This window comes from Erinaceus europaeus, chromosome X (genome assembly GCF_950295315.1).
Source record: "Erinaceus europaeus chromosome X, mEriEur2.1, whole genome shotgun sequence".
Taxonomy (NCBI): Eukaryota; Metazoa; Chordata; class Mammalia; order Eulipotyphla; family Erinaceidae; genus Erinaceus; species Erinaceus europaeus.
In genome coordinates this window covers 3825598-3897686 of record NC_080185.1, presented here as the reverse complement: position 1 = coordinate 3897686, position 72089 = coordinate 3825598, and the positions used below count along the sequence as shown (strand labels likewise).

Here is a 72089-nt window from a genome sequence, read left to right as displayed (position 1 = left end):
GGGGCTGGGGGCTGTAATCCAGGGCCTTGAACACTGTAACATGTGTACTTAACCAGATGTGCCACTACCCAGTCCCTAGGATGACTTCAAAACAAGTAATATACACAATATTGGCTTACCAGAGGAAGAAAGAGAGGGAAGGGAAGAAATCATTCTACAGGACATGAGAACTTCCCTACTCTAGAGAACATAAAAGACATAAAGGTTCAAGAAGCCCTGAGGGTCCCAAATAGAATTAATCCATAAGTGAAGACACCAAGACACATCATATTTAGAATAAAAAAGAGTAAGGATAAAGAAAGGATCCTGAAGGCTGCAAGAGAAAAACAAAGAGTAACCTACAGAGGAAAATCCACAAGATTAGCAGCAAAAAAAAAAGTGCTCAATGAGAAAGGTTTTCAACTATGACTACTGTATCCTACTAGACTGTCATTCAGACTAGATAGAGGCATAAAAACCTCAGACAAGCAATAGTTGAAGCAATTGACTATCAATAAGCCTGCCCTGTAAGAAGTTCTGAAAGGTCTCCCACAAACATTTACATCACCATAAACCTTCCATATATCAGAACACACCAAAATTCTACAATAATGGCATTAAAATGTCTTCAATCTATAATATCAATAAATGTTAATGACCTGAATTCACCTATTAAAAGGCACAGAGTCTGAAAATAGAACAGAAAACACAACATAACCATATGTTGTCTGCAGGAATCCCACTTAGCTCAACAAGACAAACACAGACTCAATGTGAAAGGGTGAAAAACTATCATACAAGCCAATGGACCACAAAAAGTTCAGGAACAGCTATTCTCATATTTGATGCAATAGACGTTAAAATAAATAAAATTTTAAAATGTAAGGATAGACATTACTTAGTGCTCAGAGAATCAGTCAATCAAGAGGACTCATCAATTATGAACATCTATGCAGCCAATGAGAGACCATCTAAATATATCAAACATGTACTGAAAATAGGTATAGTAACATATTAATGACAACACAGTAATAGTAGGGTATTTCAACACCCCACTCTCTCAAATTGACAGATCATCCAGACAGAAAATCAATAAAGAAAGAAAGGAGCTAAAGGAAGAGATAGATACACTAGAACTATTGGACATTTTCAGAATCATTCACCCATAGAAACTGGAATATACATTCTGTTCAAGTCCAAATGGGTCATTCTGAAGGATAGACCATATTCTAGGACACAAAGACAGTTTAAAAAAATTCAAAAGCATTGAAATTATCCCAAGCACTTTCTCAGACAACAATGGAATTAAATTAACACTTAACAATAAACAAAAAAAATAGTAAAAGTCCCAAAATACGGAAACTCAAAGTAAACTACTTAAAAACTACTAAGTCAAAGAGGAAATTAAGGAAGAAATAAAATGTTTTGAGATTTCAATGAAAATGAAGACAGCAGCTATCAAAATATTTGGGACATAGCTAAGGCAATACTGAGATGGAAGTTCATAGCCATACAAGCATGCCTTAGGAAATGATTAAAAGCTCAAATAAGGGAGTCGGGTGGTAGCACAGTGGGTTAAGTGCACATGGTGCCAAGTGCAAAGACTGGTAGAAGGGTCCCACAAGCCCTGGCTCCCCACCTACAGGGGAGTTGCTTCACAAGCTGTGAAGCAGGTCTGTAGATGTCTATCTTTCTCTGTCTTCCCCTCCTCTCTCCATTTCTCTCTGGCCTATCCAACAATGATGACAACAATAATAACTACAACAATAAAACAATTAGGGCAACAAAAGGGAATAATTAATATTTTTTTTAAAAAAAGGTCAAATAAACAACCTGATTGCAAAACTGAAAGATTTAGAAGAAGAAAAAAGGAACCCTAGAGCAACCAGAAAGACTGAAATAACTAATGTTAGGGCAGAAATAGATAACATTGAAAATAAGAAAACCATACAAAAGATCTACAAAAATCAATTTTGGTTCTTCAAGAGTAAACAATATCGACAAACTTTTATCCTGACTCACAAAACAAAAAAAGGAGAAGACCCAAATAAATTGAATTGTAAATTAAACGAGAGATATCACAACAGATACCACAGAAATTCAGCGTATCATGTGAGGCTCTATGAACAACTATATGCCACCAGGCTAGAGAACCTGGAAGAAATGGAAGGGTTTCTAGATACCTACAAACTTCCAAAAGTAAATAAAGAGAAGTTAACAAATATGAACAGGTCAACCACAGCCAACGTAATTGAAACAGTTATCAAAACCTTCCCAAGAAGAAGAGTCCTGGACCAGAAGGTTTTACAGATGAATTCTACAAAACCTGTAAGGAAGAGTTAATTTTTCTACTTTCAAAACTATTCCTTGAAACCCACAATTACCTTGGGTCCATACTCCCAGAGGGATAAAGAATATGAAAGCTATCAGGGAAGGGGATGGGATATAGATATCTGGTGGTGGGAATTGTGTGGAGTTGTACCCCTCCTATCTTATGGTTTTATTAATGTCTCCTTTTTAAAATAAATAAACAAACAAACTCTTCCAAAAGATTGAAGATAAAGGAATACTCCCTTCCAGCTTCTATGAATCCAACATCACTCTGATACCAGAAGCAGACAGGGGTAACAACAACAGAAAAAAAGAAAACTACAGACTGATATCTCTGATGAGCATTGATGCTAAAACATTGATCAAAATTGTGACCAGCTGGATACAGCAATATATTTAAAAGATTGTTCATCATTACCAAGTGAGGTATATCCCAGGAATGCAAGGTTGGTTCAATATATGTAAATCAATCAAAGTGATCCACCACATCAATAAAAGCAAGACCAAAAACCACATGGTTATATCAATAGATGCAGAGAAAGCCTTTGACAAAATACAACATCCCTTTATGATAAAAATGCTACAAAAAGTGGGAATAGATGGAAAATTCCTCAAGACAGTGGAGTCCATACATAACAAACTTACACAAAACATCATACTCAATGGTGGAAAATTGGAATCATTCCCCCTTAGGTCAGGTACTAGACAAGGCTGCCCACCATCACCATTACTATTGAACATAATGTTGAAAGTTCTTGATAGAACAATCAGGTAGGAACAAGGAATTAAAGGGATACAGATTGGAAGAGAAGAATTCAGACTCTCCCTGTTTGCAGATGATAAGACAGTATGCATATAAAAACCTAAAGAATCCATCAGGAAGCTTTTGGAAATTATAAGGCAATATAGTAAGGTGTCAAGCTACAAAATTAACATACAAAAGGAACTGGTGTTGGAAAATTAGGTTGAAACATGCAGAAGAATGAAACTGAACCACTGTATTTCACCAAACACAAAAGTAAATTCCAAGTGGATCAAGGACTTGGATGTTAGACCAGAAGATATCAAATACTTAGAGGAAAATATTGGCAGAACTCTTTTCTACCTAAATTTTAAAGACATCTTCAGGGAAATGAATCCAATTACAAAGAAGACTAAATCAAAAATAAACCAATGGGACTACATCAAATTAAAAAGCTTTTGCACAGCAAAAGAAACCACTACCAAGGAGACCCCACACAAAATGGGAGAAGATCTTTACATGCCATACATCAGACAAGAGGCAAACAACCAAAATATAGAAAGATCTCACCAAACTCAACAAAAAGAAAGCAAATGACCTCATCCAACAATGGGGAGTGGACATGAACAAAATATTCCCCATAGAAGAGATCTAAAGGCTGACAAACATATGAAAAAAATGCTTCAGGGAGTCAGGCAGTAGCTTAGTGGGTTAAGCGCATGTGGTGCAAAGTGCAAGAATTGGGGTAACCATACCGGTTCGAGCCCCCGGCTCCCCACCTGCAGGGGAGTCGCCTCACAGATGGTGAAACAGTTATACAGGTGTCTATCTTTCTCTCTCCCTAACTGTCTTACCCTCCTCTCTCCATTTCTCTCTGTCCTATCCAGCAATGAAGACATCAATAATAGCTACAACAATAAAAAAAAGAAAAAAGAAAAAAATACTTCAAGTCACTGATTGTCAGAGAAATGCAAATAAAGACAACAATGAGATAGCATTCGCTCCTGTGAGAATGTCATACATCAGAAAAGGTAGCAGCAACAAATGCTGGAGAGGTTGTGGGGACAAAGGAACCCTCTTGTACTGTTGGTGGGAATGTCAGTTGTCCAACCCATGCTCTGTCTGAAGAACTCTCAGAAGGCTAGAAATGGACCTACCCCATGATCCGGCAATTCCTCTCCTGGGGATATATCCTGAAGAACCAAATATACACATCCAAAAAGATATGTGTATACTTACGTTCATAGCAGCACAATTTGCAATAGAGAAAACCTGGAAGCAACCAAGGTCTCCAACAACAGATGAATGGCTGAGCAAATTGTGGTATATATACACAATGAAATACTACTCAGCTCTTAAAAATGGTGATTTCACCATTTTCAGCCCATCTTGGATGGGAATCATGTTAAGTGAGATAAGTCAGAAAAAGAAATATGAATAATGGGATGATCTCACTCAGAGCTAGAAGTTGAAAACCAAGATCAGAAGAGAAAACACTAAGCATAACGTGGACTGGAGTCGGTGTACTGCACCAAAGTAAAAGACTCTGGGGTGGGGTGGGGGATGGTTCATGTCCTGGAACATGACTGCAAAGGACCTAATGGGGGTTGTATTGTTATTTGGAAAATAGAAAATTTCATGCATGTACAAACTATTGTATTTACTGTCAACTGTAGAACATTAATCCCCTAATAAAGAAATTGAAAAAATAAAAAGGCTGTTATCAGGAAAAGCTGGAGCCAGGCTGGCAATTTGGCAGCTGAGGCACAGCACTTCCAGGCAGGTTCAAGTTAAAGAAACAACTGCTAAAAAGAAGAAGGAGGAGGAGGAGGAGGAGGAGGAGGAGGAGGAGGAGGAAGAGGAAGAGGAAGAGGAAGAGGAAGAGGAAGAAGAAGAAGAAGAAGAAGAAGAAGAAGAAGAAGAAGAAGAAGAAGAAGAAGAAGAAGAAGAAGAAAAAGAAGAAGAAGAAGAAGAAGAATGAGAAAAGAAAGGGAAAAAGAAAATCACCTACACCACAGGTGAGTACAGATACTTGTGGGTTATGGTTGAAAAGGGGTAAAGGAATGATTCCTAGGACTAAAAAGCAGTGCTCAGGGACTGCTTACACCAAATTGAGAGAATTATGGTGAGGCACACCACTTTTGCATTTGAGTTTAATCAACAACTGTAGGAAGGAAGGAAGGAAGGAAGGAAGGAAGGAAGGAAGGAAGGAAGGAAGGAAGGAAGGAAGGAACCCAAAAAGATAAATACCTTGAGGTGAATCTAATGTAGGAAATGAAAGGCCTATACAGCAAAAACTACAGGACATTGCTAAAAGAAATAGAGGACACACAGAAGTGGGAGAACATTCCTTGTTTCTGGATTGGGAGAAAAAATATATATTAAACTGGGCATTCTACCAAAAGCAATCTACAATTGCACTAACTTTATTACTAGTCAACATAGCCTTGGGAGTTCTGACCTCGGCAATTAAGAAATAAATAAAATGAGACGGAAGGAATCCAGATTGGGAGAGAAGAAATAATACTGTTACTATTTGTAGATGACATGCTAGTAGACATAGAAAATACAAAAAGTCCAGTGGAAAACTCTTAGAAAGTATCAGTCAATATAGTAAAGTGGCATACTACAAAATTAATATACAAATTTGGTGTCATTTCTATGCAAACAGTAAATTAGAAGAAGATATCCAGAAATCAATCCAACTTGCAAACTTGCCAAAAAGAATTAAGTGTCTATGAATAAATTTAACAAAGGAGGTAAAATACTTTTGCACTGACACTATGCTTCACTACTAAAGGAATAGAAGAAGACACAACTAAATGGAAAAGTATTTTATGCTCATATATTGGAAGAATAAACATCATTAAAATGACCACACTACCCAGAACAATATACAGATTCAATGCAATCCCTCTTAAAGTTCTGTTGAACTTCTTTAAGGTAGTAGAATAAATGCTTCAGAAATTTATGTGGAACCAGAAAACACCCAGAATTTCCAAAAACACTCTAGAGGAAAAAAAAGAACAAAACTGGAGCATTATGTTTCCTGACTTTAAACTGTACAACATAGTTATAAAACGGCATTCTACTAGAACAAAAAAAAAAAAAGACACGTATTTCAATGAAATACAGTAAATAAGTTCTCACTATGAAAAGTAAATTTTTGACAAAAGGTTCCAGAACATTAAATGGAGTAAGATATCAAGAAACAGTGTTGGGAAAGTTGAGTTGAGATATGCAAAAGGTCGAAACAAGACCACCATATGTCACGGGAAGTTGGGTAGTAGTGCAGCGGGTTAAGCGCACATGGCACAAAGCCCACAGACTGGCATAAGGATCCCGGTGCAATCCCCAGGCTCCCCACCTGTAAGGTAGTCCCTTCACAGGCGGTGAGGCAGGTCTGCAGGTGCCTATCTTTCTCTCCCCCTCTGTCTTCCTCTCCTTTCTACATTTCTCTCTGTCCTGTACAATAGCAACAACAATAATAACTGTAACAACAATGAAAAACAAGGGCAACAAAAGGGAAAATAAATAAATATAAAAAAATGAGAAGAGGACATGATAAGAATCGTCACCAAAGAAGGGATCCAGATGACAAGCAGACATGAAAAAATGCTCAAAATCACTGATTTTTAGAGAAATCAAAATCAAGACATAAAAAGATATCACTACATACCTGTGAGGATACCATACATTAGAAAGGACAAAATCAGTAAGTGTTAGAAAGGATGTGGGGAGACCCTTCAACACTATTGGTGGGACTATAAATTTGTCTAGCTCCTTCAAAACAGTCTGGAGGTTTCTTAAAATATTTGAAAACGGACTTACAATGTGATCTAGCAATAATTCCTTCCCTAGGCATCCATCTAAAGGACACAAAAGCAAATATCTGAAGAGATCTTTGTACACCAAATGTTCCACAACAGTGTTGTTTATAATAGCCAGAATTTAGAAACAACCCAAACATCTATTGACAGGTGAATCGTTAAGGAAGTTGTGGCCTATGTAGACAAGGGAATACTACTCAACTGCAAGAAATGAGCTCTTGTCTTTTGCTGCAACTTACATGGAATTTGAAGAGTCACACTGAGATAAGTCTAAAGGAGAAGGATGAATACCAAATGACCTCATTCATAGATAGGACTTAAGAAACAAAGAAAAGGAGAAACAAGATGGAATTTTAATTAGCAATGGTCTATTGCAGCAGATCCACGAACTCAACAGATGGGAAGTGGGAGATGGTGACAGGAACTTGAGGATCCAGTGTCCTGTGATGGAGGAAGCGGGTCAGCTGGTGGATCGTGTGGTGTGCTGTCATCTATCACCGGCAGATAAGAAGCTGTACCCTTGTAACAGCAATGGTTCTGTAAATCATGCTTTCCCCCAATAAATTGATGTTTGCATGTCTTGAGTAAGTATCCCCATGCTAATGGACTATTGCTTATCCGTTCTTATTCCCCAGCCCATGTCAGAAAGCATCCTCAAAGATGAGTCTCAGTGCTCCTCTGGATTGCCCTGGAGTACGCTGAATAAAGTTCATCTATGGTCATATTTTCCCTTTTCTATCAGACTTGGCACCTCCCCAGTGAGTTCTGCTGGATTTTAATTCCAGTTATTGACTTGGCAGTCAGGAAGGGGAGCTGGGCAGTTCCTGAAGGGAGTGCCTGCTTCCTTGAGGTAGAAAGATATTTAAGGATTCTTTTAGGACTGTGGAGGGAGAGATGGGTCACCTCTGAAGGTCTTGAGAATACAAGGAAGTCTTCAAAACCTCAGCCCTCGATGCTACCCATCCACCTGTCACCATTCTATGTTTCAGAGTATAAGCTTTTCTCAGTGAAGGTCCTCACTCTAGCTTAACAAAAACACCTCATGCTGGCAGTGAATCACTTTTGGATATTTACAAGTCTAACTCTTCAGTTCTGTATTTCTCTCTCATCTCTGTCTCCTTTCCATGGCAGAAGATCAAATTCCCTCTATAAGCTTTGGAGAGGCCTTATAACCCTCACCCTTGCTCTTGGAGGTATCAGAATGACTTACTGATATTCTTATTTCCTTTGGATCTCTTGGAAGTGCCTCACTATAGTCTACTAATGATTGGTCAACTACAATCTCTGTACAAAATACTTACTGTATAGCCTTCAAGTGCTTGGGTCAACCACGGGCCTCCCTCCACAGAGATGTTTTCCCAAGCAACTTATCACCAGTGCAGTATTCACACCACACACTGTCTATGCCCCCAGATCAAATTCAGGATGTGTGCAGGTGGTTTGTGATCCTGTGTTGGACCCCAACTTGCTGTGTGCTTTGCCACGCGATTAGTGGCATTCTTTACATCAGACCCAGTTGTCTGGGCAGCAGATGTGAAGATGGGATTAGAAAAGTAAGCTGTGGGGGTCAGGTGGTGGCGCATCTGGTTAAGTGCCCACATTACGGTGTGCAAGGACCCAGGTTCAAGCTCCTGGTCCCCTCCTACATGGGGAACGCTTCATGAGTGGTGAAGCAGGGCTGCAGGTGTCTCGCTGTCTCTCTCCTGCTTCCCTCTAAATTTCTCTCTGTCTCTGTAGAATAAATATATAAAAATATTTTTAAAATATTAAAAAAGAAAAGAAAAATAAGCAGTGTACTGGGAAAGTCCTTGTGGAAAAGGGGAGAAGGGAGAGGACAGGCTGGAATGATGTGAATGAGTGTAGAGCCTGAAAAAAGGAGGTAATGTCAGGAAGAGCCTTAGGATGCAGGGCAGGTCTGACAAAGTCTCATACATGCTTCAGAGAGGTCCGTAGCAGAGACTGCTTGGTGGAAGAGTCCCTTTGAATTTGGCAAAAGTGTCTACACTCAACGATACCTGTTGGGCCCAGTCCTGGGCCACTATGACCTCAAACCAAGTATACTTACATTAAAATATCCTTGTTGGTTCTCTAGACTGTAGATTCAGCTAAGGTCTGTATTTTCAATTACTAAATCTGACTGCACTGTTCCATTTCCAGTGGAAATGCTGACATTATTTGTGGCACCATAGCATGGTCCCCTCATAAGGTTGATTCAGGGACTGTTTGTGAAGGCTGTCCCAACTCTAGAGATCCGTTTCTCAAAGGAGTGCTGTGTTGAACATAGGGCATAGGATTCTTTTTTATATCAAGATTTATTTACTTATTTATTTTAATTTTTATTTATAAAAAAAGAAACATTGATTAAACCATAGGATAAGAGGGGTACAACTTCACACAATATTTACATGGGAGAGAGAAAGGCTAGAGCACTGCTTATCTCTGGCTTAAGTGGTGCTGAGGAGGGTGGATTAGCACTCATGTTATACAGGAGGAAGTACGCATTGGAGAACTCCAGGTAAACAGGAGCTGTTGTCAAAACTTACATGACCCAAACAAGGGGTTGTCATACACCTTCTGGATTCTGCAGTTTGGGTTCATGGTTCCTGGGTGGTAAATGCTTTTACTTGGGGGGGGGCACACATTCCATTCATTTTTCCACATGACTACTTTTGACTGTGGAGACAAGAGAGCAGGATACCATCCTCACAGTGGGAAATGACCCTAGGCAGATCAAGAGGACACAAGCAAGTATAGGTTTCATCTATGTGACTCACTCAGGCATTCCTTGAAGATAGTATAAACAGTCCTCCAGGCATGGCCAGAGAAGATCATGGTCTCAGAGCTTTCAAAAATGAAGCTTTTGGTCACTCCACCAGGTAAGCTGCCTGGGCCAGCAGAGGCAGCAGATGAGAGCAGAGAGAATCTACACTGAACAGCAGCTTATGACCGGTGTCAAGGACAGGTGCTCTACTGTTTTTCAATTCTTATAAGTTTCCCCCAGGAAAGGAAGTTCAACAGAATCATGGAGAAATGCACCAGAATCTACCACTCTTTCTTATCCATATACCTACCTACTTCCGTATCTACTATTTATATCTAAATGTATGTGTTTTGTCTATCACCTATGTACCTATCCATCTCATTCCATCATCTATCCTACACTTACATCTGTCTTTCTATCATCTCTGTCATCCATTAATCACATATCATATTATTTGTCTATCATATCTACCATATACATACCTCTGCTTATCTATCAATCATATCATTTCTATCATCTAACATTTATTTACCTCTATCATCTATTTATATCTACTTCTGCCTTCTCTCTATTCATATCTATGTGTCTACCGTCTATCTATCTATCTATCTATCTATCTATCTATCTATCTATCTACCTATCTTCTATGTCCTATTTGTTTCCTTACTGTTCATCAGTTTTTTCCTCTTTTCTGTTTTTATTACCAGCAGTGTTAGCACTTGGGCTCAGTCCTTGCACAATAGTGAATTGACTGCTTTAGTGACCATCCCCCCACTTGATAAGACAGAGATAAATTGAGAGAAAAAGAGGAGATAGACAGGGGGAGGGAAAGACACATGCAGCATTGCTTCACTACTCATGAAGCTTCTCCCCTGCTGGTGGAGACTGGTGGCTTGAGCCCATTTATTTTTATGGGAGTGATAGGGGAAAGATCCAAGCACCACTAAGCTCTTGCATACTTGGTGTCAGAGGACGGAACCCATGACCTCATGTATGCAAGCCCAGTGCTCTACCCACTGAGCCACCTCTCTGGCCTTTCCAGGATTTATTTATATGAAGCAATGTAATCCTGATGCAGATGAGGGACTCACTCTTTCTTGTGCATGCTGCAATGAGCTGTAGATAGCTCCTTCCATGCCTGCCCCTTCAGCACAGAAGCTGGCATTGTTTCTCTGGATGCTCTTCCTTTCTGCGATTATTAGAAGCCAAAAGCTTTCAGCTGAGCCCTTCTCCATAAGTACCCAAGTTCTGTCCTTCCCAAGTTCAGGGCCTTGTCTGATGCCTGGTGGGTGTGAGAGTGTAGAGGCCCAACACCTCTGACACCCATTTATGACAATTCAGTATGCCCATCCCAACTCCAGGACTCCCCAAGTTCAATCCTAGCCTTCCTAGTGCGATCACTCGGCCCTGTGGTCCTCCCCACCCCACTCCCGTGACTCCCTCCAAGAGCACCCCCACCAGCCACCATATGAGAATCTTCATCTGCCCAGAAAAACTAAGCAGTTGTAGCTTGTTTTGTTCTACTTTTTTTTTGCTTTTGTTCTAGTTATTATTTCTTAGAATGCTTAAATATTTCAGTGTTTTCTTTAAGAGTTTCTGGTGTTTTCTGTCTCATCCCAGGAGTATAAACATATTCACTCCTACCTTTTGGTCTCCTTAAAAAGTCTGGTAAGCTTTGACTCACCTGTAATTTCTATGAAAGAGATAGATAACTAGTTTCTTTAATTGTTTTTTCAGATGATTAAGTAGCTCTCCCTACATTACTTATTTTTAAAGTTTCCCTTCCTCCCCAAAGTTTTCTAAAGTATAATGTGTTTATATTTTTTCCAATTTCCAGGTCTCAGCACTTACCTCATTTTTCTTCCATTGTACTCAGTAATTGAAATGCTTGAATTATGAATTTTTCTCTTACTGCTGACTGCATCCCACACACTTGAATATGTAGTTTTTCCCTCATTAATTTTATTTTTTAGGTATTACGCACCCAATTATGGTCTCAATTCCCCCCATTTTTAAAGAACTGTTACCATGAGCTTTATAAAGTGGAAAAAGGGCAGGAACTTTGATCCTCGCTCTGCTGCAATGTGATTAAGACATGTTGTTTGCCCGTTTCTTGCTTTGGAATGCCTGGAAGTGCAAGTGCTGACCAATTTACGTATCGCCATTGCTCAGGAGCTTGGCTACCTCTGATTTCTCCTGCTTTTCCAGTGGAGGCAAAAGTGGGCAACTACTACTTCTGTTCTAAACTATTACTTGCAATTTGCTGTGGTTTGAAAATCAGAATACAGAGTAAAGGCACATGGAATTCTTACAGTTGTGGTTGACCATCATTTCAAAGAGTCTGTGGTCAAAGTGCTGGCTGTTCAGATGTTACTTTTGTCTCATACGGGCTTCTTGTTATTGTTATTATTATTTTTATCATTGTGGTTGTTTTTACTGTTATGAGTATGAGACAACTGCACTGTTCTGCCATTTATAATGCTCTATTTGCTTCCATTTCTTTTTCTTTTTTTTTTTTTTTGGTATGGGTCAGAGATGGGCCCCAGGTCTTCATGCATGAGACACCTTCCCCACCCTCCACTTTAAGTCTTGTTCCACTTTCTGAGTTCCCTTGGGGGTAGATTGTCACAGGACATCACCCCCCCCTCCAATCTACCTTTAGAGACTTTCCTATGAAAGGCCACCTAAGCCCTCCAAGATTGCACAGAGTCTCGGGGTTCCTGTGGTCTGGTCCCTGCCCATTTGTGACTGCTGTGTGAGAGTAAACCCCACTATTCCTCAACACCCATCTCTATGTGGGGATGTCAGTGAGGGAACCTGGAGTCTGATCATCTCCAGAATCCTAGTTCTGCCGAGGCTGGGGCAAGGATGATAAGGCAGCACAAGGGGTATGGGAACAATAGGGTCATGGGGAAAGATGGCCACCATAGATGGCTCTACTCTTTAACTATCTGAGAGGGAGAGAGGGGTGCTTAGTGCATGCCGAGGGTCACGGGAAGGAGCAGAAAACACAAGTCTCTTGGAGTCATTAAGATTGGGAGCCTGAGCTGTGATGAATTGAACGACGAAGAAAAGAGCCACACCGTTCATGCTTTGCTAATAGCTTTATTGATTAAGTTCCCCTTTACAATGATGGTGAAAAGCAGATGAACCCCACCACACCCACCCACCCACCCACCCCCAGTAAAATACAGACACAAATTTCATACAGCATATATAAGCGTTGGGGCATGTCCAAATTCACCTCCCTGGGTAACCAGAGTCAGAGGAGGTTTGATTATCTGCATGGGAGGAGCAGGCTGAAGGCCAGGGGCTGGGAATTGAGCAGGCCAAGGGCAAGGCTAAAGAGACGCTGCCACTTGGGGCCCTACAATTGGGTTGCCAGCAGAGGGCATGGAATTGAATCATGGTGAATAGAGCCCTTTCTTGTGATCTAGAAGGTGACAGTGGATTCTTGGGTCGTTTCCACTGAGAGGCACAGTCCCATAGAAACCTGTGCCTCTGGGTTGTCATCTGCAACATGGGGATAAGAATCTGGCCCTGGTCGGAGTGCAGGGCGACAATGAGGCTCCAAATAGAAAGAATTTTTCAAAAGCGCTTTGTAAAAGGTAAAGTGCGTGTACAAATTTTAAGGGAGTTCAATTGATTGATTGTGATTGTGAGTGCCCCGGGTGTTAAGAGTGGACTGGCTCATGGGTCCAGGGCCGAGCAAGCAGCCAATGTCATCCATCCCGTGTCATGCCCTCACTGGGCACTGATCCTTGCCAGTTGGTGTCGTTCCTCGCCCCAGGAGATTGCCATGGCCTAGCACCTGGGTCAGGGCTGGGAAAGTCACAGGGGAAGTTACAGAAAAAGTCACAGGGGTCAGTCAAGGAGGAGGGCAGAGGTGGCATACAAAGCAGGGGTTGTTACTATATCACACACAAAAATAGATACCCACTGAATGCATGGCATTGATTTGGCAGTGCAGATGAAAGATGGAGGGATGCGGGGTGGAGAGGAAGGTGTCACAGCAGCAGAGGTTGGCACACTATACCAAAGCCCTTCGGTTTCTGGCTCCCCTGCTCTGAGAGGGTCAAGGCCAGTGTCTGGCTATCTTGGGTGGGGGAGGGCATGGAGCTAGAACCAAGTATAGAAGGATCTGATATAAGGGTGGGGGAGGGGGAACCCCCTCCCCTCAGCATCTTTAAAAGGTGTCCGGAATGGGAGAGCACTTAGTAGGGGCCCCAGAGCTGGGCCCACCCCGAAAGGCAGTACTGGATGTTTGGAAAAGGCAGTGGTGTCAGCACTTTGATTCGAAACCACTCACCCCTGTGTGGGCAAGGTCTAAGGTTACTAGTCACCTTGAAGAATAGAGAGGCCATTTGACTTGCCGTGGGGATTAGTGAATGGGCTGGGGAGGGGACAGGGCCAGCAGTTGTCTGCAGGCACCTGCCTGGGGCTGGGCAAGGAAAGACACTCCCTAATCATTCCTGCTGCTGCTGCTTTTCCCCAACTCCCTTAGCAAGGGGTGTGGGACCTCCTGGGGAATGGAGGAGGCTGCCCTACAGGGGTGCCAGCCGGCACCTTACAGGTTAAGGCAGAGCAGCCAGTAGATCACGTTGAAGAAGAAGAAGGAGACAGGGAAGATGACCCGGGAATAGTTATCCATTCGGTACACGTGGAAATACAGGCGGCCCCGCTGCCAGTTGCGGCCCTGGCAGTCGGGGTTGGCGCACAGGAACCGCTGGTACCACTTGTTGCAGCGGCGAGAGCGCAGGCCCCGTGCCCGGTTCTCCTCCTGCTGGGTCGGGCAGGAGGGGAGGTCAGGCACGAAATCCTCCTCATCATCACTGTCAGAACCTTCCAGCTCACACACGAACACACCCTGACCCTGGAATCCAAGGTCATACACCGGGCTGGGGCGCCTGCCTCGGCGAGAGCGGCGAGGAGGCTGCAAGACAGGCAGGGGACAAGGAGTGAGGGGAGAGTTTAGGCGCTGGCACCCTGTAATCCCCATCATCACAGCACTTTGGTGAAGACCCCACCACCACCTCAAGAGAGACAGAGCTAACTCCTGACTTGGTCCCTTGCCCCGGGCCTGCCCCACCCCAGAACTTACATGGCGCAGCCTCGGAGTAGCATCAGGGCGGCTGTAGGTCAGAAAGTTGAGGATGGCGAATTCCAGCAGCGCACAGAAGCAGAAGAAAAAGCAGACGGCGATGTAGAAGTCCAGGGACGTGAGGTAAGAGGCACGAGGAAGGTTCTTCCGAGAGAAGGTGCCCAGCGTGGTCATGGTGAGGACAGTGGTAATACCTACGGAATGCAGGCCAAGGAGGTGACTCAGCCACATCCACCCATACCTCACTGCCCCAAAAACCCCCAGGAAGGTCAATCTGTGCCACCACATGGGCTGAACTGTCCCTACTCACCCAGAGAGGCCCTGGCCGGAGCTGCATCCCGCCTGATCCAAAAGGAAACCCAGGAGAGCATGGTGGTCATAGAGCAGGGGACGTAGTTTTGGATGGACACAAAGCCAAATTTCCTGGTCATGTTGAAGATAAGCGTCATGACGAACTGATCCCCTGGAAGACATCAAAGAGCACTATGTCACTTCAGTGCTGATTTAGGGGCCCCCCCACACCCTCTCTCCCAGAAGGACATGCCATCAGGACTCCCACTGGTCAACTCCTGGGACTCTACCTCCATGCCCTGTGGGATAGGGGCACAGAGAGATATGGCCACCTTGCTCTCCACCCCTAGCCTAGTGTGACGCCCATGAGATCATGCCTGGGATTGCCTGTTCTTAACACTACCAACCATAATCTTCTGGAAAACATAAGAATCAGCTGGAAGTGAAGACTTTAGTCGGCCTTCCAGATGTCTGGTCTACACAGTGGACACCCACAAGGAAACTGTGGTCTTCTGCATTTGGACATCATGCTTTGATCTTAACGCCCTCCCCTCATTTCAACATCTTCTATGCTACCATTTCCCATTGTTGCCTTACACCCTAACCACCTAACTCTCTTCTCAAACACCTGACTTGCTCCTTAGGACTTCAGGTGGACCCAGGGCCTTTTTAGAGCCCAGAACACCACTTTTCCCTTTCCAACTCACATTGCATTTGCTGGCTCCTTGGTGAAACTGGCTCTTCAACCCTTCAGGGCAAGGCTCATGCTCACCTTTTGGCTTAGCACCTGCCCATCCAAGCCAAGTGCATTCTGGAAGTTACAGCTCTGCTGCTCAGGGAATCTTGCTGCTGCCTGCCAGTAGCTTTGTAAAGCAGACCAGAACCTTAACCCTGCCATGTGCCCCATCTTTTGGAAAGTAGATCACCTGGCAGCAGGTTCACAGATATTGGGGACAAATGGCAAAAGAAGTCTTTCCTACTCACCTTGGAGTCATTCACACTCAAGGGGTAAGACTTTTCAGAATCTTCTGGAAAAGAGGCAAGGAAGTTGCCTGGGGTCAATGGAATACCTGGGTCTAAAGTGGTAGCTTTGGAGACAGAATTAATCTTCCAGGACTGTAGCAAGAACCAATGACACAGGCCAACTGGCCAGATCGCACTACTTAATTACCTGGTCCACCTACCCTAGGATCCTCAGTCCAATATAAGACACCCCAACTTATTACCATTCCAGAAAACATCCCCAAGTTTGTTCTTGTTGCAAGAAGATGTATTACTCTGTCCATCTTTTCTATTTCTGTTTGATTTATTCAAGCCCTCAAAGAACCTTCTTCATTTGTCAAAAGATGGAAATTTGTCTCTGAAGACCAAGAGAAAGATACTAACTTTCTTCTTCCTGAGGAGAAGAAGTAAGAAGGGTATAAAATATATGTGGGGCTGAGGAGTCAACAGGAACAGCAGTTAACAATGTTTCCTGCTCTTATCTGCTGCATCCAGGTGACTGGTTCCAGAAAGAGAAAGGGAGCTAAAGCTTTAAAGAACAAGGGGAAAAATAAGGATAGGTAGTTATGAAAGGGCATGACCCAGGACTGGGTTCCTTGCACTAGCCCCATTCATCCTGACACTCCCTATGGAAGAGTGAATGAACTTAACTATGAGCTCAATCGTACTAGGGAAAACCCAGTGGATTGAAGGAGTCAAAGTTCCAGAGCTTCCAGTTTCCAATGAACAGGGGGTGTTTTCTGATAGAACAAAATCTTCTAGGGAAGCAAGAAATGCCCTTGCAAGGATGTGAAGTCCTGATCCTGGAGAAGATTCCATCAAAGGCTCACCAATCACCAAGGAAGAACAGATGCTGATACTACCAAGGGTCATGGAAGAGTTTGGGGTCAATCCCAAAGGGATGCATGACTCAAGATCAGCTAGCCTCCAGCAGAAAAGCAAGAACCTTCCTCCCCAAGAACTGTTCTTTTTCCCAAGGGAGGCTGGGGCTTACCTATGGTCAGTGCTCAGTGATGCTGCTGCCTCTGGGGCTTTGTAGTCACTAGGGTACCATTTTGAATCAATGCATAATCATCTACTAAATGGAACCACTAGTGACTTGAAAGCCCCTGGGCCTTGTCGCCTCTGCCACCTGGAATGATGGGTCCCCCACCTGCTGGGGAAGTTGAAGTGCAGAGAGGCAAGAGGCAAGCCCAGGGTTAGCCAGCAGAAGAGAAGAGACATTAGTTACAGATAGGTAAAGAGCCCACCCAGAGCTCCCAAGAAAAACGAAAGCACTTGTGAAGCCCCCTCCTCCAACACATACCCTGCCAGGAACAAGCAAAGCTCTAGGCAGATGAGCACAAGCTCGCCTTCAACCAGAGACCAAGGCAACAAACAAAGGCAAGCAGAATTTCAAGACAAGATGGCTCCTATGGCAAAGGCCTGGCCAGGGGCCCAGTTCTACCCGCATCCCGGACACCTGGCCAGTGTGTGAGAACTGGGTCCCCAGCATGGCTCATTCAGATAACCTCGGAGCACAAGCGAAGAAGTTCACACATCAAATAAGGAGATGAAGTTTAAGAAACTCAGCAGCCCTCCCTGCTGGTCCATCTTTGGAACAAGGTCCAAGATCCCCAAAGCAAGAGTAACCTTGTCTGTGTTGAGTCCACCATGGAGTCTTTGGCGAGGACTAACATGAACTCCATTCCCCAAAGTCATCCAGTGGTAAACTAACAAAGACCTTGAAATGGAAAGGTCTGCATGACAAAGCTAGCAGCAAAATCTGACAGCAAGAGCAAGAGGAATTGAGGATGGACTTACCTACCCTCTTAGGGGAGAGGAGTGAGCAAAGCACTTACTCCTTTGCAAAGAAAACTGAGCCACGGGTACAGAGTCTCAGTTTCCTCTGCAAACAGTTGTAAGTGCCTAGCATGGGCAAGACAGGAGCCATGTCTTACAACAATACCCAGGATGGTGGCATAGCATTTGTCTGCCTAGCCACCTATAGCTGCCACTTCCCACCCACCCCGGGCCTCTATGCACATAGCTCTGGCTCCAGAGACCCACTCACCGGACATTGAGGAGACAATCTCACTCTTGTTGGTCACACCTTGAAACTCGAACTGGAACAGCTTCCAGGCACTGTCCTTATTGACCTCAACTGTTAAGTTCTTCCAGTCATAGATCATCTCATTTTCCGTGTAGGAAACTGTCAAGCAATGGGAAGTGGGAGGGGGCCCTGTGAGTTGAGGGAGCCCTGCTGAGGTTGCCACCAGAGTGGAGTCTGAGCAGTGCCTCGGAGGCCTGGTCACTGACTCACCAGCCATGGGACCATGCCCTCTCACCTCCCTGTGGACATCCATTCACTAGGAGCATTTACTGAGTATCACTTAGTCCCTGGCCCTGTGTGGAGACAGTGAGGACACACCTATGTGCTGTGTATGAGAACTGTTTACTGTGTACAATTACAACACAGGCCATAGGCATGGATTTGAGAAACCATTTCCCATGGGGCAGTAAAGGCCACACTCAGCAAAGACTCCACAGAACAGGGACCATTTCCAACAAGTCTTCAAAGTCTTTTAAACAATCTCCCTAGGGATGAGGCTGAAGAGAGGAAAATGTCTGATTCTGATGGAAACGCTAGCAGACTGGATGAGAGGGGCAGGAATGAGGAGTGCAGGAAGGGTCTTGAGGGTCATTCTAAGGAATCTGGAAACAAGCCATGAGTGTTCGGGAAGGATGTGAAACTTCAGAAGTGACCCAGTCTTGATGACGCTTGAGCTAGGTCACTGGTCATTGCATGAAGATGGCCGGCTGGCAGGGACGGCATTCTGGGAGACCAGTGTGGTCACCCAGGCCCCAGTAACATGAAGGAATGGCTAGAAGGAATGAGGCAGGGCTAGAGCAGCAGCAGCAGCATGAATGCAAAGAAACAGACAGGGCCGAGGTGCACGAGGGAACACCAACAGGGTGTACTGGATAGTTCGATGCAGGAGATGATGGCCAAAGAAGCACCAGAACCTTAGACTGAGCAACTGAGCAGGTTTTGCCTTTGAATGACACAAATGGGAGCACAAGAGCAGCACACTGTGTGGGAAGCAGAGGCCAGGGGTAGGCAATGCATTTTGTTGTGGACACATTCCATTTCCAGCTGAAGATGTAGCAAAGCTATCACTGAAGATGGTGCGAGAAGATAACCAAGACCTGAACCAAGGTAGTGACAGTGGAGATGACAAGAAGCAGACACACTTGAGATTCACTTAAGCAGCATGATGACTAGGAATGGGGTGGGCAGGACTGGGGGCAGGGGGCAGCAGGAGGCCCAGGTTAAACACCATAGTATCCTCAGTGGAAAAGCAGATGAGAATGGATTGAGAAGGCTGTGGCACCATCTTAGAAGAAAAGCAGAGGCAGAGAAATGGAAAGGGCAAGGGTGAGACAAAGAAGGTCCCCACATGATTCTGGGGACCCAGAAATCTGAGAAGGTACTCACAGCTAGAGAAAGACAGAGGGCAAGAGTGAGAATCCAGTGGGTATTTGACCATATGGAGAGTACACCCAGCATCAATAGCCAACCTGGAAGGGAGAGAGGAGCCTTATTATGCTGGTCCTGGGCACTAGGGTACATGGCCAAGTTGGGTCTGGGGACCACCACTGATGAGTGGTCAACAGTGGGATTGGAGACAAAGAGCTCAAAGGAGAAACACAGAAAGAGGAAAGACAGTTTGGCCTCTGTCCTAGGAGGAGTGCATGGACCGGCTTACATGGGCTTTGGTTTTGTGCCCAGTTTGGCTTCTAGGACCTGCTCCAATCTCCCACTATCTACCACCTCCCCACTACCACCCCCCCTCAAATATCCAGCCTGGCAGTATTTTTCCAACAGCTATGTAAATGTCCAGCCTGGACAATTCCACCACCAGGAATGTATCTTCACACGAAGTATCCACTTGGGGTGAAATTGAACAGGCAGTGCAGTCATACTGGTACACTCTTGTGGGTACAAGTCTCATCTCTGCCATGAATGTGCTCTATGGCCAATTTGAGGCCTTAGAGACAAAGTCTAGATATAAGGGGTGGAGCCCTTTGTCTGGGCCTTTGGGAGTTTGCCCATGGATTTTTGGTGGTGATTTTCAGAAGGAGAGAATAGTCACCAGAGGTCAGATGCCAGAGGTTGGACATACCTAATGGTGTACAGCACCCTGCCATCCTGGAAGATGCGCACCATCTGGGTGGGCACAGTGAACACTTGCTCAAAGATCCTCTTAGAACTGGCAAAATAGGTGTCCGGGATCCACAGCTGGCTCACCATGTTGCCAGTCAGAACAAAGGTCTCAAAGCTGCCATTGTGGCGGAGGCGCTCATCATACCAGCTCTGGTAGAAGGTGACGTCAACAGAATACTCCTGGTGGCAAGGAGAAAAAAGCACACACTTGGGACTATGTGGACAAAGAACATTCTAGACTACTGATGGGCCTACCAAGTAGACAAGAACCCACATAGGGTCACACAAAGGAAAGCAACATGAATCAGACTACAGGAGCTTCCAATTTCCAAGTATCCCCCAAAGATAGAACTGTTCTCAAGCAAAAAAAAAACAGTCTGAAAAGGTACATTTCATCTAGAAAGAGACAAGTAACTGTGGGTTCACTGCATGGACTGTTATTTGTCATTGCCTCCATTCCTGTAGAAGGCTACAGTACTACTCCAGCCAGGCCAAATCAAAGATCTCAGATCAAAATTCATCTCTCTGTCTCTCTGTCTCTCTCTCTCTCTCTCTCACACACACACACACACACAAACTTTGGTTGTATACCTTGAAGTTTCCCCCATTCTATGTTATTTGGGGAGCACCAATGCCAATTAACCTGGACTCTTCTCTCCCTATATACTATGTTAAAAGAGGAAGTTACAAGTGAAAATTTTCTTAGCCTTTCTTGGTTTGACTTCGTTTTTCCTCTTAAAGAAGGGTTCCCATACTCTGAATGTTTGTCTCCAGCTATAGTCTAACCCATAAATTGGTGAATAGCAAGGACACTTAATGGGAAATAGTCTGAGAAGCTAGACAAATGCACCACTGGCATTGACGGAAGCAGAATAGACTCCAAAAGAACAAAGGTTGGCTAGCAAGTACCAGAACTACTACTGGTGGCCATAGTAGAACTTCCATGGCTAGTCCTACCTCCATTTCTCCTGAGCAGGGAAACTGAAGCTTCAAGAGAAAGGAGACCTGTCCAAAGTTACATGAACAGTTTATGGCAGCCTACTTGGCAGCCTACTAACTGTGAATCTCTGAGCAACACTATGACCTTGCCCTGGGACATCCTTCAGCAGCTGCCTACAGCTGCCAGTGCTTACTTGACCTTCACCAACTCGCCACTGGTTACTGAGTCCTCATTTTCCTCTGAAAAATCCCTCCTTCTTTCCCCTGAGTTATCCCACATGAAACAATGAACACCAGCCAGGAACCTAGAACACTGGAGGCCAGCAGAGTCCTCAGGGTGAAAGGCAAGACAATCACTGCTGGTCTTTCCTGCTCTGATCCAAAGGTGGTGAGATCAAGTGCCTTCTTGGCAGGATAAGCCTTCCGGCAGAAAGTCCATGTAGGACTCCAAACAGGCAGACAGAGAAACACTGGTACGGCCCGACTACCATTATCATGAGAGCTCCTCACCCTCCCTGCCCTAGCAGACTTCACAGCTGGCCTTCAGAGTGTTTATATATACTATCCCGAGTGGGTGGCAATTCCAACATGGCCTGCAGAGAGGACTCCATCTCTAGAACACAGGAACTGCTAGGGCACCGGGGAAGCCTGCCCCGCCACAGCTCAGGCTGTGCTGTGTTTTACTGTTTCAAATGAGCATTTAATTTTTATTTAACAAGAGACCAATTCTAAGTTCATTATACATCAACTGGTAACAAACGGTTTCATTTTTCCCTGGTTTGACAAGGGAGCTTGGGCTATACAGCTCTCCTTTCAACTCAGCTGAAGCTAGAAACATGTTGTCAAGGAACTGGCTTAATTAGAATTTCTTGTGATGATTACTACTGCATGAAGCAGCTGCAGCAACTGTCATTCCCATGCTGGTCTCTGCCTTCTAAGCCTCAGCCAGATGCTTGCAAAGTTTAGAGAAGAAGTTGGGAGAGATATCTCACTTAGAGGCATATCTCTAGGCTCTCCTATGCCTTCCAGGAGACAAAGCTGTACTCTCCACAGTATTTACTTGACTACTTAATGTAGGAGACCCCCCCAAGAATGACTGCATTCACTGAGTAAGGGTGCTGGAGAACTCCTGCTCACTAGCTGGGGAGCTACCTGCCATCTAGGGAGACCCTCTGTGGAAAGAGTCACATGGCAAGAACTAAGCTTCCAGACACAGCCAGAGAAGAGCTCAATCCTGCCACCTACCCTGACAGAGCTTCTAAGTAAATTCTCCCTCAGCTAAGTCTTCAGATGAGAGCCCAGCCCCACCTGACACTTTAACTAGTCTAGGAAGAGACTCTGGAACAGAGGACCCAGCTCAGATATACCTGGAGTTCTTACCTACAGGAGCTCTGAGCAATAACTATTAGTCGTCTAAGACACTACATTTTGGGATGGTTTTTACTAGAGAGATAAATAAGTTCACCATCTCAAGAACCAGGGAGCCAAACAAAACATCCCAGGGAGACCCCCATCCTTCCCCCAACCTCTGTGAACACCTTGACCTTCCATTAATGTCTACATTTCTGCGAGTTTATGTGTACAAATTCTGGCTCAGAGCCTAGCCCCTGACCTCACCCAGCCCCACAGTGTCTATCTGCCTGCAATAGAGGCAAGTCCCACCGTCTTCTTCAGTATCTGCTTTTGCAGATGAACATGACACTCACATTGCTCATCATTTCCTAGCTTTCAAAACCCATTTGCTCAGCTAACATATCCTGAGTCCTTGATATCAAAGAGAAAGCAAGGCACCCATAGAACATAGTAATACAATGCACTGAGGGACGGAGGGAACACTAGGTAAACAACTGTGGTCAAAGCTAGAAAAAAGCAGAAGGGAACACTTAACAGCTGTGGAGGTCAGGGAAGATGCCATGAAAGAGATGGCATGTGAGGTAGCAGACCTTGAAGGATAAGGCTTTGTGGAAATTAGGAAATTGAAACCATGGCATCCCAAATGGGAAATAGCTTGAACAAAAGCTAAGGTACAAACTGGTCTGGGAATACCCATACTCCAGTATGGCAGAGCACATGTTCTCTGAAGGAATGGAGAAAGACAGAGACAGAGAGCTATGACTTGGCTCTGGTCAGGGAGGGCTTTGACGGCTAGAGTGTGAGGTTGAACTCCACGTTTCTAGCAGGGTCAGTGCTTCAAGGGACTCAGCATCCATGGAGCTGAGCAACTAGGTAGACTGGGCTAGGCACATCCTCAGCTTTGCAGATTTCAGGTGGGTGGGTGGGTGGGGCAAGGCTAAATGGGGATTGCATTGACACCAAGATGGCAAGAATGGAAAGAAAAAAAAAAAACAGAGAAAGAGCTAGTGCAAAATTAGAGAATCAGCCTTTGGGTACAGTTGACAACTACAGACACAAGTTTACAGAAATCAAGTTCAGAATAAAAGAGACAATCCACTGTGGTGTTTGTATTATTTTTATTTTGATGGCAAGACTGGAGTCTACAGTCAGGATTCTGGAGGTCCTCTTCAGGCAATGACAGACCTACCTTGTCCAGCCTTCTCAGGTCTATGTTGGTTAAAGCCCATCACCCTCCAGCAAGTCAACCACCCCCAGCCAATCCACCACCCCCCAGCCAGCCCACCACCCTCTAGCTAGTCCAACACCCCCAGCCAGTCCACCACACCCCAACCTCTCTCTACCACCCTCCCCCCAAACCCCAAATTACACACAACCAGAAGAAAAACATGAACATGCGCAAGGCCCCATAGGTAGTTTCCCAGAGAAATAGTGAGGTCAAAGGTCAGTACTCACCATGTCCATGGCAGAGATGGGCCCGAGGGTGTGGACAGTGAGCATGACAGACACCTTAGTGGGCTTGACTGTGAGGAATGTAGAAATGGCAGAGGGTAAGTGTCAACTAGGGGCATGGAGCAAGGAAAGGTGGGGACAAAGGGGACTGGGGAAGGCTGTGCCATCTGGCTGTGACATTCAGCCCTACTTGACCTTAGTTCCTCCCCGATAAGACCCACTTCCTAGACCATTCAGAATGGGTCATACCTTGAAAGTCTGTCATCTAGTCCAGTCATCTCAGATTTGAGTTAGAAAAACTGAGGATAAGAGAAGGGATAGCCTCGAGCAAGGCCTTACCTCAAGCAAGCTCTCACCTGATGGGTCAGTAGTAGGGTCCCTGTCCCTGTATATGAACTCCTCCCCTTCACCCCAGGCCCATCCTGCACACCTCCACGATCAGCATCCCTTCCACCCTTGGGTTGTAAGGAGGGAGAATGGTGCCCTGCTACTCACCTCCAATGCCAGGCCGCAGGTTGTGGTCATAGTTAGCCAGGAGGCTGTCGAGGATTTCACTGGCCTTTGCCATGTATTTTGACCCTCGGGGGTTCCCCTCCTCAGCAACTGTGGGCTTCACCTCTTCAGGTTCAGGACTCTCCTCAGCAAACATGAGGTCATTCCTAGAGGCCCGTCCCATCATGAGGTCCCCACTTTCAGCGACCTCATCAGAGAAGAGCTTCTCATCAGAGGTTTCATCAGGCAGGACGGTATCTACAGGGCCATCGCCGTCGTCGAAGACATCCTCCTCAGAATCATCAGCGAACAGAAGGTCTTCATTGGACTGTTCCCCAGCCAGGTAATCTTCAATGTCTTCATCAGACAGGAGCAGCTCTTCATTAGTTGGAAGCTTGGGACCGTAGACGTCATAGTCAGGGTCAGAGGTGGTCTTCTCCAGTTCAAAATGAGGTGCTTTTACCCTAGAACATACAAACAGAAACAAGTAATGCTTTGCCCCCCTCCCCTCTGCAAAGGTCCCAGCCGGTGACCTCTCAGGACAGAAGTCAACCTGAATCGGTCTGCGATCTGAGGCAAGAGTAACTGGTCACTGCAAAGAGAAGCCAGCATCAGACTCATTCCTTTCTTTGGCCTCCATCTTACTGCTCCCTTTGAGAACTTTCCATGCTCTCCCACTTTTATGGTAATTCTTTATTTGAAGGAGAAAAAAGTCAATAACAAAACCAAGCTCAAGCTTTTAAGAGGATTTCTCACTATAAAATGGAGTAAGAGGGCAGTGGTGGGTGTGTGTGTGGTCTTGCCAACCAGATGCTGTTGCTAGCCCCAGACTCCCGTCTGCCCACTGAGGAGAAATGGGAAGGCAGAGGGTCAGCGCTGCTAAGGAATGCTCTAGAAAGGAAGAGAAGTCTGTATCTCTCTGCTTTTGAGATACTCATTGTATCTGAACTAGAAGCCCCCGTGTGTGTGGGGGGGGGAGTAAGCACTGAGGAGAGACAAGGGTCTTTCCCCCAGAGACTTCATCCAGAAAACAAAAAGCCAACAGGAAATGAACCCAAGGGCTACGGGCAGAAGAGAAAAACAGTTAAATTAAATCAGACAAAAATTCACAGTCACCTACCAATGGATGAGACTCACCACTGGTGACAGAAGTCAGGGTTGTGCTACCTCTGGTGGTGGGACAGTGAGGGAGGGGGGCCTCCAGGTCTCCCAAGGCTCTGACCATGTCCTAGCCCCTTATGGGGATGTCTTCATGACAGTGTAGTCAGTTTCTGACAATTAAGCAGCTGTGCATTTATGATTTGAGCACTTTTCTCTAAATATGTTCTAATTAAGCAAAAGATAAGCTAGAGATACTAATAAAAATCAGCTAAGATGTGGATCCTGACTTTGAAAGATGAACTGTAAATAAATAAAATTAAACACTACACAACAGAAAAAATACCTATGACATCACTGGGGAAACCTTAACTTTGACTAGAGAGTATATTCAGCAGGAAAAACTATTCTAGAATTTTCCATGTAATAGTGATGTGTCATTCTGTTTGTGGAGGCCTTCTGACTAGAAATTTGCACTCAAATGATCACATGTGAAGTGTTGTGATGTCTGAAGTACGCTTCTAAAAGATGCGTCTAGAAATAGATTGAGGGTGGGGGACACCATGGCCAGGAGTTGATAATTAATGAAGCTAGTGATGGGTACATGGAGAGTCACTCTACTGTTCTCTGCATTTTTATTTATCTTTGAAAAAAACACAATTAAAAGCTTTTTAAAAAGTTCTCAGCAATATTAGTCTATGTTGATGAGAACAGGAGGGCTTGTTTTTGAGGAGGAGAATGTTCTAGAAAGGAGCATGTGATAGGGTTGTGGAGGGGTCTGGTAGTGTGCTATTTCCTGCTTAAGGGGCTAGCTGTTCTCTTTTGGTTTCTAGACATTTATATATGCAGGTCAGAGTCTGAAAATGATTGTGTTTTATTTTTTTAAAAAAAAGGTGGGCTTGCTTCTGAAAAGAAAGGGTTAACAGGGCAGGAGACTTGGGCATGGTCTCTGTACTGCAGACCTAAAGACTGCCACCCTGAGCAGCAAAATGCATTTTCCTGCAGTATTTCAGGCCCTTGGAGCTGCATAACTGGCATACAGATGTGCCAGGTCAATGTCATTTCTCATGTCTGAAGTGGCCAATTCCCATCTTGGACTTGAAAAAGGCAGCTCCCATTTTCCTATACCACCTCTGTGATGTCATGAGACTCCCCCCTTCTCCCCCCCCACACATTGGCAGGGGAGGAGGGAGAGCAGAGGCTTGAGATCCTGTGAGGGAGTCAGGCACAGCTGGGAACTTGGCACAAACATAAGTAGAATACCAGCCAAGACCACCCAGGGGTCTGCAGAAGCCCCTCCCAGAAGTGAGGCCAACAGCTGGAACCCCAAGGTTCCAGAGCCACACAGATAAACAAGCAAAGCCTTAGACACCCTGGACCCCCCCCTTGCCTGCAGGCTACATCTGCAGTGACAATGACGTCAGAGGGTCTTGAGACTGCTGTGACGCTGCAATTAGTTTGACCGTTAAAAATAAATAAAATAAAAAATAAAACTCCGGCGCCTCTCATTCTAGGGTCCCTGAGGTTCAGCTGTCCAGTGAGCCCACTTTCAGGGTTAGCAATAACGCCCACTTGAAGTCTACCCCCTCCCCTGGTGAGAGGGTCTAGCCATGCAGTCACATCTCTGCAGATGCTCTGGTCCACTCCTGTGCCCCCCTCCCTGCACTGAAGATGTACCTTCAAGGGCTGGGGAGGGGGCAGGAGAAGGGCCAGGGCACTGGCCTCCAACTTCCAAATCAGCCCTCCTTTTTGTCTTACAGATGGAGAAACTGAGGCCCAGTGGGGGAAGGAGTGTGCCCAAATTCACACAGTGATTTGAGAGAAAGGTTTCCTGCGGTCCTCGCCCCAGCCCCCCCAACCCCACCCCTGACATCACTGTTGCCATGTTGACTGACTGAACAGCAGTCACTGCAGTCCCTCCCCCAACTGGAAGGCCAGTCGCCATCACAGGAGGCCCCCCCCCGTTTTCTTCTCTGACCCCCCCTTCCTTTTGTCGCCCCTCCACCCTAAACCCCTCTTTTGCCCTAACCAGTCACCACGTCAGCATCTCTAACCACTAATCACATCTGGAGTGACGTGGATGACTGGAAATTGCTAGCACGCAGTCAGAAATACGCACCAGGGCCCTGGAGAGCTCCCCCCTCCTTCCCCCTTTCCACCCCCAGGCCAGAAAAGAGCCACTGAGCCCCTCCCTTGAGGAACTAAAGCACTGAGGAGTGGGGGAGAGAAGCCATTTCCCTCTCCCCCAAAGCAAATAACCAAACCACAGGCCCAGTGCCATGGAAACTTCGAGAATGCTCAACAGATTAGGAAGCTTAGGAACTTGTGACAGTTCGCACTTAGCAGGAAAACGTCTCAAAAACACCAAAAAATAAATAAATGACCAAATCTGAGCCACTCATCTGACACCCTAAAACCCAGAAATTCAGGGGACACCCTTCCAAGCTTAAAAAAGGAGATAGGAAAATCTGGCCTCGGAAAAGGGGGTGGGGTGCAGGACACAGACCTCAGAGAAGGTTCTGGTCTCTGGCTCAAGTCTGCCCTGTGGGAGTCGGGGATTAGGAAGGCAACCAAGGGGTGGGGGCCTGTATCTGGGCGGTTGCCCCTGGACTGAGCAGGGCTCGGACCTGGGACCAGCACCGGCCCCGAGTGGCGGGAAGGGAAGCAAGTGGAGCCGGAGTTGGCTGGCACGCAGCCCGGGACTCAGTAGGCACTCGGGGCGGGGGGGAATAAAATAAAAAATCAAAGAATTGTGTCTTTTTCTCCCTCTCTCTCTTGATCGCCAGGACAGGCTAGCCAAGCACTCTAACATTTCGGCGCAGTGACGCTTTCCCGACCCACGCGCCTTTCGGGGTGCCCCCTACCCAAGCACCCTACATCCCACGCCAGCCCCCCAGAAGCGCGGTCCGGACCGGGATAGATCCCCAAGCGCCCCTTCCCACAACCCGTTCTCGGAGGGGCCGCTAGATTCCCGCCGCCGACTAGGTGCGGAGAGAAGGGGTGCGGGGACCGAGCGACCCAGGGCACCGCAACCCACCTCCCTTCCCGGGAGCCCCACCAGGAACCCGGTGAGGCCAGCCTAGAGGGTACAGAGAGGGGTGGCGGCCTGCGGCGCGTCGAGTTGGCGCCGGGGGCCTGGGCAGGTGGGCGCGGGATGCCGGGCCCCCCGGGACTCGGGGAGCCGGGCACCCCGATCGCCCGGGTCCCGGGACACACTCACCTCGAAGGAAGGAACAGGACCGTGCCCAGGAGCACCAGGAGAACTTTGGCCAACATCTTGGCGGGGACCGGGGCGACCACCTGCGCGGAGGTCGCTGCGCACGGTCTGGCGCACCGAGCGCGCAGGAGGGTTTTGTGGGGCTCCCACTTGCACTCCTCCCACTCGCCCCGCCCCGCGCCCCCCTCCGCCCCGCCCCGGCCCGGCCCCGATGGAAATCTCCGACGACGTGCTCCGGCTGCGGCAGACTGGGGGGGCCAAGCGCTGGGCTCCTTGGGAGGAGGCGAGCGCCCTGTCTCCAAGGCCCCCCGCCCCCCGCCGCCACCAATGCGGCGCTGCCAGCCACTCAGAGGCGGCCGGGCGGGCGGGGGCGAGCCAGCGGCGCGGCCCCGGGCGGGGGAGCAGGAGGCCCGCGCTCGGCCCGGGAGGGTGGCCAGGGACTGCGGCAGGCAGGGGAGGCAGGAGAGGGGGCCACCGCGGGCTGGGGGGCAGCGGCCTCCCCGGGGACCCCTTCCAGCCCCCTGATGCTCTGCAGACTGGCCTGTTGGCCCAGGGCTCCCCACCACCTGTTGCACCCCATCTTTTCCCACCCTGCCCCCAAGTCGCTGGGCCTCTGAAATGTCCCCACCCTGGCAGAGGCGCATAGCCCTTGGGTCGCTAAGCACTCACCTAGGCACAAGGGAGAAAGACGTAGAAAGACCCTGGGGTCTCCGCAGAAAACTTGGACCCCAGGGGAGGGGTGCTACCCATGGAGGACCAAGCCCAGACCACTGGAGGACTGTATCAAAAGCCCAAGAACACACTGATTCACCCACAACCCCCACTACCCCGTTGAACCCCAAGGGACTGACTGTGAGGGCAGCCTTTGCAGCAGAGAGACCCTAAAACATCCTCTCCAAGACTAGCTGAACCCATCCTTTCTGAAACTCAGCTTTGGGGGATGCAGAGAAGTAAGGGGGCCAGTCGCCCTCTAAACTACCCCCGCCCCAATCTCAAGAATCTCTGGCAGTCATCTTTGCTCCTCATCTTTCTTGCCTAGCATCTCCTGGCTAGCTTGAGAAGGGAGGGGAATGCAGACATTGGCAGAAATCAGCAGTGGCACATTCAACTGTTGTTCCAGAAGGTTCTGCTGGGGGAGGGAGGTACACATATTTCTCTCTCCTCTCTATCTCTCTCCCCCCCATTTCTTCTTCCTCTTCTTCTCTCCTCCAACTCCTCCTCCTCCTCCTCCTTCTTCCACTCCCCCTCCTCCTCCTTTCCTCTCTCTCCTGGCTAGCCCCTCTCTGGATCATCCTTCCAGCCCTGGGGGGTGTGGGAATGTTTGTTGGGGCCTGATTCTGGAAGTGGGCAGTTTCTCTCCCTGCTGCAAGCTCAGTGACAAAACAAGTTCAAACATGACTCTTTCTGGTTTTCTGGCATGTTTCTGAAATACACCTAAGTTCCAGGCACACAGTAGGTGCTTAGCAAATACTTGTGGCTGAACTGTGTGCTGTTTGCTGTGTGTGTGTGTGTGTGTGTGTGTGTGTGTGTGTGTCCTTGTGTGACTGACTTGCCACAGGAAAAAAAAAAAGACCAAGGCCCACCTGGTGGCCTCCGGGCTGTGTTCCTACCCTGGGGCAGGGACAGCCTCACCCTCACAGCCCAGTGAGCTGAACAGACAGATCACCATCCACAAGGGCCCCAGGCTAGTGCCTTCCTGAAAGCTCTTCTTGAAAAAAGTAGCTCTGCTTTTTTTTTTTTTTTTCCTTCCACAGCAAGCCTCAGCATGGGGAGCAGGCAGCCCTGGCCTTCCCAGGCCTGCTGGAAAGACACAGTCACCCACAGCTGCTACCTCTTCCTCAGGCTGCACACTACTGCTAGAGGGGTGACCCTGCACAGGCGGCAACCAGCCTTGGACTTGACCTGTCTTAGTTCACCAGCACATGCCTTCCTCTGCTGATGCTGGAGCTCCAGGAGGAAGGGAGGCTTGCACCTCCCTATTCCACCATAGAACCCTGTTTCATATCATCCCTCCTTCCTTTTTGTTTTTCCTTCAGCAAAAACAGTGCTCGGCTCTGGCTGAGAGTGGTGTTCAAGACCGAATCTGGGACATTGCATGAGAATCTTTTTGAATATCCATGGTGTTGTTTCCCTAGCCCTCCACTGCATTGCTATGACTGAAGCACAAGGCTGACTGCAGTGCTTCTGCTTGCTGAGTGAGAGACTGAATGCCAAGTAGTGGTTATATTAATAGTCTCCCATGGTGTGTACCCCCACACAAATACCATTTTCCCTTTTCTTTCTTTCTTTCTTTCTTTTTTCTTTTTCTTTTTTTGCCTCCAGGGTTATCGCTGCAGCTCGGTGCCTGCCCCCACGAATCCAGCGCTCCTGGAGGCGTTTTTTTTTTTTTTCCCTTTTGTTGCCCATGTTCATCGGTTGTCGTTACTATTATTGTTGTCATTGTTGTTGGATAGGACAGAGAGAAACCAAGATGGCAGGGGAAGACAGAGAGGGGGAGAGAAAGACAGACACCTGCAGACCTGCTTCACTGCCTGTGAAGCGACTCCCCTACAGGTGGGGAGCCGGGGGCTGGAACCATGATCCTTATGCCTACCACCTGCCCCCCCATTTTCCCTTTTCAATAGCATTCTCTTAAAGCATATTTAAGAGACCGCGAGCTCACTGTCTTGCCAGACCCACCAGGTTTCAGTCCCAGCATCACATGGGAAGTTGCAGGGTACTGGAGGAAGCTCTGATGCTTTGATTTCTCTTCCTTTCTCTGCTCCTCTCAGTATCACTCTGCCTCTCTTATCAGAATGAAAAAGCAGCTAGGAGTGTTGAAATCATACATGCACACAGCACCAGCTTCACAAAAATATTATAAAATAAATTATTTGATCCCCTTCTTTATTTTATGAGAGAGAAAGAGCAAGAGACATAGCAGAGCACCACCTAGTGCTGGCTTAGGTGGTGCTGGGAATTGAACACGGGGCCTGTGGAGCCTCTGACATGTAGATCCACTGCTCTAAAGCAGAACTTTCTTCCCAGTTGAATCTTACTTTAGGGTTTATTTTACTATTCAGTAATGTGAGAGAGAGAGAGAGAGAGGGGGGGGGGGGAAAATATCTGAGCATAACTCTGACACATGCATGCCAGTATTCGAACTCAAGACCCCATGCTCAAGTGCTTGATGCTTTTGCCACTGTACCCTCTTCTGAGCCTGCAAACTCAGTTTTTTTTTACCATAAGAAAAAGGAATGAGGAAGTGAAGAGATAGAGAAGAAGGAGAAGAGAAGGGGTGGGGGAGATGATTTTTATTTCTTTTACTTTTATTTTTATGTAAAAGAGAAGGTGAAGGAGACCAGAGCACATCTCTATCATATGCTGGTGCCAGGGATCAAATTTGGCACTTCTTGAGTCACAGGTGTGCAAGTCCTGCGCTCTGACACTGAGCTCTCCCCTGGCTTTGTCTAACCACATGTTGCCATCTTCCTAGAACACTACCTCTAGGGCTGCCTGGGAGGATCTGAACTGTTCCCAACCACCCAGAAAGCAAAACCTTGGTGTCTGTTGGAGCCCTTAACCCATCCCCAGACTTAATGGAGGAAAGAGTACATAAAGGCCTTTGCCAGTGTCCTGGATCTCACATATGTGACTCCAGGTGGAACAGGGGACTTCTGTGGGAAATCAGTGACACAGGTCATGATCACCTTGAAGTTGCCTGTTGGGAGGGCCTTCCTTGGGCCAGGCACAACAGGAAGCTTTGTGCTGACAGCGAGGCAGCTGTGGCACATGACCTTGAACCTTGCCACAATGGGGGGGGGGGGTCCTTGAAGGCAAAGGCAAGCAAACACCAGCATTCCAAGCAGAGAGCTGGCCAAAGAGTTTTGCAATCAGAAGCACAGGGAGGAGTTTGCTGGGAACATCTTAGGGAAGAGCTAGGTGGTGGGGGTGGGGGTGGGGAGGGCAGAATTTCCTAGGCAAAGGGGAAAGTTCCAGAAGAGTTTGCCAAAGCATTTGCAGAAAGAACAGTGCAGGCCAGAGTCCCTTTTTCCCAGGGAAGGAAGTATGCAGATGTGAGCTGAGCCCTGGGGCTGCTCAGAGGGAGGTATGGCTGGGAGGAGGGGTGATGGCCATGGATGACTCATCAGATGCATTGCAGGCACAGGCACCAGAGAGAGGGGGCCTGGAGGAGGCTTCAGGGCTGGGGACCTGGTGACCAGGTGACCAGGTGGTGGTAACACAGGACAGAGCAGGTTGGAGGAGGGGAGGAGAGGCGCCTTACAGCAACAAGGACAGCCTTTGCATGTGGCATTGCCTTTTCAGATGTTCTGGGAACATTTTCAGTAATTAACTGGATGAGAGAGAGGGAGAGAAAGAGACAGTATGTGTGTGTGTGTGTGTGTGTGTGTGTGTGTGTGTGTGTTTCTGTGTGTGAGTCTGTTTCTGTGTGTTTAGTATATGAATATGTGTATGAGAGAGAGAGAGAGAGTGTGTGTGTGTGTGTGTTTCTGTGTGTGAGTCTGTTTCTGTGTGTTTAGTATATGAATATGTGTATGAGAGAGAGAGTGTGTGTGTGTGTGTGTGTGTTTCTGTGTGTGAGTCTGTTTCTGTGTGTTTAGTATATGAATATGTGTATGAGAGAGAGAGTGTGTGTGTGTGTGTGTTTCTGTGTGTGAGTCTGTTTCTGTGTGTTTAGTATATGAATATGTGTATGAGAGAGAGAGAGAGAGAGAGAGTGTGTGTGTGTGTGTGTGTGTGTGTGTGCACGTCCCACCTGCAGGGGGAAAGCTTTACAAGCAGTGAAGCAGGGTTGCAGGTGTCTCTGTCTCTCTCCCTCTCTATCACCCCCTTCTCTCTCAATTTATCTTTGTCTCTATCTAATACATAAATAGATAATAAAAAAGACATCAGCTATATGAGTGTGTTTTTTTTTGTGTGTGTGTCTGTGTGAGAGAGAGAGACAGAGAGAGAGAGTGTGTGTGTATGTGTGTGTCCCCACTTCTCTCGAGCTGTCTGTGCTTCACACATGGCTCTCTTCAGCAGGATGTTCCTGCAGGATGTTACCAAGTTATCAGAGGCAGTGTTTTCATTGTCAGCTAAGCCCCCCCCAGCCCCCAGACAGTGGTGAACAGTGGCATTTCATAGTCAATATCCATTGCCACCTATCTATCAGTGTCACATAGGGGAAAACCCAAAGCTGCTAGCCACCCAGTCTGTGCATTTCTGTCCCAGCTTGGACCCCAGCTGGACCATGTGTGTGACATGCTTTTCCTACTAGGCCAAGAGAACAAGACCAGTCTGACAACTTGTGCAAGACTGTTGGCCTGTGAACCATGCAAGCTTGCAGAAAGACCAGGATACTGCAACCACCAGGGAAGGCCGGTTGGGGAAGGAACTTCCTGGGTGCTCAGCCAGGGGCAGAAGGGATGGAGAGGGAAGAAGGGGCAACTAGGCTTCAGGGGAGGGTGCAGAACATACTTTGGCCTCTATGCTCCCCTGCAGGAGTGGTTGGGTCTGCACTAGGTCAGCCAGTGGGTGCCAGTCAAAGGCTACAAGAAAGTTGCTTATTGTAATTAATGTTTTTTTTTTCAGATAAAGAGAGAAGTCAGACCATAACTATGGCATATGCAGTACAGAGAACTGAAGTACAGCAGTCCTGTGCTCCACGCACTGAACATCCCCCTTCCCTCACAGTGAGTTGCTTTAAGTTTCCTAGGTTTCCTGGGTCTCACGTGTAAAACAGGAGCTATAGCACAGATCAGCTGCAAAGGGAAATACTGAAAAATTCACCATACTGAAAAGTATCTAGGGGCTGGGGAGACATCATAATGGTTCTGCAAACAACTTTTGTACCTGAAACTCTGTGGTCCCAGGTTTAATCCCCAGAGCTGAACAGGGCTCTCTCTGGTCTCATTGTATCTTTCTCTCTGTATCTGTCTCATTAAAATAAGACATTTAAAGAGAAGGGCAGAGGAGACAGCATAATGGTTCTACAAATGGACTTTCATGCCTGAAGCTCCTAAGTCCCAAGTTCAATCCCCTGCACCACCACAAGCCAGAGCTAATCAGTGCTCTGATGATGATAATAATAATGATAACAATAATTTTAAGATTCATATGGCTATAACTAAAACAAAAGCAAACAAAATCAAGAAATCATAGGAAAACACAGTTCTTAGTTTTTCTAGGCCATGGCTTCTGAGCCTGAGATTCTGGGAAGAAAATAGACAGGAGTGCTCTGGCTCCAGAAGGAGGTAGTGTAGTACACAAAATAAGTCTGTAGGCTTGGGGGACTGGCCCACTGAACAAGAACGATCTAGGCTCAGCAGAAGAAGCCAAGTGGGGAAGCGGGGACACTGTAGAAGAGTGACCACGTGAGATGGTATCAGGACAAGATGGAGAGAGGCAGAAGGTGGGGAAGAGAAGCTCCTTGGAGGAGGAAGGCCTTGGGGGGGGCACAAGGCATGGTAGAAACAACTAGTCTACCGCATGGTAGAAACAACTAGTCTACAGTGGTCATATGCTCCTCAAAGGAAGAGAGTGTGGAGGGCAGAGAAGATACAAGCAGGCTCTTTAATTTATTCAACCAATCAACATTTATTGCCAGAGATGGTCTCAGTGCTCAAGAATGGAGCAAATCACAACAAAATCCCTGTCCTTGTGTGTATCTGTTCTGGAGAGAGGAGAAGCCCTAGAATTTACACTCAGGGCTAGTGAAATAGCTCACTTGGATAGTGCACTGCTTTACCATGTATGCTCACCCACATTCAAGCCCCTACCACATTGAAGGAAGCTTTGGTGCTGTTCTCTCTCTCTTTCTCTCTCTCTCTCTCTCTCTCTCTCTCTCTCTCTCTCCCCCCCCCCTGTATGTGTGTTCTGTTGCTACATAAAAAAAAAAAAAACAAGCAAATAAATACGAAGCTACTCACAATAGCCAAACTGACAATGCACTAGAGGAAAATGCATGCTTTGGAGAAAGATAACAGTTTAGAGTAAAGTAAAAGGAGCAAGATTGGCATTATTGAGTAGAGTGATAGAATCATCATCTAGAATTTGGCACCAGGGTATGCAAATACCTGAACAAAGAATGTTTTACAAGGGAAGGAGCAAAGAGTGAACAACCCGAGGTCAAAGCAGACTTAATGGGTTCCAGATGAGTGAGGTGGACTGACCAACCAACCAGTTGGTGTCACATCCTCTCTAAAATAATAGGTTGACACATATTTGGAAGAGGAGTGAAACTGTACCCAAGAGATAGCAGTCTTGTAAAAAAATAATTTCCTCAGGAGCGGTCCTATCCAACAACAACAGCAATAACCACAACAATAATAATAACAACAACGATAAACAACAAGGGCAACAAAAGGAAAACAATAAAAGATAAAGTTTCTTTAAAAAATAATAATTTCCTCAATAAAATCTATTAAAAAGGAAAAGAAAAGAACCCTCCTCTTTCCAATATGAAATGGAATTGCAACTTCTAGTCTGCCTGAAAGCAAGAGGGTTGTGTTGTATTGAGGCTTACCACTTTTTAAAATTATTTTTTTTCAGCCTGCCTAAAATTATTTTACTTTACTGATGAGAGAGAGGTGGGGAGAAAGAGAAATACCAGAGCACTGCTCAGCTCTGGCTGATGGTAGTGCTGGAGACTGAGCATGAAGCCTCAGAGCCTGGTCTTTTGCAGAACCATCATGCTGTCTCCCCAGACCAGCTCATTACTTTTTAGTAGACCACTGTGTTTACGATAAAGTGCTGCTGATAAAGATGAAAATAGGAGGCCAGGGAGTTGGGTGGTAGAGCAGCGGGTTAAGCACATGTGGCACAAAGGTCAAGGACCGGCTGGTTTGAGCCCCCAGCTCCCCACCTGCAGGGGAGTCACTTCACAGGCGGTGAAGCAGGTCTGCAGGTGTCTATCTTTCTCTCCCCCTCTCTGTCTTCCCCTCCTCTCTCCATTTTTCTCTGTCCTATCCAACAATGACAACAACAATAAAATAACAAGGGCAACAAAAGAGAATAAATAAATATCTAAAAAAAAATGTTTTAAAAAAAGATTCAAAAAAATAGGAGGCCATTGCAGGGATCCAGAGAAGGCTGTTGTAGTGATCAAGAAAAGAGATGGCTTGGATTTGCACCAAGGTGGTTGCAGTAGATAGAGTCATGAGTGTCCAGATTTAGATTTAATCCTGCAAGAGGCACTTTCAGGATATCCTGGCAGAGTGCATGTGAGGTACAAAAGGAAGAGAGGAATCAAAGTTGACCCCAGAGGACACAGTGGCCTTCAACTGGAACAGGGAAGAGTCTGGAAAGAACAGGCATTCCTTGTTTTGCTTGGTCACTCTTCTTTTTTTTTTTCTATTTATTTTATCTTAATGAGCAAAAGACGCAGAGAAAATAACCCAGAGAGAAAGACTAGAAGACTAGAAAGACTAGCTCTGGCTGATGGTGGTGCTGAGGATCGAAACTGGAACCTCAGAGTCTCAGGCAGGAAAGCCTTTGGAGAAACCATTATGTTGTCCTCCCCATAATTATTATTGTTGTTGTTGTTGTTAGTAGTAGTATCATTATTAATGATTTTACCCAGAGCCCTGCTCAGTTCAGGCTTATGATGGTGCTGGGGATTGAGGCTTGGAACTGGGAGCCTCAGACAGGAAAATCGTTTGCATAACCGTTATCCTGTCTCCCCAGTCCTCTGTTTTTGTTTTGCTTTGTTAGTTGATAGGACGGCAGATCTGTCTTGGGTATGCCAAAGCCTAGTAGATATCTTAGAACAGCTGCTTTGGAATGTCTGAAGGTCTTTAGTGATCCTGGCAGAAAAGGTTCCACTGTATGTACTTGTCCTGGGGAAAGGGAGACAGAAGGAAGTGGATACATCAAGGGGACTAGGGTTAAAGATAAAAAGCATAGTCAACTCATTGTGGCATTTTGTTGTAAAAATAATGCCAAAACTGGCCATTTGGTTGGAGAAAAGGTGGAGCCATGAGACCAGCAATCCCACTCCTAGGCACACATCCTAAGGCTCTCTAACATATAGATATATGGATATATAGATATACACATAGACAAACATACAGGGCTAGGTATAAAGTCAACCCATATCTGTAACCTTGGGAGAACTAGTGCAGTTTCCGTTGGAGGGAATGGGGACAAGAACTCTGGCACCGGGAACAGTGTGGAATTGTACCCATGTTATCTTATGACTTTCTAAAACATTATGAAATCATAAATAAATAAATGAATAAATGCAATGTTAAATTAGTAATTAAATTTTTAATAATTAAAAAATAAAAAGACTACAGCCTTTGTTTATACCGTACTGTTCACAGTAGCCAAGTAGGCCTGGGGTCCGCCTCAATGCCCATTGACAGACAGGTCAGGATAATGAAACTGCTGAAGTAGATGCTCAATGCAATGCTAATCAGCCTCTGAGAAGATGGCATTATGCCTTTGGGGACAAAATGAGTGCAAGTGGGGGTGCCAATGCTGAGTGAAGCGAGTCAGGAAGAGAAACACTGCTGGGTGGATCCACTCCTCTGTGGACTGTAAACAGCCAGAACAACACTGCAAAATAAGACTAACAAGCTGACTCTGCGACTCTATGAAAACTGGGGGGGGGGTCATGGGAGGAGACTGAAAGGGGTGGGGGCACAGGTGGAAGGATATCTTCCTTATGAGGACACTGAGACTTCAGAGATGGGTGTGTGTGTGTGTGTGTGTGTGTGTGTGTGTGTGTGTGTGTGTGTTTAAAACTCAACTGCTAAAATCTTTAAAAATTGTATACCAATGTGAAATCTTTTTTTTTTAATGAAAAAGATAAGATCACATGACAGAGATGGCAGTGCTTGTGTGCATGTGTAGTGCTGACGGGAACTCCAGAGTACAAAGCAAACATTTATGCCACACTTGATACTGTCCCTGCTTTGCCATGTGTGCAGCCCACGTTCAAGCCCTGCCACCACCACATCAGAGGAAGCTTTGATGTTGTACTTTTTCTCTTTCTCTCTGCCTCTCTGTGCCCCTCTTTAAATCAGAAAAAGTTAGTGCAGAGCTGTTAGTGCAACCCCAGAGCCTTTTTTTTTTTTTTTTTTTGGTCACAAGAGAGTGAAAGGAAAGATTATTGAGTGAGCACGAGGGGAGAGAAATAGTTTGGAAGTCACATTCAGAAACTGATGGGACTAGAGAGGTGACTAAGTGGGTAGAATATGTGCCTTGTCATGAGCTACCCAGGTTCAAACCCTGGGGCCACATCGTAAGACAACAGCACCAAGGAAAACTTTCTGATGACCAGAAGCTGGGAAGTCAGGTGACCCTGCCGTGTGTTGAAAGCCAACAAAACAGTGAGGTGCTGGAATAAACATAGACACTTGGTCCAGTGGAGCAGAATCAAAGGCTCAGAAACTAGCCCACCTAATATATGACAAAGGAGCCAAAATCATTAAATAGGGTAAAGAAATTTGCTTCAACAAATAGCCCTGGAAAAATTGGACAGTCACATGTAGAAAAGTGAAACTAGACCACCACCTAATCAAATAAAAATGGATTAAAGACCTAAATATTATACCAGAAACTCTAAAATTTAAAGAAGAAAATGTTGGTGAAACTTCACAAGACCTTCACATTAAAGATGTATTTGAAAACTCAACCCACTGGGCATGGGAAATGAAAACAGGAATAAAAATAGGCGATTACATGAAGCTACAAAGATTCTACACATAGAAAGCAAACAACACAAAGATAACCAGACAACCCAGTAAATGGGAGAAGATATTTGCACATAACACATCAAACAAGCAACTGATATCAATCATTTATATAGATTCATGCAGAATTTACAGAAGAAGCAAAAGTAACCCAATAAAAAACTGGACCAAGGAACAAAACAGTTTTCTAAAGAGAAGATCCACATGGCCCACAGACATATGAAGAACTGCTCCACTTCACTTATCATCAGGGAAATGCAAATTCAAAGCACACTGAGATCTCATCTCACAACTGAGAGAAGAGCTTCCATCAACAAACGAGGAAATGACAGGTGTGGGGAGGCAGTGGAGAAAAAGTAACTTTGCTTCACTGCTGGTGGGAATGCAAACTGATGAAGCCCATTTGGAAGACTGTATGGTGAGTCATTAAACAAATAAAAATGTAATTACCTTATGACCCAGCAATACCAATCTTAGGAATTTATCCAACACCAAACCCTAACCCTAACCCTAAACCCTAACTCTAAACCCTAACCCTAAACCCTAACCCTAACCCTAACCCTAAACCCTAACACTAAACCCTAACCCTAACCCTAACCCTAACCCTAAACCCTAACCCTAAACCCTAACCCTAAACCCTAACCCTAACCCTAACCCTAACCCTAACCCAACAGGCACCCAGACACTAATTAGAAGGGATTATATGCACCCTTATGTTCGTAGCTGCATTATTCACAATAGCCAAAGAGTAGAAGCAGCCTAAATGCCCATCACCAGATGACTGAATAAAGAAGATATGGGATACATATTCCTTGGAGTCTGTGATCAAAACATGATGATATTGTGTCCTTTGGGACAAAATGAATGGAACTGGAGAGGACAATACTCATGAAATAAGTAAAGAGGTGAAAGACAACTATCAAATGGCTTCACTCATATGTGCAATCTAAAGATCTGATTCACATGACCTTGCAAAAAAAGGAAATCCAGAAGCAAACAAACCATTTATAAGACTTTGTGATTACTATGGTGGTGATCTTTGGGAGGATGGGGATACAGAACTTTGGTAGTGGCTGTGGTGCGGAACTACACACTGTAATCTTACAGTCTTGTGACAAACTATCAATAACAAATAAAACAATAAAAAGAAATAAAGCCTGCAGAGAGGGGGGCCAGGCAGTCGCACACCCAGCTGAGTGCACATATTGCCATGGGCATGGACCCAGACTCCAACCTCCACTCTCCACCTGCAGGGATGAAGTTTCACAAGGGGTGAAACAAGTATTTCAGGCATCTCTCTGTCTCCCCTCCCCTCTCAATTTTGCTCTGTCGCATCAGATAAAGAAAGGAAAAAAAGAAAGGTCACTGGGAGTGGTGGATTCACTGTGAACACACCAAGCCCCAGGGAGAACCCTGGTGGCAATAAACAAACAAACAAATGAATGAAAAAGGAAACAAAAAGAAAGCCTACACAGAAACCAAGGGAGGGAGTCGGGCGGTAGCGCAGCGGGTTAAGCGCAGGTGGCGCAAAGCACAAGGACCGGCATAAGGATCCTGGTTCGAACCCCGGCTCCCCACCTGCAGGGGAGTCACTTCACAGGCGGTGAAGCAGGTCTGCAGGTGTCTGTCTTTCTCTCCTCCTCTCTGTCTTCCCTTCCTCTCTCCATTTCTCTCTGTCCTAGCCAACAACGACGACAACAATAATAACTACAACAATAAAAACAACAAGGGCAACAAAAGGGAATAAATAAAAATAAAAAGAAAAGAAAAAAAGAAAAAAAAAACCAGGGAACCAGGGTCTTTCTTTGCAAGGTCTCCTCAGTCTCTCCTCACAGAAGACTATGGAAAGAACAGGAGCTGGGAAGACATCTCACCTGGGAAGATGTCTGCTTCAAATACATGCAGCCCAGGTGTGAGCTCAGACTCCGCCACACTGGGGGAAGTTTCTATGTCATGCTATCTTTTCTTCTTTCCCTCTATCTCCCTGTCTCTCTCTATCTGACAAAAGTTGGCCTGGAGCCATGAAGGAAGGAAGGAAGGAAGGAAGGAAGGAAGGAAGGAAGGAAGGAAGGGAGGGAGGGAGGGAGGAAGGAATTCTTACTCACAAAGGACAAGTAATAGATGGATAGATATATAGAGGTCCCCTAACATTTGGATACAGTGGAGACAGCAGAGATGCCTCCAGATTTCTAGTTTGTTGTAATCCAAATTAATTATTCTTACTTGAGCTTCCTTTTCCAGTTGGGTTAAGTTTCCAGAAACAACTCTGATGTTAAGATCAGGAAGTGTTTCAGCAATACTTCCTTCTACATATTGCATAGTTCCAGGTTTTTATAAATGGTATTTATGCCATTTTGAGTTTGTTTTGGTGAGGTCTACTGCCTAGGGAAGTCAGGATGACATCATGGTAGCATCTGCAACTTGGTGGCTAAAAAACATTAAGATTTAAAACAGAAGAAATAGTTTAATCATCAGGAACCCAAAGATAAAAATATAACAGGTGAGATGTAGGGTCTTCATGTTGGAAGAAACTAGGAAGTCTATTTTAGTTACAATCCAAGGTGCCCATGACTTTATAAATTTTGCCTGAGCCCCACAGCTAACATGCAGGTATGTTGAAAATATTGTCTTGGAAGATGGTGTCAGTGTTTGGAATAGGACTAGAAAGCTAGAACAGGGCAGAGAGTAGCTTCCAAATATGGGGAAAGTATATAAATATTATTAACTATAAACCACACATTTTTTAACTTAATCGCCGTTCAGCCACCAAGTTGCAAATGCTATCGTGATTCTGTCCTGACTTCCCTGGGCAGAGAACATCAGCAACGTGTCCTAGGACCTCACCTCTCCAGAAGCCTACCCCACTAGGGAAAGATAGAAATAGGCTGGAGGTACAGATCAATCTGTCAACACCCATGTCCAGCAGAGAAGCAATTACAGAAGCTAGAACTGCCACCTTCTGCTCCCCAAAAAAGAATTTTGGTCCTTAACCCCAGAGGGGGAGAAGTATTAGGAGAAGATGAGCATAGGGCTCTGAACTCCAATTCCACCAAGACCCACAGACAGAAAAGGGGAAAAAAAAAAGGAAGGTTATTCTAAAGTAGTAACACGGGTAAGTGTAACCTAGAAAAGAAGAGAAGGCAGGATCATAGGAAAAAATAGGAAAATATATATACATATAGTTACAGAAATATAGTCAACCCATATCTGTGGTCTTAGGAGAATGACTGCAGTTTCCAGTGGAGTGAATGGGGATATGGAACTCTGGTGGTGGGGAACAGTGTAGAGTTGTACCCCTGTTATCTTGTATTTTGTAAATCAATATTAAATCACTAATTAAGTTTTTAAGTTATGGGATATATAATCCATAGAATACTACTTTGCCATTAAAAAGTTAACACTGCATCATTTGGGACCAAGTGGATGGAACTAGAGATGATTACACTAACTGATATAAGGTAAGAATCTAGTTTCACTCGGGTGGAATATTACGCTAATATTTGTAGTGGGTATGTTGTGCCGTACACAGCAGTATAGATGTGAAACTGCAGAATCTTATGATTTTAAAATTCCTGAGATCCTTTCATTCTGTAAGCCAATTTGAAATCCACAGTAATGGAAAAAATTAAAATAATAAATAGTGGTGTTCCCTGGGTTTTATTCTTTCTAATCCATTAAGACTAAAGCTGAGACTGACTAAGGTGGAATCGTGCCCCTAATGTGCATAGATGGTTTGTGGGGATGGGGCAGTAAGCCAAGAAGTGCCTGGTGGCAGAGTTCTGGTCTACCCACGCAACCCCCTTCCCCTATGTACACCTTCTTCCCCCATGTGTTTCTCCCTTTATGTAGAGAGAGGGTTACACTTCCAGGATCCCCTTTCTTTACCCACAGATGCTGTCTGGGTGCCGGGGACACAGTAACAAGGCAGGCATAGTCCCTGCCTCCTAGATGTCTCCATTTTTATGGGAAGACACAAACTGGAAATGAAATCTGATTATTTCTGCTTGGGAATGCCACGAAGAAGTTTAAAATGACCCCACCTGCAGGGAAGAAGCTTCACAAGCAATGCAGCAGGTCTGCAGTTGCCTTTCTCATTCCCCCTCTTCATCTCCCCTTTCCCTCTTGATTTCTCTCTGTCTCTAGCCAGTAAACATATAAATTAAATTAAAAAGAAAAGGAAAAGGAAAGAACCCAAAATTGATAGTATAACCTTGAAAGCCACAGAGGAAAGACAGAGGGCTGTCTGGTTGGTCTGACCAGGCTGCAGTGAATAACCAGGACCCCCATTGGCTTTCTGTAAAGTTTAGAAACTCAGGGCCATCTGTTTTGCAACCATTTTAGCCATCTTTAATTCTAATATGGAATAAAGGAAACAGGAGGAAGGTAAAATGACAAAGCTATTAATATACAACAGGCTGCCAAGCCATTATCGCTTATTTCAAGTGGTGGTAAAAGCAGATGACTCATCCTTCAGAGCTGCAGGACTTTGCACCAAACAGTCGTGATGGTTTACTGCCTGCCTGGTTTCTGGAGCCTGGAGTTCAGGGGGCAGGGTTTGTGAGCATGAATAATCCTGAGGAGCCGCAATTCTTTACCTCAGCTAGAAGAAAGATTTTCCCATCAGCCAAAGGTCCTGGGGGAATAAGCATACCTCAGCCATGCTCGTGAGCAGGGTGGTTTCCTGGGGACATTTAGAGCTAGAAGGAAGATTCTGCATCTCCCTTGCTCTGTTATAGGCTAGAGAAGAAAGAGGAGTCTTGCTGAAATTCCCATAAAGAAGAGAATGCATTTTCCTTGGTGGCATGGGCCAATGCAGCTTATTTTGCAAAAGGCATTTCTCGTCCCCAGGCTATGAAAGACCAATTGGCCAGTTTCTGGTGCCTGCCCATCAGTCACTTGCTACAGTGCAGAGTGTTATGCTTGATCAAACCTTCTAAAAGTCTCCTTGGTCGGAAGTGGTGCCGTTGAATCTACAGTGTTAAGCTGCATGGTCTACAAACATGTTTGTCTCTACAAATTGAGAAGTGAATTCCCCAGAGAAGTAGATGGTTTTTAGGGAGGAAGGTCATTTAAAGAGTAGATATTTTCTCTCTTCTGATGCTTCACAGGTAATATCACTACTTAGGTCTCAGTCCCATATTATTACTACTAGTGCTCTTGAATGAAATAGAAGGGGCTCTCGGCTTAGCAAGACCGATTTGAGACATCCTATTTCTATGGATTTTTTGTTTGTTTTCTAGACTAGCACACTGCTCAGTTCAGGCTTATAGTGGTGCTGGGGATTGAACCTGGGGAACCTCAGAGCCTCAGGCTTGAAAGGCTTTTGCATAACCATTATGCTGTCTCCCCAGCCCGTATTTCTATGGATTTTGTTAGGACAAAAAGCCTAGAGAATATGTTTTTATCCCTTAAAGCCCAGCATGATGGGCTATGAGAAGAATAAGGATATGGAAGGAGTTGTAAGGATTTGATGAATCTGGCCCTAACTTCCTCCTGAAATTGGAATCTCTTTGATAGTTGCCTTCTGCAGCAGGGCCATTCATCTTCAGTTGAACCAGGAAGAGGAACAAAACATTATATCTTGAAACTAGAAAATCTGCCTACACCAGCAAGCATATTTTGAGCCCTCTCCATCCACTCTGTGACATTCAATAATCAATTTCACACATGCACAGCATAAGCAAGGGATGCATTGTCTTGGTACTTCCACCTGGACCATAGATTAGCCAAGAATACAGAGGCACTGCATTCACTGAAAGTCTACACTAAGACTTGTGCTATTTTATCACAGGCAGTCCCTTAGGTCTTCTATCCAAGCCCATTCACTCTTAGTCTACACAGTGTGCCTGTGGAAATCTGATCATCTAACCTGCAGCTGATGGAAGCAAAATTGGGAGGGAGGAGGACTGATTCATCTGCATCACTCAGGCAGTAAATCATTTGTATTATTGTGACAATCAGTGTAAGGAGCCATAGAATTTTCATCATCTTCTTGGGAAGGTTACTTTTCTTCTCTGAGCCTCTGCTTCTATTCATGTCTGCTGGTTAGATGTATGAAAGATAGCCGTTCCCTTGCAGACTTTCACAAACCTGTGTTATTGTTGCTCAAGTCAGTTTTTAGGTTGGATTATTTACAGTTCTCTTAGCTGCAAGTAATGAAAACTCTTACTCAGATTGACTCAGACAACAGCATTTATTACAGGAAGTCAAGAGGTGTGTGGGCAGCTGGGTTAAGGTGCGCATGACAGTATCATTGAGGACCAGCTTAAAGACGTCACTGTGTAGCTGACTTTTTTTTTTATGGGCAGAACTAAAACTAGACAGAAAATAGGGCCTTACGTCATCTGACAGTAGACACAGAGTTCTGTCCACCTCCTTTGCTCTCTCAAAATTGGGGACATGCTATGACCAGCAATCACCTTCTTTTGGGGGCTGCACTGGGAACAAAATTACTGAAAGAGCTCTCTATGGCCAGTTGGCTGCAAAGTCCTATAACTGCATGCAAGCTCTGTTCCACAGCAAAGGCTTTTGATTTGCTTGTTTTAATTGGGAGATTAATCGTTTCAAATAAACACAGTTGTTGACAGATGTGTAAAATTTTATCAGTTTTCTGCAAAATACTGTCACCCTCAACCTAGGTCCTCCTCTACCATTAAGCAAAAGGACCTGAACGTGTCCCTACCCCTACTCCAGCGTCCTTTACTTTGGTGAAAGGCAGCAAACCCGGTCCAAGTTCTATATTGTGTTTCCCCTTTCTGTTCTTATTTCTCAATTTCTATGAGTGAGATCATTCTATATTCATCCTTCTCTTTCTGGCTTATCTCACTTCACATGAGTTCCATCCAAGATGAGGTGAAGAAAGTGAATCTATCATTCTTGATACCTGAGTAGGATTCATTGTTTGTCTATACCACAACTTTCTCAGCCACTCATCTATTGTTGGACACTTAGGTTGCTTCCAAATTTGGGCTATTACAGATTCCACAGCAAGTTTTTTTTATTTTTTATTTTTTATTGCTTGTGTTGATAACCATGTGTGTATAAGTTAAATGCCATGAATTTAAGAAGACTATCATAGGAATGGCATCATCTAGGCCTTTGTCAAAGTCTCAGCACTATTGGCTCCCAGGTAAGAGCTATTAAAACAATGTAGAATCTTAGGAATGGGGGGTGGTCCACCTGGTAGAGTGTACATATCACCATGGGCAAGGACACAGGTTCAAGTGCCCTGTCCCCACCTACAGGGGGAAAGCTTTATGATCATTGAAGCAGTGCTGCAGGTATCTCTCCTTCTCTATCTCTACCCCTTCCCTCTCAATTTCTCTTTATCTCTACACAATAAGTAAAACTTTTTAAAAAGCTATAAAAAATGTAGAATCTTGGGACCTACTCCAGACCGACTATATCAGAATCAGTATTTTTAGCAAGCTCTCCAAATAATCTGTATGCATATTACAATCTGCCCCTCACCCTTTTAATTATTTATTTATTTATTTATTTATTTATTTTTATTTAAGAAAGGATTAATTAACAAAACCATAGGGTAGGAGGGGTACAACTCCACACAATTCCCACCGCCCAATCTCCATATCCCACCCCCTCCCCCGATAGCTTTCCCATTCTCTATCCCTCTGGGAGCATGGACCCAGGGTCATTGTGGGTTGCAGAAGGTAGAAGGTCTGGCTTCTGTAATTGCTTCCTCGCTGAACATGGGCGTTGACTGGTCGGTCCATACTCCCAGTCTGCCTCTCTCTTTCCCTAGTAGGATGGGTCTCTGGGGAAGCTGAGCTCCAGGACACATTGGTGGTGTCTTCAATCCAGGGAAGTCTGGCCGGCATCCTGATGACACCTGGAACCTGGTGACTGAAAAGAGAGTTAACATACAAAGCCAAACAAATTGTTGAGCAATCATGGACCCAAAGCTTGGAAAAGTGGAAAGGAAGTATTAGGGAGGTACTCACTGCTAACTCTAGTATACTTCTGCTTTCTTACTTTGGTGCCATACTCCAAACTCAGTCAATTTCTGCTTTGCGTTTCTACTTCTTTTTTTTTTTTTTTACATGCATAACATTCCCCAGATTCCCATTTAGCAATACAACCCCCACTATTTCATTCATCATTTTTCATGGACCTGTATTCTCCCCACCCACCCACCCACCCCAGAGTCTTTTACTTTGGTGTAATACTCCAATTCCATTTCAGGTTCGACTTGTGTTTTCTTTTCTAATCTTGTTTTTTAACTTCGGCCTGAGAGTGAGATCATCCCATATTCATCCTTCTGTTTCTGACTTATTTCACTCAACATGATTTTTTCAAGGTCCATCCAAGATCGGCTGAAAACGGTGAAGTCACCATTTTTTACAGCTGAGTAGTATTCCATTGTGTATATATACCACAACTTTCTCAGCCACTCATCTGCTGTTGTACACCTGGGTTGCTTCCAGGTTTTGGCTATTACAAATTGTGCTGCCAAGAACATATGTGTACACAGATCTTTTTGGATGGATGTGTTGGGTTCCTTAGGATATATCCCCAGGAGGGGAATTGCAGGGTCATAGGGTAGGTCCACAGCAAGTTTAAGGTGGATCAGAATGCAAAAAAAGTCAAGGAAGGTGGCAAGAACATAGTCTGTTTAGGATGCTTCCTTTCAGGAACTGAGACAACCCAAAGCACTCTTGGGTATGTGGGAGGGGGTGGTCATTTCAGGGTGCAAGTTGGGGAGTTTGACATGGTCAGGTACATGTTTTGGAAAGACTAGTCTGGCCATTATGGCCATTATGGAGTTGGGGATGTGAGGGATGAGATAAGAGGTAGAAGATATTGTTGTAATACTCTAGGACAGAAATTCTTATAATCTGACCTACACCAGGGCAGAGGGGTAGGAGAAAAATGTCAGAAACATCTGCAGGTTTTAGTTTCATCCAAATAGTAGTGAATGGTTGGATATGGGTGGTGAGAGAGCGTTCAGTCTATGGGAACCTTCTAGTCCTCTTCCAGAATCCCCCTAGTGACTCTACTGAAATAGGCTCCATGGGAGAGACAGGATGCTTTGCAAAGGAAGATAAGAGTTTTGTATGTTGGGGAGATAATCCAGTAGTAGGACACAGAATGTACAATCCCTGAGGTCCCAGGTTTGATTCCCCACACTGACATAGGTCAGGGATGAGTGATGTTCTAGTATGTCTCTCATATATAAACACATTATATAATACAAATTTATTAATTGTTTAAAGAGTCTAAGAAATTTTGCATACATTGACTCAGACATCTACACAATGTCCATGTGGAAACTTCTGGGAGGAAGTTTAATATGTAGGACTAAAGCATAGGACAGATGTCCAGAACAGAGACTAACTTATCAATATTAGAAATGTTAGTGTGTCTCAGGAAGTAGCTCCGGGGCTAGTACTAGGGACTCTCATGCATGAGATCCCAAGTTTGATCCCCAGCATTGCATGTGCCAGAGTGATGTTCTGGTTCTCTCTCTCCTTCTATCTATCATGTCAATAAATAGATAAAATCTTCTGTTTTTCTACTTGAAATCTATTATTTCAAAATAAATGATATTTCATAGCACTTGTGTCTTAAAAGCCATGTCTGTCTTCATGGTTTTCTCAAATCATACTCCAAAGCCACTGGATAGACTATTTTACAATCCCTCAGATAAGACAACTGAGTCCCAGAGAAATCTGGTGATTTGCCTATAATCACACAATCTCAGGGTAGAATATGAATCCTCAAGTGCTGAATGTCACACATCTCCACTGCTCTTCAAATGGCCATGTCAGATGCACTGAGGTGATGGGACAAGGCAAGGGAATAGCAAAGGTCCTTCGAAAAGCACAGAGAGCAAGAGACAGTTGTATGGAGGTTGCAGCTCTGACCCTTCCTTGGAAGCAGTTGTGAGCCACCTGTAGCTGGGTCTGAGCAGTGTGATGAATGACTCCACTTGCCTTTGGATCTTATGTGTTCCAATCTGTGGAGTTAGAGTCCACAGGAAGTGGTTTAAAGGAAGTCACCACCTTCAGCATCAAGGCTTTTGAGAATGGTCACTTCAACTTCATAACCTGAAGGGAAAACACATCTTTCAGGTGTCCCACATTATTCTTCCTTAGGAAAGCACATGACTCCTGGTTCTCACACTGAGCTTCACATCTTGGTTTTTGTCATGCACTTGTTTTCTTAGCTGTTACTTAGATGCAGTCTCTTCTAAAAAAAAAAAGTGGCCCCAGATGTCTGGACTCCTGGTTGTAGGGATGTTTTGTATGTCCTAGATTCCCCACACATGTGCTCTAGACCTCAATGCCCCATGCTTCTCTCTACTGAGGTCACTCAATTTGTATTCCAGATCTTGGCTCTGTTAATGGTGCCTTGAGGTTTGGAACCTTGGCTGCATCCCTAGCTTGCTGACTCATCAGAGCCATCAGGGGCCTCCGTGTGTGTTTGGGGTTTGGGTTGTGTCCAGGACTTGGGCTGGCTGGCCTTCGGATTCTAGGTGCCAGCATCCAGAGAGTAAGTGTTACAAGGAGGAATGAATTCAGACATGTTTCCTCATCCCCTGGCCCCTGGCCTGCTGTCTTTCCCAGTAGGTCACAGAGACATGACTGCAATTTGCTTGACTGACAAACATCCCCCAGGGAAGGGTCACCGCTACACATCTGACAAAAGTTGGAGTTTTGAAAACTAGAGGACAGTTCTGCAGATGATCTTTGTGGGGAGGCAGTGGGAAAATTGGCCAAGTTCTAGTGCTTATCGATCATTTGCAACTATCAAGAGGATGGGGTTCCATCGGGACCTTCAAGAGGGCTCCTAGACCGGAAGTGTCACCATTGAATCTACAGCTTGTGGATTCAAGCCTGTAGATCTGAAAACCAAGAGTCACTGAGGGTGCTGGATAGAGGGAACTAAGGGAGTTGGTGGAGGCTCTAGTCCCCTTCAGCAGGGAAAGCAAAGACAAGGTGTTCCTATGTTAAGAGCTGGAGAAATTGAGCAGCAACAGTGGGCTGGTGAGAAGCAGACCTCTCATATCACTTCTTCCAGCAGATTAAGAGGTCCGCAGGAAGTGGCCACTATCATGATCAAGGCTTTTGAGTCAGTTCAGCTACATAATAGAAGGAAAAGCCCAGCTCTTCCAGGTGTACCATTCTTCAACCTTCGCAAAAGGAAGCATGCCAAGCACGCTGTCATGTTGCTCCAATGATTTCTGCTTCTCATCCTGAACTTCCTGTGTCCTATGCCATGTCACTTGTTTTCTTGGCTGTGACTCAGATGCAGTCACTTTACTCCTGAGGAGGGAGCCCCCGATGAATGTGGTTTTTGAGCTGGTGTATCTTGTTTTCTGGAGTTATTTCTCTCCCTTTGCTGTCAATATACCAACTACCATGTGTTGTGATAGTCAGTAGGCCTGCTTCTCACATGAAATCACTTTTTCTTTGCTGTTTTTCATTTAATTTGAGGTTGGAATTAATGTTTAAAAGTTGATTGGTTTCACATGAGAGAGGCCAGAGCATCACTCTGGTGCATGCAGACAAGAGGATCTAACCAGGAGCCTCAGGCAGGCAATTCCTGTGCTCCACCAGCCGATGATCCTCCTGACCACTTGAGATCAGAATGGAGACACGTACATTTCACAAAATGTCTGAAAACTAAGCCTTTTGAACTCTGACTTAGATCCTGAGGGGCCCTTCTGGGATGAGTGCATGTTGTGTGGAGCTGGAGCTAAGTCATAATTCAGTGACTCCACAGACGCCCCCTCCCTCCTCAGCTGTGTTCTCACTAGCAGCCTTGATTCATTTTTTTCAGCAGACATTTTAGCACCTGTCATGCATCAGAGACTGTCTGAAAGTTTGGGAGGCAGAAGTGAGCAGAGCAGAAGATGCAGAACTCCAGGCAAGGAGACAGAGGAAGCAAGTGTGTCACAGAAAGCATTGGGAAGAGAGAAACACCACGAGACAGTAGCACAACTCATGATTGTCAGCAGATCTTGCTCCAAAGCAGGGGGCAGGATGGCAAAAGGAACAGCCTGGGTAAAGGAGAGTGGGCAAAGAGGGTGGTGGCAGAAGGTTGGGAGGGGGGAGGCTGCTGAGGTTGGATCCTAAAACGTCTTTGAAACTGTGGGGAGGTCCATGGTTTTCACACTGCTCTGTAGGAGCAGCTGAGCAAAGGGGGGCGCTGTGGGTGATGTCCCTTTCAGTCCCTATGCTGAACTTGTCTCCCCAAGGAGCTCAGGGTGGGACTGCTTGGGAGATGGGTCTCAAGGGTGGGGGTGGGTGGTAAATGAGGCCGTTAGGGAGGGCTGTGAAGCAACAGGCCTGGTGTCCTTATGAGAAGAGGACATGAGAACATGGACACAGACAGAGAGACAACCCTGTGAAGACACTGGGAGGAGAGGGCCATCTCCACGCCTAGGAAAAAGGTCTGAGGAGAAAATATCCCAGTCCATACCTGTATCCAGGGCTTCAGAGGCTCCGGAATGGTGAGAGAATAAAATCGAGGTCTGCTGACTAAACCATTTAGCCTGTGGCATCTCATTACCCAGACTCAACAAGCTCATCTAAATGGCATGGTCAGACCTCACTTTAGCAGGGGTGCTCCCTGCTGCCAGGTGTGGATGGAGCACATGCTTTCCTTGTGTGGAGCCAGGGTCAGCAGGAAAAGCAGGAAGAGAATTCCATGGGTAGTGGAGTAGTGGAGCAGTGTTGTGTTCTCTCTCTCTCTCTCTCTCTCTCTCTCTCTCTCTCTCCCTCTCTCTCCCCCATGCTATCTCTGTTTCTTTCTTTAAAATATATAGAATTTTGACAGTATGATTCAAAACTATAGCCTGTAGTCTTATGATCTTGTAAACCATATTAGAACACTAATAAAATTTTTTTTAAATGTTGGGTCAGAGAGACAGTTCAGAAGCATAACACATGTGTGAGATCAATTGTAGGTGCATTACTGGATACTGAATACATTTTTTAATGACACTATATGGGGTCGATTTATGGTGAGGGGCAGAATTGCACTTTTAGTGAGGGACTTCATGTGGTGCCTAAGCATACCGATTCATACTGATGTGCAGTGAGGCTCGAATCATACTACACTGCAATTCTGCTTTGATTGAGAATTAAACAAAATACATGGTGGCCAGGAAGGTGATGCAGTGAGTGCAATGCAATAATACTTAAATGCCTGTGACCCTAAGTTCAATCCCTGGCTCCACATATGCTGGAACAGACTGGGGCTTTGGTGTCTTTGAGACTTAGCTTTATTTCTCTTCCCACTCACACCGCAAATTCACTCCTCACCTGCCTTTCAGCAGAGAGGGGAGATCCAGGGGAATAAAGGCTGGGGAAGTGCTTTCCAAATCAGCGGTGCAGATGTGCCTAGCAACACCTACAGGTGAAGGGACAAGTCCAGACTATGGGTGTGGAAGAAACCTGGGTGTAACCAAGGCCTCAGGCTGTGCACCGGAATATTCCAGCCTTCACTGCAGTTCTGGGAATTGAGAAAGAAAGCAACTGCTTTCTGACCTCAGTCATCCTGGGGTGGGTCTCTGTTGCAACAGTTCACTTTCACCCTAACTAAAGTCAGAGCTGGAGATCAGGTGCTATTATAACAGAAACCTAGCAGGTAGGTGACACGGGCAACCTTGTTGCTATTGCACAGCTGAAAACTGGTTATTTCTTTCATGCCATAGCAAGGCATATGAAACTATCACTTCAAATAACTGGGAATGGAGTCTGAGAGGTTGCTCTAGAAAGTGACTGGCGTCAGAATGTTTGTGGTGTTGACTGCTCCTTGCTGGTCTTTCTTTTTTTTTTGAAAGATGTTGAAAAGTGATGGCTTCCCCAGTCTACAATCTGAATTGTCTGGGAGAAGAGAGTGAATTTGCCATTCTCTACCCACCCACCCATATTTAGAAAAGCTACTGTTCCAGTAGCTCCAAAGAGCTAGACCCAAGTTGCTAGAAACTTTTCAGTCAGTCAAAAGATGTGGGTCTGCAACAAAGTTAGACAAAGGGCCAACTGCCCACGCCTATTTATTGCATCAGAATGCCTCAAGCAGCTCTCTCTAAAATTCCACCAGAAAACAGGACCCCAGAAAGGCTAGCAAACAAGTTCAAAAAATATGTTTAATTTTAGGACACAGAGTTGAGGAGACAGCATCAGGATTCTGCAGAAGACTGAGGCTCGAAGTTCCCAGGTTCAGTCCTGAGCACTACCATAAACCAACAACTGAACAATGCTTTGGTGTTTCTCTGTCTTTCTCTCTGTAGCCCTCTCGTTAAAATAAAATTTTAAATTATTTGAAGAAAATAGAATACAGAACCAACTAGAAGAAACTGTGCCAGAAGGCTACCAAGTTTCATGTTTGAAACAATGAATAGCAAATGTCAACTCAGCGAAATGTCTCCACCCCACAACCTTTTAAATAAATCTTTTGAAAATGAATATTTTTAATTTAGTTTCCTTTTCTCATTTGCCAGAGGACTGTTCAGTTTTGGTTTACTGTGGTGCCTTGGATTAAAGGTGAGGCCTCAGAGCCTCAGGCATGAAAGTAGTTTGCATAACTATTATGATAACCACCGACCCCCACCCCACCCCCACCTTACCCTTAACTTCCTTCTTAATTCCCTGCATTTTCAGCCTCAGTGTCTCAGTCCTGACCTGAATAAGTATGCCTTGGGGGCATTGCCTGCTGATTTCCGAGGGGGTGGAATTTTCAGTTCAAGCCACTCTCTTCCTGGTTTTATATGGCTGTCTACAACACCAGCCTGTACACACCTCAATAAATAAAATAAAATATTAAAAATTAACATGAAGTCTAAAGAATGAATACATACAATCGATACATCTGGAATGCTATTAAATAAAAAAAAAAGAGTTGGAAGACAAGTCTCCAAAATAAATACAATAACCACACACAGGTAGCAAAGTTTGCACAGCCCAAGTGTCTGATTCAGCGACCTTAACCTTGTAACCAGTACCAATCTCAGGAACGTGAATGTGATCAGCTCCTCAGTGTACCCTTTCTAGAAACTGTTTGTCCCAGCAGATAGCCACACCAGGATGACTTCCATTTCCTTTGAAGGGCTGTGTTTGTGTTGACTGCCCAAGAAGTGGAAAGTATAAAGTATGTACTCTTCCGTGTCTACCTTCGCTTATAGTCATGATATTCTAGTGTTTACTTCATCTTACTACGTGACATTCAATTTTATCTATTGGTATATTTTACCATTAAAAATCTACTTTGCGGTGTGGTCCTGGAGGTGGTGCAGTGATAAGGCTTTGGACTCTCAAGTGTGAGGTCCCAAGTTCAATCCCGAGTTTGATCCCCAGCAGCACATGTGCCAGAGTGATGTCTGGTTCTTTCTCTCTCCTCCTATCTTTCTAATTAATGAAATAAAAAAATAAAAAATCTATTAAAAAAAAACTACTTTGCAGAGCCTGGCAGTGGCACACCTAGTTGAGCACACATTTTCCCATGAACAAGTTCCTGAGTTCAAGCCCTAAGTCTGCACCCTCAGAGGGAAAGCTTCAACAGAATTGGAGTAGTCCTGCAGGTGTCTCTTTCTTTCTCTCTTCTTATCTCCCCTTTCTCTCTCAATTTCTCTTTCTCTATCCAATAAAATAAAAATAAATAAAGATTATTTTTAAAGTTTTCTTCTTTGCTTTTTATTGGCTATTCACATTGTCTGCAACTTACAGAAATGCCATGAGACTTTTCTTAAGATGTATTTTCTTTTAATATTCTTCAAAGAGAAAGAAACTACACAATGCTCAGATCGAGCATATGGTGGTGTTGGGAACTGAACCTGGAATCTTTGGGCCTCGGGCATGAAAATCTGGTGTGCTACTGCTGGACATTTCTCCAGTCCTGATTTAAAGGACTAACGTAAATGAATATGCTATAAAATTCTTGTTAAGGTAGATACATGCAGGTGTTTCTGCAGGACATATTCCAGAAATGAAAAGTGTTGTGTTAAAAGTTCTGCAAATGTTCAGCTGCAGTAGGCACAGCCCAATAGTTTTCCAAAATGGCTGCCATTTTTGCAGCAATCTATGACAGTCCCTTTCGACACCCTTGCCAGTGCTTCCTATATTCAAGCTTTTTGTTCTTGTTCTTGTTGTTGTTGCAGCCACTCTGATGAGGGTGCCAGCATATCTAATTATGACCTTAATCTGCATTTCCCTGATGCTGGTGAACAGCTTTTCACATCCTTTTGACCATGTACATACTCTTTTTTCTATTTTCTTTTCCTAGTTTTACCTTGGGGTTCCTAGATTTTTCTTATTGATTTTAAAAAGCTCTTTATATATTCTGCATGTGAGCTTTTGTCGTATAATATTTTATAAATATCTTTTCCTATTTTATGGTATGTTTATAGTTTATCTGTAAAGGCTTTTTTTTTCTTATCCCAGTACAGTGAAGATGTGCTCATAGATTGTCTTGTGAGATGTTAGAGGCAGTAACTCTAGAATAGTCATAAGTATAGTTGCTTTTTGAGTTTGAGTTTTTTAGAGTAGTTTAAATATAATTGCTTTTTGCCCTCCTGCCCAGTGAGGTGGAAAATTCCTTGCCCTTTTCCCCTCACAGAACCTAAACAGTGAAGGCCATCAATTATTTTGACAGACCCTACAGTGGACAGGCCTCCTCATGACCTCTGCATAGGAATACTATTACCAGATAGTTAAAACAGATGGCCTGATAAATTGCAGACAGATGGCTGGGTGGTCCCAACAGAGAGCAAAAGAATGTGGTGACCCCCACTTTGGCTGGGACCTATTGGTCTGGCGTGCTGTTTAGAACTAGCCCATGCTTTGCTCTGAATGGATCAGGCTTTTGCTAATTTTAAAATGATTGGATATAGGCTGATAAGGTGATGTGTTCCCCCTTACTGAGTGTAGTTTGAATTCTTATAAATTGTGTGGTTTGAGCCTTGTTCAGGGTAGAGCTTGGTAGACTGCTACCAGTCACCATCTCAGCCCGGATTCGAATTCGTGAATAAACATCTTTTGCTTCCTTGCAGTGGATGGTGGTTTGATTTTGCGCTTTAACATTTGGAGGCCCCAGCGAGATCTCCTCGGACGGAGATCCCCAAGGACGCCCCATCCCGGGTCCGGACCCTAAGCAGCCTTGGAAGCCCAGCGCCGGTAAGACAAGCCTGTTTTTTTCTGTTTGTCCTTTCTTTTTGTGTACGGTACTGTTCAGGTGTCCCCGCGGGGCCAAGAGATCTGAGGATTGCGGGACGCCACCTTGAAATCCCAGATAGTGGCACTAGGGAGTGACAACTTCCAGTGCCAGGTGGGATTGGGTGATAATTGGATCTGAAACAGGGTCTGCACCCTAAGGATCTGAAACAGGGTCCAACAGCCCAGGATATTCGAGTTGGGTGATAACTGGATCTGAATTAGGGTCTGCACCCTAAGGATCTGAAACAGGGTCCGACATCCCAAATGTTAGTTCTGTCTCTTGTGGCCACTCGTTGTGTCTGTCCTCTCTCTGTCTCTCCTCTTTGGTGATTCGCAAAAAGGTTGACCTTGTTAGAGCAACTGATGGGTCTGGCCGGAGCTACTCTCCGGTGACTCCTGAAAGCCTAACTCGTGACGCCTTAGTAGCAGCGGCCGGACAGGTAATCACCCTCCCTTGACTGAGTGAATGGTTTGATGTGAATGCCAGTATGCGTGTTGTGTGCCTCACGGTCGAAAGACTACGGGACCTGATTGGGCTCCAACCTGCGTGTCCGTGGAGTCGTTTCAGCTCAGTGGAGATTCTCAGCCTACTGAGACCGAGGCCGGGGCTTTTACGGCTACTCCTAAGCTAAGACTCCTTAAGGTCCCGCGAGGGGCCTGGCCAGGCGAGCATAGTTGTTTGTTTAACATCCATCGGATATTAGTTCTTTTTCCAACACTCACTGTTTGTCTCTTTCTGTGTCCAGACGCCAACAGGCTCTAAAAGGAACCCTTGGGTAGGAAACTGGAGTCCTCGTTTATAGAAGCTCCACGCAGCCTAGAAAAGGGAGAAGGTCCCAGGTGGACACCCTTTGGGTCAGTAGGAAAAATGGTTGAGAGTGAGAGAACGTGTGAGAGTATATGGTGTGCTGGCCAGCGAGTACAAGGAAGAGTGAGGGGAATCCTTGGTCTAATCGCTGTGATTCTTGTTGCAGTGTTTGTCTCCCTTCTGTTCCACTTTGACGAGGATATGGGACAGAGCCAGTCCAGAACCAGCTCACTCACCTCCCTTGAATGTTTGACTAAAAATTTTTCAGATTTTTCTAGGAGAGCTGCTGGGTTTGGAGCCCAGGAGGACGCCTTCACGCTGAGGAAGTTCTGTGAGAGGGATTGGCCAGCCTTTGAGGTCGGTTAGCCTGAGACGGGAAGTCTCGACCTAGGAAAGTGAGCAGCAGTGCATGATGTGATATTTGGGAATCCCAGGCACCCTGGTCAAATGCCTTATATTGAGATTTGGATGAGCATTGCTTATGATAAACCAAAGTATGTGCGGAAATGTCAGGGAGACCCCAGAGGAAAGAAGAAGGTGAAGAGCAGGTCGAGAGTGTTGGTGGTTGAGGGCCGGAGGAGTTAAAGTTTTCTTAGAAAGCCCACAGCTCCTGTCCTCCCCACTAATTCTGAATCCCCCCCCCCCACGACTGAGGAAGAGGGAGAATGGGAATCCCCCACTGTACGTTAGCACTTCAAAGCCTACCACTCCTGAACCCGATTCCACTTCTGGGTTTCCCTCAGGAGTCCTGAGCCCACCTCACACCCGAGCGGGAACTACGTTCAGTTCAGGGTCCACGCCGGTCGAGACTTTTCCTTTACGGGAGATGGGGGAGTTAGATGCGTCAGGACGGCCCCTGAGAACTTATGTCCCATTTAGCACTTCTGACTTGTATAATTGGAAGAACCAAAACCCTCCTTTCTCTGTAGACCCAGAAGGGGTGGCAACCCTACTTGAGTCAGTCTTTTACACCCATCAACATACTTGGAATGATTGTCAGCAGCTACTGAGTACCCTATTCACTCTAGAAGAAAGGGAGAGAATTAAAATCGAGGGAAAGAAGCAGGTCCGGGATAAAAAGGGAGAGCCTCCCACCGACCGGATGTGTTAGAGGAGGTATTCCCCCAATTCCGACCTAAGTGGGACCCCAACACGAGCACCGGGTTTGAGGTACTGCCAGACTCTATTAAGGGGTATCCGGGCTGCAGGTTAGAAACCCACCAATCTGTCTAAAGTGACTGAGTGTAAGCAGAGTGCAGACGAGAGTCCGACTGCCTTCTTGGAGAGGTTGTACCAGGTATATCGAACCTGGACACCCATAGATCCCAAGGTCCCTGAGAATGTGCAGGCATTCGCCCTCCAGTTTGTGGCCCAATCCGCCCCAGATATTAGGAAGAAATTGGAGAACTTAGAGGGTTTTAAGGGGAAGTCTCTCTCAGAGCTGTTGGCTGTAGCCCAGAAGGTTTTTGATAATAGAGAGGACCCTGCGAAAGCCACTCTGGAACTGAATAAGAAGATGGCACAGGTCCTTTTGGCTAAGGAAACAGGAAATAGAGAGGAAAGAGGGAGGTATGGGAGAGAAAAAGGGCAGATGAGGGGAAAAGGTAAACCCCTAAGAGGACTGCGAAAGACTCAGTGTGCCCTATGCAAGGAAGAAGGGCACTGGAGGAAGGAATGTCCAAAAGGGAAAGAAGAGGAGGGAAGGAGGATGGAGAAGGAAGCCTCCCTCTTAGTTCTAGATGGAGGAAGTCAGGGCTCCTCCAGCCCCCGGGAGCCTAGGGTAAAACTCTCGGTAGGGGGGAAGGTAATTAATTTTTTGGTGGATACCAGGGCTACCCACTCAGTACTTCAACAACCAATTGGACCCACTGGAAAGGATAAGGTTAAGATTATAGGAGCCACTGGGGAAGCAAGGAGTTACCCAAAGTCCATAGGAAGAGTCTCCGGCCCTGGCCTGAGGACTATTACTCACTCTTTCCTGGTGATCCCCGAGTGCCCTGAGCCACTGTTAGGTAGGGATCTCCTTCATAAGCTGCAGGCCACCATTTCCTTTGAGACAAACGAAGGACCAATAGTACAAGCAGGTGGCCGAATTTTGCTCACCATGCCGGCAAGGGAGGAATATCGTCTCTATGAAGCACCACAGAATGCAGGCAACCAGGACCTATTAACAAGGTGGAAGCGGGAGATACCAAGAGCTTGGGCCATGACCAACCCCCCAGGGTTGGCTAAGCACGTGACCCCCATAATAGTTCAATTGGTCAGTGCTGCCACCCCAGTCCGCGTCCGGCAGTATCCCATGAGTCGGGAAGCCCAGCATGGTATCAGGAACCATATTAGATGCCTGAAAGAGGCTGGTATCTTGGTGCCCTGCCAGTCAGCTTGGAATACACCCCTTCTCCCGGTCCGAAAGCCTGGAACGAACGACTTCAGACCAGTGCAAGACCTGCAAGAGGTAAATAAGAGGGTAGAGACCATTCATCCTACAGTTCCCAACCCTTATACCCTCCTCAGTCTCCTGTCACCTGATCGAACCTGGTATAGCGTCCTAGATTTGAAGGATGCCTTTTTCAACCTCCCCTTGGCCCCGCAGAGCCAACCTATCTTTGCCTTTGAATGGACAGACCCTGAGGAAGGGGAGTCAGGACAGCTGACTTGGACCCGACTTCCCCAAGGTTTTAAAAACTCTCCTACCTTGTTTGATGAAGCACTGAGCAAGGACCTACTGACCTTCCGAGGTAAGCATCCCGAGTGCAGCCTCCTACAATATGTGGATGACCTGCTGATAGCGGCCTCATCTCGTGAGGACTGCGAAACGGCAACTAGAGACCTGCTCGAGGCACTGGGGAGCTTGGGGTACCGGGTATCAGCCAAAAAGGCTCAGCTGTGTACCCAAGAAGTAACCTACCTGGGCTACCAGATTAAAGAGGGACGATGGGCCCTGTCTGAAGGAAGAATCCAGGCTATCCTAAAGATCCCGACCTCCACTACCAAGAGACAGGTCCGGGAATTCCTGGGGGCGGTAAGCTATTGTAGGCTATGGATCCCAGGGTTCGCTGAACTAGCAAAGCCCCTCTACACCACCACCGGCGGAGGCGACGCTCCTTTGAAATGGACTGAGACGGAGGAAAGGGCTTTCCGGGCACTGAAGGAGTCCCTGGTAAGTGCCCCTGCTCTAGGCCTCCCCGACCTGAACAAACCATTCCAGCTGTTTGTAGCGGAAAATGCCGGTGTGGCTAAGCGAATACTCACTCAAACCCTGGGCCCCTGGAAGAAGCCTGTCGCCTACCTGTCTACACGACTGGACCCAGTAGCTGCCGGATGGCCTGGGTGTCTGAGGACAGTGGCGGCAGCTGCCCTACTAGTGAAGGAGACTACCAAACTGACTTTTGGGCAGACCCTAGAAATCGCCACAGCCCACAACCTGGCCAGACTATTTCACTCCCCTCTGGACCAATGGATAACCAATTCTTGGGTCACCCATTACCAGGTACTGTTGCTGGACCCACCTCACATTACTTTCAAACAGACTGCAGCCTTAAATCCAGCTATCCTGCTCCCCAACCCAGAGGAAGACGTCACCCATGACTGTGGAGAAATCTTGGAAGTCCTGACCTCGTTGAGAGCTGACCTGACGGACATCCCACTACCAGACGCACAGGAAACCCTCTACACGGATGGAAGCAGCTTCGTGGAAGACGGTGTACGGTATGCGGGTGCTGTGGTGGTCACCAACCGGGAGGTCCTGTGGGCTGCATCCTTGCCACAAGGCACATCAACCCAAAAGGCGGAGCTGATAGCACTCATTCAAGCACTCAAGTGGGGATCAGGAAAGAAGATAAATGTGTACACCGACAGCAGGTATGCTTTTGCCACTGTCCATGTCCATGGGGCTCTGTATCAAGAGAGAGGACTGCTGACGGCCGGAGGAAAAGCTATCAAGCATGCCCAGGAAATTCTGTTCCTGCTAGCAGCTGTTTGGAGGCCAGAGAGGGTTGCTGTCATCCACTGTAAGGGACTCCAGAAAGATGACTCAGAAGTCTTGTGAGGCAATCGGTTGGCAGACCAGACAGCCAGGGAAGTGGCTCAAAGACTAGTGGGGACCCCGGCCCAACTGGTGGTGGCTACCCCTATACCAGGAGAAGTGAAAAAAGGACGGAAACCAGTGTACTCGAAACAGGAAGAGGAGATGAGCCAGAGACTGGGGGGGAGACTAAATGAGAAAGGATGGATCGTCCTCCCAGATGACAGGATTCTATTACCCCAGCCACTGGGAAGACAGGTGGTCTCTCAAACGCATCAAGGTACCCACTTTGGGGGAAACAAATTAGCTGAATTGATCAGTAAATTTTATTTGATAATTGGTTTGCACAGGATCTCCCAGAGTATGGCAGGTCACTGTGCAACATGTGCCAGAGTCAACGCTAACCCGGTACAAGTGAAAGGACCAGGAACCAGGTGGCGAGGGGGGGAACCCGGAGAACATTGGGAACGGACTTCACTGAGATGCCTGTGGCTCAAGGAGGATATAAGTATCTCTTAGTTATGGTAGATACTTTTTCAGGGTGGGCCGAAGCCTTCCCCACTAAGAAAGAGACTTCCCAGGTAGTAGTGAAACAACTGGTCTTTGAAATTATCCCTAGGTTCGGGCTCCCTTATTCACTGGGGTCGGATAATGGCCCGGCATTCATTGCCAAGGTCACCCAACAATTGGCAGAAATTTTAAAAATGAAATGGAAGTTACATTGCATTTACCGCCCCCAGAGTTCGAGGCAAGTAGAAAAAATGAATAGGACTATTAAGGAAAGCTTAACCAAGTTAAAAATAGAAACTGGCGGGGACTGGATTTCCCTTTTACCCTTTGCTTTGCTTAAAAGTAGGAATACCCCATAAGTGTCTGGATTTACTCCGTTTGAGATTGTGTATGGTAAACTGCCAACCCTGGTGCCCCGGGTTGAGACTGAAAAATTGGCCGAAGTGTCACGGGGCAGACTCCTTAAGTCCCTACAGGCCTTGCAGGTGGTACGAGGGAAGGCCAGAGCTGCCGTCCGGGACGAAAAGCCTGGGACCCGGAGGGAGAAAAGCCGAGACCAAACCCCCCTTGTTCAAGCCTGGTGATTCCGTACTGGTGAAGAAGCTACATCCTGACCATCTTGAGGCCTGGTGGGAAGGACCATACACCGTAATCCTGAGAACGTCGACTGCCACTAAGGTAGCTGGGAAACGACACTGGAATCATCATACTCGCCTGAAGAAATCCGTGGCGGACCCCCTGGAAGTAGAGAATCTGAGGAAATGGTGTGCCGTACCCACCCCGGACCTGATGAAGGTCCGCTTAGTCTCCTGCTGACCTGTGTGCGTTTTTTGCCTGGTGCACTTCTGTTTTACCTCTGCCACTGCCCGAGCTCACATGCCTCTCACCCCCGAGTGTCCTCTCTGTATGTATGGGAGCTGAAAAACAAAGAGGGAAAGGTGGTCACCAACCAACCAACTGCTGGTCAGCCTACATTCACTCTTTATCTGTGTGATCTATTTGGTGCCAACTGGACTAGGGTGATCTATGCTGGCCAGACTGCAACTGGGGGGACTACCATAGATGGGGGGTGTGGCTCCATTGACCTGGAGGCTCGCCTTTGGGACAGACCATATTATGTCTGTCCCAAAGAAGGCAGCCCCACCAAATGTAGAGGAGAACCATATTTTTTCTGCGGGTTATGGGGGGAATGTCTGACAGCATCTCCAGTGAAGGACGGTGATAAGCACCTGAAAGTCACAAGAGTGATTCGACCAGGCGGCCTGACCGAACCAGATACTTGCTACATTGGAGACTGTAACCCTGTGGAGGTGATGGTCAAGACTTGGAATGAGACTGATTCATGGACGAGAGGGAGAATGTGGGGCATTAAGATCCCTTTTTCTGAAAAGGACTTTGGGACATTATTCACTATTCAACTGCGGATGCTGCCATGGACTCAGAATCCTATTGGGCCCTTGAGACCCATCATTTTGGGAGAAGATCCCCTACCTACTCTCTCCCCCTCTTTAGGGATGGGGGGAGAGAATGAGACTGATAGGGATCAGACTGACATTGCACCAAGTGGCACTAAACCAACTGACACAGAACCCTTGCATCCCAGAGTAAGGCCACTAGTGAGAACTGTAGAATTAATGTATTACCTTTTGAATGAGTCTGACCCTAACATAACCAGAAACTGTTGGCTGTGTTTACACCCTGAGCCCCCTTATTACATAGGTGTGGCCGCCTCTGCAGGAATAGGTAGCCAAAAGGGAGACATAAGGAAGCTGGCTCTATCCTCTAACAACTCTAAGGGCCCAGAATGTAAGTGCGGAGTACAGCCCCACATGACACTGGGAGATATCCAGGGAGTAGGAACTTGTATTATCACAGCCAACTATAAATTGGACTCCTCCCCGTACAGGGGAAATTGCAACCTAACCATTAAAGTTAGTAAGACTCAAGAGTGGGCAACCCTCCTCAAAGCCCCTGAGGGGACTTGGTGGGCCTGTACTTCAGGCATGACCCCCTGTATCACCCCCTACGGAATGAACAAAGAGGACCTCTGTGTTTTGGCCCATATCCTGCCCCTTGTATACTATTCCCATGGCGAAGAAGGGTGGGCACACCTTGAACGGCAAGGAACAGACTACCTCAGACCAATAAGACGGAAGCACGTCCCGATAGTAGTTCCTATACTCGTGGGGGCAGCCATAGCGGGGACAGCAGCAATGAGAGCTGTGGCCCTAGCTAAGGAAACTACTGTAGTACAATTAGATCAGCAGATCAATAAGGATATGGCCACACTAGAGGGCACTATTGAATCTCTAGAATGGTCCCTATCTTCGTTGGCCGAGGTGGTCCTGCAAAATCGCAGGGGACTTGATTTGCTATTTATGAAACGGGGAGGGTAATGTGTGGCCCTGAATGAGGCCTGTTGCTTTTATGCCAACCACTCTGGAATGGTGAAGAAAACTTTAAGCGAGGTCAAGAAAAGGATAGAAGACAGGGATAACCGTCTAAAAGACCTGAGCGAGGACAGCTGGTTCGCAAACCTATTGTCTTGGCCCTCTCGGTTAAAAACACTAATTAGTTCCCTGGCAGGGCCTCTGATCACCCTGCTTCTACTTCTTACCCTGGGGCCTTGTCTGTGGAGGTCTTTGATCTCCTTGATTAAAAGGAGAACTGAAAAAGTTATGCTCCTGGAGTCTCGGTATGTCGAGGTGCAATACAGCTCAGAAGAAGAAGAAGATGAATCAAGGATTTGATTCTCAGCTAAGACTAGTGGGGAATGTTAGAGGCAGTAACTCTAGAATAGTTATAAGTATAGTTGCTTTTTGAGTTTGAGTTTTTAAAAGTAGTTTAAATATAGTTGCTTTTTGCCCTCCTGCCCAGTGAGGTGGAAAATTCCTTGCCCTTTTCCCCTCACAGAACCTAAACAGTGAAGGCCATCAATTATTTTGACAGACCCTGCAGTGGACAGGCCTCCTCATGACCTCTGCATAGGAATACTGTTACCAGATAGTTAAAACAGATGGCCTGATAAATTGCAGACAGATGGCCGGGTGGTCCCAACAGAGAGCAAAAGAATGTGGTGACCCCCACTTTGGCAGGGACCTATTGGTCTGGCGTGATGTTTAGAACTAGCCCATGCTTCACTCTGAATGGATCGGGCTTTTGCTAATTTTAAAATGATTGGATATAGGCTGATAAGGTGATGTGTTCCCCCTTCCTGAGTGTAGTCTGAATTCTTATAAATTGTGTGGTTTGAGCCTTGTTCAGGGTCGAGCTTGGTGGACTGCTACCAGTCACCATCTCAGCCCGGATTCGAATTCGTGAATAAACATCTTTTGCTTCCTTGCAGTGGATGGTGGTTTGATTTCGCGCTTTAACATGATAGAGTTAGCATTTTATCTTTCACATTTAGTTCTATAATCCCTGTATAATTGATTTATGTGTAGAGTGTGAGGCAGGGGATCAATTCATGCTTTTCCAAAAGGATAGCAAATTGATCCAGCATTTCAGTAGCACCTTTGTCATAAATCTAATAAGAGAGCTTGTATGTGTTTGCTTCTGGTCTCTCTATGCCATTGTGATAGAATTATTTTAGCTTTAGTTCTGGTATCTGGTAGTGGAAGTCCTCTAGCTTTAGTATTCAAGATCATCCTGACTATTCTTGGACCTTTGTCTTTTCATAGTAATGTTAGAGTCACAATGGCAAAGTACACACAGTGATACGTATACGTAGTCAAATAGGCTGGAAGCTTTATTGAGAGATGTTTTGAAACTGTAAGTCAATTTTTGAGAGAGGAAATTGGCATCACCATAACATTCATTTTCCTGGTCTGTAAACATACTTCCATGTTGTTACTTTTGTTCCAACACCTGGGACACCCAGCCTGGAGGCTGGAGTGGAACATTCCCAAGTGCCCTTTATTAAGACAACACACTAGAAGCATTTGAAAACAGGTGGGGAGTCTTTAAAGAGCCTCTGCTTTGGGGCAATAAATCCTATGAGATTTCATGCTATCATAACTGAAGGGCAATAGTCTTATTGTTAAGGCATCTTTTTGTTGTTGGATGCTTAGACAAGTTTTCACACTTTTATTTATACAAGCATATTTCTTAGGCGAGTCTCCTTTTAATACTGTTGGGAAGCAGAAATGTTGATGACTATTATTAGTTAGGTACTTTGTTTATCTGCAGACACTGTACTCCTGTGTGAAGCTGAAAGCACAAAACTAGTTTACAATTATGTGTACCACCTGTTCCTGTATGTTATCTGAAGACAGGCTTTATTTTATTTTATTTTTATGATTTAACTGTCACATGATTTTACACTACTTTCAGGTCTACAGCATAATAACTCAACTTACATGTTTTGTCAAAACCTTATTAAAGGAAGAAATCCAAACCACCTGAACCTCCCTCAAGACAGAAATACGTGTATCAGTTAAAGGTGCTAGTCTGTACAATGACATATTATTCAGTCACATAAATAAAAGAAATCTTGGCTTGTGCTACCATGTAGATGAAATTTCCAATATCACATTAAATGAAAGGGGTTGGTCACAAAAGCTCACACATTGCATAATTCCACTCACATCATATACTCAGAAACTTAAGCTTTTAGAGACAGAGAGTAAATAGCGGTTTCCTAGGGCTGGAGGGATTAAAGAGGTTGGGGAAGGAATGATAGCTAAAAGGTACAGAGTTGTTTTTTGGGGGGTGGCAGAAATGTTTGAAAACTGGACACATTTGTTTGAACATGTGAATACATAACTATGACTATACAAAAGCCATTGGATTATAAACTTTGAGTGAATATATGGTGTGTGAATCAAAGCTTACTGAAAGTATTATACACATATACACACATAAATTCCACCCAATTGCTACACTCACTGAAGTCCTAAATTTGTTCCCAGAAATGACATAGCCCCAACATTGTACCACATGGAGATTTTGGGGAACTGGCAGCCAAAGTGCTTGGTGAGGCTTTGGATTTTCCTCTTGTAGAGACTATGCTGCTTGTGTGTGAAGGACACTCATAATCATTGGGGGGGTGACTATGTAGATATTGATGAAGATAATCATTCTTCATCAAACCTCACTTTCCCCTTCTTGTATTGCAATAGAATTATGAGATATTGTATGGCCTTCCTATTGACTTTATTTCCAGCATTTTCTGCTGTTAGTTGTGAACATGTAAGTGGAAGAGATGTAGGCCCTTTCTGGACCTTAAGAGGGTGGGTATTATCCCCTCACTCTTGTTGATTGGTGTTGTTCTATAGTGACTACTGATCTAGAGTCTTCCAGATGATGGCATGTCTTCAGGAATACCAGGAATGGCAGAAGAATGATTGGACAAGAAGGAAACTGTGTCCCAGAGTGACCTTAAGGTGCAGAGCTGGGTCCCTCTCAAAGCTGTTCTATTATCATTTCTCTTGTCATAACTTAAGTTTACTGTAATTAGTACAAGAGATGGGGGTGCTTTTAAACTTTGTGGCCCCTCTTAATGAGCAATCTAGAATAAGGAACTATGCACTTACATAAGTCAAAAAAGAAGTTGACTCTCTTAGAATTTGTGGGTATCACTTGATCTCACTCAGACACAAATTAAAAAAATGAAATAAGGTAAAAAGTGCAACCAGCACATGGCACTTCTTGTCATGTCAGTAATTGGCAGCTGACCTTCAGAAGAAGCACTCTTGTAGAAGCGCCTCTGGGAGAGAATAACACTCTGCAGAAAGGATTTGACCTGCCTTTGAGAAGAACAGGTCTCTTTTTGCTTATCTCTGTTTTTTGTTTGTTTTTTCACTGATTTGGCATTGGTGTGCTATACAATGAAGCTTAGGGGATAGATTAATGTCTCCATATGCACATAAAATGCATCACACTCACCACCCAAGTGCCAGCATTATAAAAGACCCCTTTGCCTATTTCTCCCAACATTTCCCCTTTTCCACAAGTAACCTGTAGGTTTCATCTGCTTTAAGAGTTATTTTTGTTGTGTTTTGCCAACTCATTTGCCTTAGTTCTTTGTATGTTACAAATGAGGGAAATGGCGTGGCAATTGTGTTTCACTTCCCTACTTAATTCACTTAACATTGCCACTTCTAGTTCCAACTATATTGCCCCAGTGGGAATTTTTTTTTTCCTAAATAATCTTATTAGGGGAACTAAGACTTTACGAGACAATTGTTAACACATAGGTACAGTTTTTTTCTTTTTACATAAAATATATAGATAACCAAACAGGAAGATTTAAGAGCATTTCTGAAAACTTGCCTGAGGTTAACCTTTTTTAAAAAAAAAAGATTTTTATTTATAAAAAGGAAACACTGACAAAACCATAGGATAAGAGGGGTACAGAATATGGAAGGTCTAGCTTCTGCAATTGCTTCCCAGTTGAACATGGGCATTGGCAGGTCAATCCATACTCCCAGACCAGGCATGTATTTATTTTAATAGCAGAGTTCTTTTCCGCTGAGTAAGTATCCCATAGCTGCTTTATCCAGTCATCTCTCTATGTGCATTTGGGTTGATTCCATGTCTTATCTACTGGAATACTTATATACTGGAATCTACTTTGAATACTTCAAATTAGTATGTTCAAGCTCTTTAGATAAATGTCTAGGAGTGATGTTGTAGGATCACAAGGGAGTTTCATTTTTATTTGATTTTGCAGAGCCAGGGTCTCGTGAATGAATGATTTCACTTCAAAAGCATGGCAAGGGAAACTCTCTGGCCCTCCATTTTTATTTGTTTAAGAACTGTCCATACTAGAATTCAACAGGGGATGCAGCAGTTTGCATTTCCACCAACAGTGTGTCAGAGTTCCTTTTCCTCCACATCTTCACCAATACTGGTTGTTTCTTACCTGACTGACAGGGTAACCATTGCATAGGTATGGGATTAGATATCTCAGTGTGACTTAGATTTGCATTTCCCTAATAGTAAGTGATGTTGAGCTTTCTGTTCATATATCTGGGCCATCTGTGTGTCTTTGGAGAAACATTAATGTAGGTCTTTTGCACAATTCTGACAGGTGTCATGTAGGTTTCCAGCTCTCTAACAGGCTTTGTATCCTCCACAAACTGTGTCCTGGATGGCTCAACCTATAAGGGGGCAGGGACCATGCTCTTAGACTCATGTGGAAATAATTCTCTGGTGGTAGAAAGGCCCTGTAGGGTAGGCTACCTCTGAATTCTCCAAGCTGCTTTCCATTTGCCAGGAAAGGTATGTTTAATTTCAGGTAAGCTTAAGGTGCTAGAAAAGCAACTAAGCAAATACACCAAGAGTTTTCTTAGGGAGACAGAAGGTCAAGTTCTGAGGCTTGTTCAATATTTTCAGAAAACTACCTCTAAGGACGGGATCAGATATTTCTTGAGTCCACATGGAAATACTGCTGACATACAGGGTGCAGGATCAAAACCAATTTATTATTTTTAGATAGAGACAGAGAAGCAGAGAGAAAAAGTGAAAGAGACCATAGCACCAAAGCTTCCTTCAGTGTAATGGGGGTTAGGCTTGAATCTAAGTTTCTCACTAAGCCCACCTATATGACAACAGGGGCACTAGTGCTCAGAGAGGGCCATGATTCACCTATGATGGCCCAGAAAAATAGTTGTGGAGTTGGGGAAAGAATTAACATTGAGTAACTCCTTGTCTAGTAACTGCCCTAGCCAGCATCTAAACAAAAAATCCTACGGTTTTGTTAATGTCTCCTTTCTTAAATAAATAAATAAAATAAAAGCTTTCAGCTAATCATTTTTATGCTTACGAATTGTGCACAAAACTTGATTGCCACCAGCTTATAGTTCTGAGACCCAGACTGAGCAGTTACTTGGGGGAATGGTCTCCCCTAACTCCACTAAGCCCCAAAGTCAATAGGACAGCCATTGTTCTTCCACAAAAACACCAAGAAAGCACTGTGATTCCCACCTCTCCACTCTATGGGCAGTGGACACACACACACACACACACACACACACACACACACACACACACACGATGAGTACAGACGCCATTATGGAAAGATGGAGAACATATCTTTGTTTCTGACAACACTGGCAGGGACCTAACCAAGCCCAGAGACTCTCAGCAATTGTGACAGAAGATGACAAAGATCATGCAGGTGATGCAGCAATGTCTGGAGAGTTCTTTGGATTACTCCCCCTTAAGCTGAGACATGGCCAACAATCTAGCAAGCAATGGAACTATCTGTGATTAATGGTACCACTGGTGTATTTCCAGCTATGGCAAGATTTTGGATCTTTGTAGATGACAGATCTAAATGGCTTTGAGGTGGTGGGGCTTATCCAACTCCTCCTGGAGCAGATAAGAATTGAGTAAAGCCATGAGTAGAAGGAGGTATTGGAGAGAGATTAGCCTGAAGAGTTGTACAATTGCACATGCAGGCAAATCTGTGAGCAAGCCTTGAACTTCCATGCTCATCATGGACTTATTAAAAATGCATATTAATACTTATTAAAATTACTTGAGGGACTTATTAAAAATGCATATTCCTGTGTCCTTCCCAGACATTTTGTTATGGTTGGGCTGGAGAACTTGATTCTATTGTTGGTTGCTTAAGAGAGTATTCCATGTTGATAAGTCTGAGTGATTGATGCCTTCTTGTCCAACCCGTGTAGAATGTCCAGAGTGCTCCTTGGAGTTTGTCTGCCATCATCAAAGGTTTGCATAGTGAGCCAACTTGTATCACGTCCAACAGATCTGAGGAAATAGTTTGTTAATTGAATTCTCTCACATCTCCTTCTACAAGAAGATCTTCATCCCAGTCTAATAGTTATTGCTTTTTATTTTTTAATGTGAAGTTACATTAGTTTACAATACTGTGCAGATATCTATCACACTATCACCCCTCCAGGAAAGGTCCTATCATCTACTACCAACCAGTCACCAATCTACCTTTCAACATGTCTCCAGCCCCTTATCCCTCTGATAACTATCATCCTGTTGTCAGCATCTAAGGGACTGTTTTTATTTCTTTTGTTCCTTTGCTTTATTTCTCCATATAGTACAAACGAGTGAGACCATATGGTCTTTCTCCACCTCTGTTTCACATAGTGGGATCCCTTGCAGTTCACCTATGGTTTCATAGTTTGAAAGAATCATATTCCTTCTTTTTTTAAATTAATGATTTAATAATGGTCAACAAGATTGTGGGATAAGAGGGGTAAAATTCCATATAATCTCCACCAGCAGAGTTCCATATTCCATCCCTTTCATTGTCAGCTTCCCTATTCTTTATCCTTCTGGGAGTATGGACCAGAGATCTTTATGGGGTGCAGAAGGTGGGAGGTCTGGCTTCTGTAATTGCTTCTATGCTGGACATATTCATTTTATAGCTAGGTAGTAGTTCATTGGGTAGTTAGACCACACTGAAGCTTGTGTCCCTATCTAATAATTTTTTATTAAATGCATGATATGTCCCAAGAATTTGAACAAGTTCAGACCACACAGCAATGGGGAAACACACACACACACACACACACACACACACACACACGTCTTTGCTGCTATGACCCTACAAGTTGACAATGGGACACCAACTGTGATTCATCAAATGTGGGATCATGCGGTGTGCAGGCAATGTGTGCTAAGGCAGAAAGAGACAGAGAGAGAGTCAAGCATGTGCTGAGTGCTGGGACTATGTGCACACACAACACACAGACTTCTTTAAAAAATTATTAGTGGTGAAGTAATGATTTAAAGTATTGTAGGATAATAGGGGTATAATTCCACACAGTTCCCACTACCAGAGTTCTGTGTCCCATCACTTCTATTGGAAGTTTCCCTATTCTTTATCCCTCTGAGAGTATGAACCAAAATTCTTTAATGGGAGCAGAAGGTGGGAGTTCTGGATTTTGTAACTTCTTCTCTGCTGGACATGGGTGTTGGACGGTTGGATACCCCAGCCTGTTTCTATCTTTCCCTAGTGGGGTAGGGCTCTGGAAAGGTGGGGTTCCAGAACATATTAGTGAGGTCATCTTCCCAGGGAAGTCAGGATAGAATCATTGTAGAGTCTGCAATTTGGTGATGGTAAGATATAAAGCAGGACAAATTGTTTAATAAACAGGAACCCAAA

General features: G+C 45.3%; 1 protein-coding gene across 1 annotated transcript; it reads right to left on the bottom strand.

The window, feature by feature from the left end:
• Positions 1-12826: 12826 nt before the first annotated feature.
• Positions 12827-28916, bottom strand: GABRE (gamma-aminobutyric acid type A receptor subunit epsilon). The gene is made up of 9 exons (XM_007530463.3): positions 28799-28916; positions 24484-24944; positions 23992-24059; positions 20204-20424; positions 19516-19598; positions 18091-18228; positions 15055-15207; positions 14745-14938; positions 12827-14576 (listed from the first exon to the last, which is right to left on the bottom strand). The coding sequence occupies exons 1-9, from the start codon at positions 28852-28854 to the stop codon at positions 14211-14213; spliced, it is 1740 nt and encodes a 579-aa protein (XP_007530525.1). The 5' UTR covers positions 28855-28916; the 3' UTR covers positions 12827-14210.
• Between the last annotated feature and the right edge of the window lie 43173 nt (positions 28917-72089).

Coding starts and splice junctions, on each gene's coding strand:
- GABRE (XM_007530463.3), bottom strand. CDS start 28,854: ATGTTGGCCAAAGTTCTCCTGGTGCTCCTGGGCACGGTCCTGTTCCTT. Junction 24,060..24,483: donor CCTGCGGCCTGGCATTGGAG/GTGAGTAGCAGG, acceptor CATTCCTCACAG/TCAAGCCCACTAAGGTGTCT. Junction 18,229..19,515: donor CCCTCTGTCTTTCTCTAGCT/GTGAGTACCTTC, acceptor ATTGCTTGACAG/TTTCCTACACGGAAAATGAG.